Source organism: Triturus cristatus, chromosome 4_2 (assembly GCF_964204655.1).
Source record: "Triturus cristatus chromosome 4_2, aTriCri1.1, whole genome shotgun sequence".
Taxonomy (NCBI): domain Eukaryota; kingdom Metazoa; phylum Chordata; class Amphibia; order Caudata; family Salamandridae; genus Triturus; species Triturus cristatus.
In genome coordinates this window covers 787,313,843-787,385,931 of record NC_140586.1, presented here as the reverse complement: position 1 = coordinate 787,385,931, position 72,089 = coordinate 787,313,843, and positions in this window count along the sequence as shown.

Here is a 72,089-nt window from a genome sequence, read left to right as displayed (position 1 = left end):
GATAGACCAGATCTCCGGTCGGGGATGGTGTCTTGATACCACGATGGAAGGTGTCAGAATGTCAGGGCATCATTGCGGGGTCAGCTCCCGCTCCGCCCTTCTTGTGGCAATCAATGGAATGTCTGAGAAGGGAGAAATAATTTAATGGTGGAAACGTCTGGAGGATAATGAAGGTTTATTTCAAGCTTGATTGAAAATAGGAGTTGAGTGCACCCTTCGTTTTTGAAGTACGATCTACCAACTGTTAGTGGTAATCGTGGTTAAAAGAGGAGTTGGAGTGCACGAGAAAACACAAGGTTAAATAATAATATGTTATGCCAATGTTCACATACAAAGGAACAGACCGCATTCTAGAAGCATAATGTGCGAGTGTAATGCAGTAGCGGGAGCCTGTGTGCATGTACACTTAGTAAGGAGTTCATTACAGTGTCCTAAAAGCCAACGCCACGTGTGTGTAGGGCAGTGCTGCCCGCTGGCTCAGGCCTACAGTACGGTCTAGCAGGTCCTTAAAATTAGACCGATGTGACTGAATGAGGTCAGAGATCACATCATTACGCACGGCATCATCGCTTTTTTGCATATGCGCACTCAGGGTGATGCACCCCACCCCTCCCACAGAACCGCCCTCAACAGGTGTCTGTAGGGCAGCTCTGCCCGTAGGTTCAGGCCTACCTTATGGTATAGCAGGTCTTTAAAATGAGACAGAGATGTGACTCAAAGATCACATCATAACACATGGCAATATCGTTTGTTCGGACCTGCGCAGCTAGGCTGAAGCACACCACCCCTCTCGCCGCAGCTCGCTCAATTGGAGGCCCTGTGCACCCAGGCCACTCTGCTTACCTGCTGTCATTGTTGTGTGAGCAAACACTACGTGCAGCAGTGCTCACAATTCAGATGGAGTGTCGATTGCAGGAGAGTGTACAACTCATGGATCCCTTTCGTAGATGACGGGCAGTAGGGCTCAAAATTTAGAGCCTGTGTTGATTGCCAGGATGGAGTACACCTCATGGATCCATTTCTTTTTTTTATTGCGCATTGTGATATGCGAGGTGGATGCGGCAAATCATTTGAGGTAGTGTGGAAGAAGAGGGACGCGTGGTGTCATGGTTATCCTATTTATACGTATGCAAAGTGGGCTGGGCTTGCGTACGCCAGGCCAGCGTTGGGGTGTGAATAATTATTCCGGGAACTTGGGCTTTGTTCAGTTCCTGCCTGGCCAGGAAGTGTACTTATGTGTGTTTCTTTTGTAGTTTTGACCTCGCAGAATGTGCAATTTAGATTAGTGTAGCATGTGTCGGGAGGGCGGAAACTATCGTTAATGAGATGGCATGTGATCTAGGATGTGCAGGCTGCCCGTGGCTGATGATGCTCCTTAGAGTCAGCAATACCCAGGCCGAAAGGCAGCACAATAATGTGCAGACACACAAACCAGGGACATCGTGTAACACATATTTGTTTTTTGATGGAACGTTTGAGATGCATGGCAATCACACGTGGAAGGCTAATGTACAGAGCATTAATATTGATCAAGATGATCGTTGCATGTTGTGTGTAGTATAAGATATGTGTATACAGGAAAACAATTTTCAAAAAAACTATCTAAGCAGAAGAGGTGTGTCTCATCAAACGCTGTAGAGAGAATGAGTAAAATGGGTGGGGTCATACAACTGTTACAATGGGAAATGTTATGAATCAATCAAATGCTTTTTTTTAAGGTCACATGACAATCGCACACCGAACGCGCAAGGAGGCCGCACCCGACGCGATTTTGACAAAATATAGTTATCATAATATAAGTTTATTACAGTTAGAAATATTTAAATGTTTAAAATAATTTAGATTTTCGCGTGCTCTCATATACTGTTTATAGTTATTTAGATATACTTTTGAGACAAAACAAAAGGGAATGGCGTACCAGGAGTGATACTATACATCTGTGATGTAGCACAAGGCCTGGCAGGGTGTACTCGTCGAATATGCAATGTGCAGATGGCACAACCCCATATGTACATGACGTAACGCGTGGCTTGGTACTGCATACCCGTCGGATACCAAAGTAGTACTTGAGGTGACTTTATGCGTATATGATGTTACGCGGGATGCGGTGCCACGAACTCGTCGGATACAAAATGCGCATCATTTACGAGTTTAGGATTCGTGTGGTGATGGAGCTTGGTACGCTACCGGTATGGGAGTGCAGTTTTCTCCCCAAAAAAAAGAAATATACATATTTGGGGGGAAGATATAAAACATTACATGATTTTTAAAGTTAAAAACAAGAAGTATAATAGAGTTCCAAAATATTTAAAAATATAATAGAAAAAATATAGGTTTTATAAACATTAAAATATGAAATTAATATTTAAAAACCTTCGAAATTCACTGAAAAAACCATAGGTTTTACAGACGTTATAGTTAGGAATTAGCATTTAAAAAACCTTAGAAATTCACAAAAAAAAACACAGGTTTCAGGGACATTATAGTTAGTTGAACATTTCACTCATATAAAACCAGAGAAATTCGCCTGTTATAGTTAGTAGAGCTAACTCGGGCGCCCGCAATGCACTGTTGATGATGTCACATATTACATCACTCATGACATGGTCGGTGACATCACTGATGACATCTCAAATGACATCACTCATGACATCATCCACGTGACAGTCTGATGCACATACTGATGCTCTAATATAAACTTTGATACACCCATTCTAAAATGCTGACTACTATTTTTGAAACCATACACAGAAGAATGCCATACACTATATAGCAGTCACTATTTCCTAGGTCCACAAACACATCCAGTCACTGAAATATGTAGGTACTCATCAATAGAGGACTTTAATATGCACTCATACATCTACACATGCAGTCACACGCTGCCACTCATCCATAGAGTTACTTACACGCCGAGTCAGTAATGCAAAGAAAGAATCACATACCCTTTTAATCATGTATACAGTTATACACACAAACCTCATTATTTTTAGACATACCACATCACTTATTTATACAGATACTAACACATATTTACTGTCTTATACAATCACTGATAGAAACAGACACTTATTTATACACCCTCTCTTAAAATAACTTTGTCTCACGTATACTCATTTATATACTCCAACACTCACATACAGTGGCTAAAAACATATGTAGTTAGTCACAGATATACCACTGAGACATTTATTCACTCACCAACACACCCATAGACACACTAACTCACCCATATAGCCCTTTCCAGATGCACTTTTTAATCCATACAACCACTGAATCACCCACTCATACACCCACCCACCCATACACCCACCCACCCACACAGACACTCAGGGACCCATACAGATACTCAGACAACAAATCAATAACCTATATAGACACTCATGTAGGTATTCAGCAACCCATGCAGTTGCTTACACAATGGAGAGACTAATACAGACTTTTACACAGTTTAGTCACTAATCCATGCATTCAGTAAGACACGTTCAATCACTCACTTACACAGTCAGTCACACACATACGAAATAATTCCTTTAGGCACTTGTAAATGCATTCATTCTTCAATACACCTTGGCATATATATATATATATAAAACAAATTTACATTTTATAGAAACACACATTCACTGGATGATGTCATGAGTGATGTCATGATTGATGTCATTTGAGATGTCATCCGTGATGTCATGAGTGATGTCACTGACCATGTCATGAGTGATGTAATATGTGACATCATCAGCAGTGCATTGCGGGCACGCGAGTTATAGTTAGCTCAACTAACTATAACAGGCGAATTTCTCTGGTTTTATATGAGTCAAATGTTCAACTAACTATAACGTCCCTGAAACCTATGTTTTTTTTTGTGAATTTCTAAGGTTTTTTAAATGCTAATTCCTAACTATAACGTCTGTAAAACCGAAGGTTTTTTCAGTGGAAATATATATATATATATTAAAAAAAAAAAACATAGGTTTCAGGGACGTTATAGTTAGAAATTAGCATTTTAAAAAACATAGAAATTCACTGAAAAAAACATAGGTTTCAGGGACATTATAGTTAGAAATTAGCATTTAAAAAAACCTTTGAAATTCACTAAAAAAAACATAGGTTTCAGGGATGTTATAGTTAGAAATTAGCATTTAAAAAACCTTTGAAATTCACTGAAAAAAACCATAGGTTTCAGGCACGTTACAGTTAGAAATTAGCATTTAAAAACCATAGAAAGTCACTGAAAAAACCATAGGTTTCAGGAACGTTATAGTTAGTTTGACATTTCACTCGTACAAAACCATAGACATTCCGGCGTTATAGTTAGTTCAGCTAACTATAACTCGCGCCCCCGCAATGCACTGCTGATGACTTCACATATTACATCATTCATGACATGGTCGGTGACATCACTAATGACATCACTGATGACATCTCAAATGACATCACTGATGACATCATCCAGTGACTGTGTGCTTCTATAAAGTTTAAATATATTTTATATATATGCCAAGGTGTATTGAAGAATGGATGGGTGTATAAGTATCTGGATGGATGATTTAGTAGGTGCGTGATTGACTGTATAAGTGAGTGATTAAATGTGTCTTACTGAACGCATGTGTTAGTGGCTGATACAGACATTAACACAGTTTAGTTTGTCAGTTGGTGTGTAAGTGGTTGAATGGGTTGGTGAGTAGCTAAATGAGGATCTATATGGGTTATTGATTGGTTGTCTGAGTATCTGTATGGGTGCCTGAGTGTCTTTGTGGGTGAATGAGGGGTGTAACTCTGTGGATAGATGTGTGAGTGGATGATTCACATGGTGTATGGGTTCAAGAGTGCATCTGTGAAGGGCAGTTTGGGTGGGTGAGTGTGTGTATGGGTATGTTGGTGAGTGAATGGATGCCTCAGTGGTACATGTGTGAGTAACTGCATATGTGAAAGGCATTATATGTGAATGTTGGAGTGTATAAATGACTTTTTGTGAGAGTGAGTGATTGTGAGAGTGGCTGTATGGATCAGTGTGTGCTTGTATTAGTTATTGTATAAGAGTGTAACTATGTGTTAGTATATGTTTGAATAAGTGAGGTGGTGTGTGTACAACTGTACAGGTGAGTAAATGGGAGTGTGATTGATTCTTTGAATGACTGACTAGGTGTGTGGGTAATTCAATGGATGAGTGGCCATGTGTGAGTGTCTGTATAGATATGTGAGTGCATATGATAATGCCGTATTGATGGCTGATGGTACAAAAGGGGGTGGTGATGGACGGAGCATCAGAACCAATCAAACACTCACACCCAGTCAACAGATCTGGGTTTGATCCATCACCGTTCTTTAGCCCACTCTGCTACCCCAGTTCAGACATGGCCATATGCAAATCAGTCTGACCCTGTGCCTCATGGGAACACTCCAGCCCGAACTGCCATGCCATGCCTTCCCTGGACCAGAAACAAGCTTCCTAGGACCGGTTTCTGGCATTTCAGCCGTCTTCAGCCAGACTTGCTAGAATCCAGTAGCAAAGTGAGCAAGGGACTCAAGTCTGAGCATACCCTGCCAACTTATGGCGAACAAAGCCGTACAAAAGGGGGTGGTGATGGACGGAGCATCAGAACCAATCAAACACTCACACCCAGTCAACAGATCTGGGTTTGATCCATCACCGTTCTTTAGCCCACTCTGCCACCCCAGTTCAGACATGGCCATATGCAAATCAGTCTGACCCTGTGCCTCATGGGAACAGTCCAGCCCGAACTGCATGTATGAGTGACTGTATGGGTGAATGAGTGGATGTGTGTGTAGACCTAGGAATTAGTGAGTGGGTAGGTAGTAACTGGTATTGGTGTATCTATGGTTTCGAAAATGATAGTCTGTATTTTAGAGTGGTCTATCAAGGGTTATATTAGGGCAGAGCTTTCCAAACTCTGTGTCACGACACGGTACTGTGTCGCCTGCAAATGGTGGGTGTGTCGTGGGATGATGCCGGTACTGCGCAGTTTGTATGCCAGACGTACACGGTGAAAGGAGAGGGAGACCATTTGGCATGCAGCAAATGTGCAGGTCAGTCGGCAGAGCCATTCCCGGCAGGAGTGTTAACCCAGGGACGAGGAGGAAACGGCGGGCCTGGAGAACAATCTGTGGCCACCAGGCTCCGCTGTCTGTCTGAGCCCCTGCACCCTGAGCATCGAGCCTCTGGCTGGCCTGACCGACCTGCTGCACACTTCATTCTCACACCGTAAGTAAGGCCTTGACATTCGGGATACAATGCTTGTTCTCTCTATTTGAGGGAACAAACGCAATGTGCAACACTCAAACTGTTTGAATGGCAAGCACCTTGATGCGAACAGAAAGCGGCATACTCAAGCGGGCCTCTCAGCAGTCTAGTTATTCCCACGTTACTTTCAGCCTCCAGGCAGGGGCCCATAGCCAATAGGTCTCACCTTTGGGACCTTAAGAAACTGTTATTGTGGCGCCTTAAGTGACGTGCAAGAGTTTTGTGACACTTTGTACAAATGTTCGTGCTACCTGCCTACATACTCTGCGACTCTGGGTAATAGCTTGTTTAATCTCCACATGGGCCCCTCGCGGCGGGATGCCTGGCTTTCACCTTGCGGATTCCCTGCTGGGTTATCTCACAGGGGAATACCAGGACGGGTTCCCTAAGCAAGCGCTTAGAGACCGCTTGGTGATTTGCGCTATATAAATTCCTGCACATTTACATTTACATTTACATGTCCACGTGCCGCTGCCAATAACCGTTCACGATAAGCTCCCTATTTCTAATAAACAAAACAACGTGTTCCAACATAGTCCTTGCTGTCTTCTCGCTATGAACACCAGACATATTACTAAAGGTTGTTATTTGATCGACCTCGAAAGGATGAAAGGCTGAGTTGAATCAGTGGAATTCGCTACCCCGACGTCTGCATCAAGGGTGTCAAACCACTGAGCACTCTTTCCGAGTGCATTGGTGCCTGTTCAGTGCCTTGTCCACCTCTCAAGGACCTCCTTCTAAGCACGAGTTGCTACCTGCCACCGGAAGCCCACCAAAGACACTCAAGGTGGTAGTGTCACGTGGGGGCTCTTTAATCATAGATGGTCCCAGGAGGCACCACTGTGGCAGATGCACGCTTTGCATCCACCGCAAAAACAAACACTCAGTGCCCCCCCTTCCCAGCTACAAAGTTGTGATTCCTCGACGATGAGTCACCCTGGCTGTGAAATCCTCCAAAACCAGCCTCTCACCCAAGAATGTTCCAAATTCCTCTCACAGTGCCTAGGAGCAGCTACTGGGGCAGGGCCCGCTAGCCATCTGTAGCCCACAGTCCCCTCGGTCCAGCCTCATCGGCCCCTGACACGACTCCTCAATGTTCAGGGTGGCTGATTGCCCCCATGTGCTGACTGTGGGTTCTGAAGTTGGGTGTGGGGTGGGAGCCTTTTGGCAGAGAATAGTTACAGCTTGGCCGGCTCCAGCTTTCATCTTCTTGAAAATTATAAAATTAACACCACTGAGCTGGGAAATTAAAGCAAAAACATCGTGCTCATTTTATCATTCTCAGAACAATGAAAACTGCACTTGATTTCGAAAGTTTGGACTTCACTTCTCACGGAATAATTCCCCTTGCATTCCCATTTCCCTGGCTCCGCCAAATGCGTGCAGACTCAGCTGCTCCATGCCAACGCACCCCATTTATGACTGACGCAAGGCATGCTGGGATAGCGTGCTGTCAAGTGTCTGTGGTACCTTCAGCCACTCCTGGCTTGACATTTAACACCACTATGTATGCTCGGACTTTAAGCCCTTTGTACAATGTTAAAAAGAGACTACAAATTCCATAATGTAACGTGCCACTGGCTGAGAAACCAGGACTGCAGACGTTTTGCACACTCATCTGTCGCGCATTTCCCTGTTGCACCCCTCCAGCACTCTGCACCCACTGTCGCTGGGCCCTCTTCTCTGTCCTGCACCTCCTCTGTCCTCCCCACCCCAACTTGCAGGTAGGTTAGCGCTTTATATGTCACAGAGATACACATGACCAGTCCCTTGACAGTTATGCGGCAAAGCACCCAAGCTGTATATTGGTCGTTTCATACACTGTTATTTTTAGCCAAAGCAATAATTCCAAACACGGTGGCTCAGACTCAACCTAAAAAGGAAAAGATGAGAAAAAAAATGAAGAATAGAAAAGGAAAGTAAAAGGAAAAAAATCATTGAGAAGTGCTCCAGCGCAGAAGTGGAGAAGGATAAAAAAAAGTCATCCAATGAAAAAGGTAGGCATTATTGCTTTCCTAACAATATACTGAGTGGCTTCCTTGTTAGTTCTGTATATCGTCACACCAGAGTGTGCATTCTAAGTTCTTTTCCATGAATGATTTGCAAGAATCTTGTTTTTAAAAAGCTTTTACAGGCACGCAGTATTGAGATGTGTATTGGCTGCTCTGATCGAAGGATGCAACGAAGGAAAATAAAGGAATGTTGTGCTACCAAATATGATTACACAAGTGTCATTCAAACGTTGACATTTGTTGCTCTGATGTCAATTATAACCAGGAGCACTGGAATTATGTATATCGAGTTGACATATTTGCCCCATTATCCACCATCTCCTGCATAATTTGCAGTTTTAAACAAAAAAATGTTCTTAGCTCAAATAGGTAAAAAGTTACGGAAAATCTCACTATCATGTTACCGCACACTGGAAAACCTCTTGCAAAGACTGACTGGTCATCTTTCAGTCACTTATCGCTGTATTTGGGTGTTAAACTGAGGCACCCATGTATATCTACAGAGAGAGTCTTAACATGGGTGAAAATGACAAAATATTGAAGTAGTACTGCCACAAAAATGTGCCTTTTCTTGCTGCATAATTTAGACAGCCTTGCCACATAATGTGGTCCTTCCCTGTCACTTAATTCCAGTAGCGCTGACTATAACATGTTTTTCTAAACAAAAGGGAACTCGCACTGGCAGTGAACACGAGGAGTCTTTAGCAATGAACACACGAGATGGCAGTGTACTTCAGTTAAAGGTCTCTCTATGTGTGGAATGGTTGTTGGTTCTCAGTCATTCCAGCTAACACCATTGACAGCAGGTGTCAACCAGTCAAGAGGGTCTTTCAAGGACTATTTGAAACTTCAAAGAGTGACATCAAGAGTCATTATACACTGGACAGCCTTTAAGAGGGACGGGTACTACTTACCTTACTACTCTTTTCTCAGCTTCTCCTGCGTGGCCCTTGTTCCTCCCTGCTGCCTATGCTGGCTCTGCCCCTTCTGCCTTGTCCAACCTGGGTCTCCATCTCTTCGCCTTCGAAGGGGAGTGCCATACAGCGGGCTTTTCAAGTATTTACCTGACCTCTGTTGTATTGCCCCAATGTACTTGTTAAATGTATCAATAAAGTAAGTAAAGATATGTTTATTCTTGTTTCAGGCGCACACCTAACCTTATACCCAGTTTTGCCAGTCACTGTCTTTGTTAGTACAGATTCACAATTGCGTTATTAACCTTCCTGCTTTCTCAAATTTGCTTGAAAATGCACCATTTGCCCACTTTTCTTTCCCAAATTTTCTCGGTGGGAAAACACACCCCGAACCCCCCCTTAGGTGGTTCAGGCTTGCTCGCTCGCTACACTGCATTACCGTGTCGCAAGATGATGCATTTCTAAAAAGTGTGTACCCAACATGAAAAGTTTGGAAAGCTGTGTATTAGGGTGTGAGGAGGTGCATCAGATTTTCACGTGGATGATGTCATCAGTGATGTAATTTGAGATGTCATCAGTGATGACACAGACCATGTCATGAATGATGTAATATGTGACGATATCAGCAGTGCATTCCGGGGGCCCGAGTTATAGTTAGCTGAACTAACTACAACGCCAAAATTTTTATGGTCTTGTATGAGTGAAATGTCCAACAAACTATAACGTTCCTGAAGCCTATGATTTTTCAGTGAATTTCCATGTTTTTTTAAATGCTAATTTCTAACTAGACGTGCCTGAAACCTATGTTTTTTTCTGTGAATTTCAAAGGTTTTTTAAATGCTAATTTCTAAGTATAACGTCCCTGAAACCTATGTTTTTTTAGTGAATCTCAAAGGTTTTTTAAATGCTAATTTATAACTATAACATCCCTGAAACCTATGGTTTTTTCAGTGAATTTCTATGTTTTTTAAATGATAATTTCTAACTATAACGTCCCTGAAACCTCTGTTTTTTCCAGTGAATTTCTATGGTTCTTTAAATGCCAATTTCTAACTATAACGTTTGTAAAACCTATGTTTTTTTCAGTGAAAAAAAATATATAGGCATATTTATAAAAACTGCGTTTACATACAATTACAAGCTATGGCAATTCCTCCACATTGCACCCCACCGCCCTCTTTCCCACTCTCTCTTTCTGCTGGGAGTGGGCAGGGGACCTGCTTCTGTGCTGCCGATCAGAAACAAATAAATGACTTAAATTGTTTCAGACTTAGGATGCACCTGTGAAAGGAGAGCATACCTTTTAATTGTGCTTTGGAGGATGACCGGGCCTTTGTTCTAAATTCTATCATTATGTTGGGATCGTAACACTGAGAAGGATTGAGAAGGGTAGTGGAGGGATAAAAGAGGGAAAAAGGTTTGCATTTATATAGCGCTTGCTACTCTGATGAGGTGTTGAAGCGCTTTTTCGTTGAGTAGCATGCTACTCCGAAACCCAGAAAGGATTAGTGGTGAATTAGTATAGTGAAATATGAAATTAATTTGAGAGGTGGACATGTTAGTTTGGTATTTGGATTGAAAAGGATAGTGGAGGGATGTTTTGGGGTTTATAGAAGTAGGTGGAGTCTTGTGGATGAATAAGAGGCAGTGTGATATATGCATTATTGGGCACACTGTATTTTAGCCTGTTTGACCCGGTCACCCACAGCTAAGGTAAAGGGTGAATTAGTTAGTCACTCCCCCAACCTGACCCTGAACCTAGCCTGCAGTGAAAAGAAAAAGAGATCTTGCGCTTTTATGTGGGCTCGTGACTGCATTGAGCAACCACAACAGGCTCGCGACTGCATTGAGAAACCACAACAGAGCTGTGTCTTGAAACACCACGAAGTTGTTGTGTGAGCGGTGATCAGACACCCGGCAAGTCTCCAAAACTGCCGATGTGTATTTGTGAACCCTGTTTTCTGCACCCACTTACTATATTTTCCCCTATTTAACAAGTACACTCCATAACTTTTAAGTGAAGATCATATAGCAGAATTGCCCTGCATACCTACATACAAATGTGTTTTCATAAGATATGCTTACAACTTGTGTTTTTTTTTTTTTAAAACATCCACTTTAACAAATTCTAGTTAGAAACAAAAAAAACGAAACAGAAAAGTAATATAAAGTAAAAAAAAATAGCCGGGACAAATAAATAATAAATTGAGTATATGTAGGGATTGGTAACTCTGTAAACAACAGCAGGCGCTGCAGCAGGTTTCACGACCTTCAGGGCCATTGAGCTGTGAATGTATAGCTACAACACAGGATCTATATATCAGCATAAAGTGTACAGGAAAAGGTGCCCAAGGCCAGCAACCCTGCATCTGGGTGCAGCAGCCACCCTGCAGCCACACATGCGATCATTTATGGCACCTTTAAAAGGCCCCTCGAAGCCAAACCTTCTTGGAAAAACATAACACCAAAATAACCTGTTAGAGTATATAAAAACTTTTGGAGAGCGAGTGCAGCTTCTGTTTACATTGCTAGCAAGTGCTTATGGCTTCGGCCATACACATCTGTGTAAGACGTACAGGGCCTGGACATGTGATTTGGAATCGAGATTTGTTTGGGGGGGGAGTTTTATATAGCGCAACTAGACCCGAAGCTATGAGAGCGTTTTACATGAGCACCAGTTACGTTACAGAAAGGCACATTTGTTTTTAGAGGCAGGGACATTATTTGGTGATTTGGCCAGAATGAAAGGATGTTGAATGTCCCTGCCGAGACTTGAACCCTGCCGAGACTCGAACCCTGTTCACCAGCTTTGAGGTTGGCCGTTGTAGCCATTAGCCCACATCCCTTTCCCTGTCCAGATTGATGTTTCCTTTTACATTAGTTCATGATATAAAAACTCCATGCATTCTTTATACTTCTAATGATGTGTAATTAATGTGCCTGTAGGAACATTTGCTACACGCTGTGAGATGGATTAAGCCACGCCCTATTTACAACACTAAGTTAGCATAAACGAGATCATTGTTAGCAAAGCAAGCTTGTCGTTTCTGCTGCGCTGCACACGACACTGTTGTTATGTGTTATTCATTTTAGAAATGCTGACTCGACTTTGCCTTACAGGATAACAAACTGTTGTTTCACATTCTTAACCGTGAAATGTGCCCTTGGTCTGTACATCATGCAAAGAACGCGTCTGGGTCACTAGAAGGTACAGAGTGTTGTGTTTAGATTGATCGAGGCGAGAATGGGCCCGTTGTCAATTGCAGGGGCCACATGGCCGGTACTGGCCGGATATACTCCACACCCACGCTACATGACGGTGGGAGTGGGTGATTTACGAACACTACACACAGCCCTGATTACGGTCCATAGGGCTTTAGTGCAGTATGTGTCACGCACAGTTCAGGTGGGAGCACCTGCGGTTGCTGGACACGGGGCGGATCACCATCACGCGGTGGTGATTAGCCCTGTTATGGTTAACGCGGTTGTCGGCAAGCGCCCCCTCAGTAAGGATGAATTTCCTTACTGGCTTGTGGAAAAATTTGATCAATTAGAAGCCGTGTTTCCAAACACTACACCTGTGGATAAACACAGGATACTCACCATTACTTTGCCGAAGGACCTGGTCCCTGAACTTGTTGATTGTGACAATTGGGGCAAGGTCTTTGCTGCGACATATTCGTGCTACGGCACTCCGTCTATGGCTGTACTACCCTCCGTCATCAAGAAAGTGCAAGAAAGTCATGGTGCGGAGGCAGCAATTGAGTTGGGATTAAGGCTTGTCGACAGTTTCGATGTGGTTTGTTCCATGGTAATGGGCAACCTCAAAGGAGATGCCATGCAATTCCAAGTTGGTAATATGCTGGAGCTTGTGGCTGATGCCGATAAGCCAAGGGAGTTCGCGAAAATTATTGGGAAAGACTATAGGATGGTTGGACGTAGTGCCTTAGGCGTGAAACCCACCATCAAAATTCCTGATGTAGTGCAGCAAACTAAGGTGAGTTCGTCTACAAAAGACGAAAAGCCCAACTTTCCTAAACAAAGTTGGCGAGCCAAAAAACAAGAGAAGCAGCAACAGAAACAGGTTTCTCGTCCTGCCTCACCCGTTCAGTCGTATAGTGAGCGCACTTATGATTTGCGCGATCGTACTCGTATTAAGTCACCTGATAGATTTCAGGTTTCTGAACAACGCTCTCCTCGTTCTTCACAGGAAACATCGACTTCGCACACTGGTGGTGGAGACCGTGGGAGAGGACGGGGTGCTCAAAGTCGAGACCAGCCCCGCCAGACTGACGGTAAAGGCAAGCAGGAAGACGCTGGCAGACCACGTCCACCGTTTCAGAAAAATAAAGTTGCTGCTATCTCAGCGAGATATGCCTCAGATGGTCAGGACACAGCTTCGGAACCTGACATGGGCACTAACGCTGCTAGACAGCGCGGCGGAGGTTACAGTAGTGCGGGAAGCATTGCGTCTATTTCTGGAAGCGACAGCAACTGACATTTATGTGACAGTTGAAACTGCTGATACTCGCGTAGCCCCCCCGGAAAGATTATTTGAAATAGTCCTTAATATTGAGGGTGACATACAACGCAAAATTAAAGTGTTTTTTTGGGATAATCTTACCACCACATACGATATTCTTTTGGCAGAGAAAGATTGGCCTCCGGCTTTCATTTTGGACGCCCCAAGGGGAGAGGAAGTTATACTTCCTACCTTTGGGCACGCAGTGCCCACGGAGGAGTCTACTAGGTTAGCCAGGGAGTGGGCTCAGGTGCTTGCGCCTGCGTTAAATGTTTTCCCAATCACGAGATTTCATTACGATCCGATCCCCAGCCACAACCCCAATATCCCATGCCTCGCGAGGCAAGACCTCACGTCGCGTCCATCCTTGAACAATTGGAATATCAAGGAGTGATTGAGACATGTGTGTCACCCATGAATAATCCTTTATTCACTGTAACGAAGACTGACGGGTCGTACCGCCTAGTTTTGGATTACCGGCATTTAAACTCGCATTGCTGGACGTGTGCGGTACAAAATACTCATAGTTCGGCTCTCGTAGATAGTCTTGTGAGAAAACGTTTCAAAACTACGCTCGACTTATCAAATGGCTTTTATTGCCATAACCTGGCCCCTCTTAGTTATGAGTGGACAGCATTCACCTCAGGTGGAAAACAAAAATTGTTCAAAAGGCTCCAGATGGGCTATAAAAACAGCCCTGGAGTTTTTGCCGCTCGCGTGGTCTCTCTCTTGGAGATGGTAGACCCGGAGGCATACTCGTGTGTTGATGACATCTATCTGACAGACGACGAGTTGCTTCCACACCTTGCTCGTGTGGATAACATAGTGACTATGTTTGCGGACTTCGGTTACAAGTTTAACTTTAAGAAGTCCCACATTGCTGAGTTCACAGTGTTATTCTTGGGGTACGAACTCAATAATGAGGGTCGAGGCTTGGCACCGCAATTCCTTGAGAAATGCGCACGCCTTCGTATCCCTACGACACTGAAAAAACTTCAATCCCTGCTGGGTTTTCTGAATTTCGGTCGATCCTACATTCCTGATTATGCCCAGCGTATCAAGACGCTTTATGCCTTGATACAACCAACTTTTACCAGATCTTGCTGGCTGCCAGAGCACTCATTAGCATTGTATACTTTGCAAACTGATCTTCTTACAGCTAAATATTTAAAGACTCGTGAAAACCACACCAACCTGGTCATTAGAATTGATCCAGGCGCGGAAGGTTTCACGTACTTAACGTTCAATGAGGGCGACACAGTCCCCATTGCTTACAAATCTCATCTGTACACTTCGGCTGAGCTGCGATTTTCCACTGTTGAAAAAGTCTTAACAGCAGATGGCGATCCTGAAAGAACGAGCGCTATCACAGGGAAAGCGCATGCTGGTGGTAACACGGTTTCCTGCTCTCGAAGCAGTCACTAAAGCTAGTGTACCAAATTCTAAGGCTTTGCATCCAAGGTGGATACAATGGGCGACATCCTTAGCCTCGCCTGACGTCGAATACATCTTTGACGCAGCGTTGCAGACTCAAGAGAGTTTGGAGTATGAATTCGTTCATCCGGCTCCTCTGTCATTGCGCCCCATCGAGGAATACCATTGTGTCATATACACTGACGGGTCGGCGCAACCCGCAACTGGATCAAGGCACGCTTATTCAGCGGCTTGCGCAATTGTAGTCTGTACTTTCGTAAATGGAGAGTTCCAATCTGATGCAGTGCATACGCAGTCATTGGGTGATTGTACCGCGCAGTAGGTGGAGCTTCGTGCTCTAGTGCTTGCACTTGAGTTTGCTGATCACAGGGTCACTACTCTTATAGTGAGTGATTCTTATGATTGTGTTCAATCTTACAACGACAATTTGCTTTTTTGGATTATGAATGGTTTTCGTGACTCCAAAGGTGGCACTGTGAAGCATAAAACGCTTTGGGCTCGAGTGGCATAACTTAAAGGGAGTCTGCCACTTGTGAATGTAATTCACACTCTTGGTCACCAACGAGTTGGGGTCCATGCTGTCAGTAACAGTTTGGCTGACGAGGCAGCTAAAACAGCAGTGGCAACATACTTAGTAGCAGCAGTTACAAGATCAAAATCTAAGATTGATGCTGACATCTTGGCAGCTATTGCTGCTTCTGAGACAGGGACAATCTTCCCTAGAGGTTTCCCTTCTCTATACCATTATCACTTAAGTCCTGATAACGTCCCGTTGGTGAAGATTAACGACATTGGTGATAGATTGATTCCCAACGCGGACTGCAGACCAAATTTGATAACAGCTGCCCACGAAGGTGTTGCGTCTGCGCATGCTGGAGTGTCAGCAACTGTGTCTCTCTTACAGCAACGTTACTGGTGGTACGGTTTGTATAAATAAACGCAGGCTTATGTACTTAATTGTGACATTTGCCAGCAGATTAAACCTTCTTCTGTTGCGTGTCGACCTCCAACGCAGCTGCATATATCTAATCAACCACTTGCGTGTGTTTATTTAGATCACTGCGGTCCTTTTACCTCTGATACTGCGTACAAGTACATCTTGGTTGCAGTGGATTCGTGCACACATTTTCTGTGGGTGTGGCCACAAAGGAGTGCTGATGCCAGGACTGTCATCAAAGCATTGCGTATCTTTATAAGGAGTTTTGCGTGTGGTACCCTTCATTCTGATCAGGGCCCGGCGTTCGCCTCTAAGGCGTACAAAGAGGCAATGAGAAGTTTGGGGGTCCAAGTCAAATTTTCGTCTCCATACAGGCCTGAGGGCAATAGTGTTGTGGAATGGATGAACCGTGACCTAAAGCAATCGTTGACAGCCAAGGTGTTAGGTACAGGCCGGAACTGGCTTGCCCACTTGTATGACATCCAACGTGCACTTAATAACCTCCCTAGAAGGTCTCTGGGTGGGCGGACCCCATACATGATGCTCTTTGGAGTGAGAATGTTTGTTCCGGACCTTGATGGTCTAGACATGGCGGTGGCTGCCGCGCCTTTTGACCTAGATGACCACTGTGCTGTATTGCAGAATCTACAAGAAGCAAGAGACACTCTGGCAAAGGAACACGTGCCCTCTACATCTAAAGAAGCGCTCCTGATTCCGGTAGTCGGCTGGCTGCCTCGAGTTGGTGACCTGGTCCGTGAGAAGGTGGAGAACAAGAAGGAGTTTGGCCCCTCTTATCGTGCACCAGTGCCGGTGCTTGGAGTATTGGGTACACGTACAGTTGTTTTACCCCCACTTCCTGGTCGCAAGGAAAACAGGTACATTTCAATTGAAAATGTCAAGCTACACAGGGTGGCCGATTCTCCATAGTATGACACCTTCGGTTTCCTGCCCTTCGATGCTGAGAAACTCTGTTGTGGTGCCACCCTCTATCATTGTGCCTGAAGTTTCCGTTGAGATGATCACAGTTACTGATCCGCCACCTACTGTTGGTGGTTTGCCCGCTGATCCTGAGTATGCTTATCCTGCAGAAGTCGCTTTGCCCCTATTACATACAACAACACTTACCCAGTCCCAGTCTTCCTTTGAAACTGAATCATTGACTTCCGCTGCCCCTTCCAAAATTTCTATATTTTTTGCCTGGTTGAAGAGACATTTTTTGGTTGCACCTTGGACTTACATCTGGCTGGTGCTGATTTGTATTTTTTTATTCATGACAATTGGCTTTGTGGTAGACTTATCAATGGACACTACCTGAATGAGCGTTCTACAATTCAATTAATTGATGGAACTTTGGCCCCCCATTCCTCATCACACATCATGAAAAGAGACCAGACGTTTGTGAACATCACCGCCTGGCCTGTACGTGATGGGATTGCTTGGGATGCAGTGAACTTTCAAATTCATGGTCCCACCGAAGTTATTAATGTGCCAACTGTTTTTCGTGTTTCTATGGGTGATGTAGTTAAACAAAACATCCGCTCAGATGATTGGGATGTACAAGCAATAGAAGCACTGTTTTCTGATTTAAAATATTATGCTGCATTTGATGCTGAAGATTTGTATTTAAATACTGCAAACTACGATGAGCAATTTTGTTTTCAACATTATGGCACACATTTCCTACACAGAGCAAATACTTTTTGAAATTTTGTTAATTTCACTCAATGGGAACATTGTCCTGTCCCTATGCCTGGCAGCTCTGACACTTTATTGAAAAAATTCACATACTTTTCAGATTTTAGTGTGTCTAACCCTGATTCTTTTTATTTTAAGGTGGCGGTAGAACCCACTTCTAAGGTCAGACTGACACACACAAAATTATTATATTCCAAATCCTTTATGGATGAATTGGCTATTGGAGGTTATGACGTATGGAAAGCTACTATCGATCTTAAATCGGTTTGGGGAACTAAACCGTGGCAGGTACAAGGAACAGAAGCTTTGCATCGAGCCTGTCTTATCCCTAACCATATCTTATTTTTAAATTTGTCTATTTTTCAGACCACCTGTTTTGGATTGGCTATATCTAAAAAATTAATTTCTCCCTCGATCCCTGATCTGGGTGCTTATCCTGGTTGGGAAAATAACTCAGATCTGTCCCTTACTATGTTGCAGTCCCTTGTTTCCAATGACACCTTCAATATTTCAACATTGAATCCTGAGGGTTGGTTGGTATGGCAAACAAGCTCAGATTCCTGTCAACGTCGGTTTCTGGATTTGGCTCCAGGGTATACACAACTTAGGGTTGACCCTCGGTTCACATCTTCACACACGGTGACTACCTACTCTGTGGGTAAGTTATGTCAGTCATGGCTGCAACATTCCATGTTAACTTCAGTTAAGCTTCATTTATCACGATTAAATGACAAAATAGATTTGAATGATTTTATTAAGTGTCCTGCAAATGGCAGGTCTAAACGATGGGCTTATGCTCTTGACAATGAAGTTTGGAAATTGTCGCAAATTGAAGCTGCTTCTAGATTACGTGCTATTGACCAGGCCAATATGGAAAAAGTATTGGCTGTGATAGATAATAGTATTAATACTTTGTCTTCTAGAATTTATACATTAGATAATATTGTTTCTTCTGTCGTAGACATTGGGCAAAATGATGTATCTGTGTTGTATCATGGCCAAAATCAGTTGCGTTCAATTATGCAGTTTGCATGGACATTACAAACGTTAAAGGCAGGGAAAGTCCCTTGGGATTACATGAATATTTCATTGTTGTTCCATCCTTTTAATTTGACAGAAAAACAGCAGTTCATGTCCATGAAAGACGCAACTTACGCATTGCTGCACATTGAAAAATTAGAACCTTTACCATTTTCTGTAGCTGAGTTGAATTCAGCCATGTGGCTTGTACACGGATTAGTCACTTTACCTTTTAGTTTGTTCAAATTTAGTTCATGCATGAAGCATTATGCCATTGGCAGATATGAACAACTTGGCGATGCGTTCTTGCATGAAGTTTGGTCACTTCCGTTCACTTACAGATGCGTAAGGGATGGCAAGGAGGTTTACTTAAAAGGTGAAGACTGCACTTCCGCTCCTGATCACTCTGTGATTTGTAGACATATACAATTACATGGCGCTTGCAATATACACGCTCCTAATTTAGCTTGTGTCCTAAAGGGGATTCCAATGCCAGTTATAACGTCTTCTTTTAAGCTGCTTGCCAACGGTAGTTATTTGCTTTTAAATAGTGAAGCTTGCTGTGGGATGCTTGTGGGTATTCCTTACATAGTCACTGTTTCGCAAAAAGTGGTTTGCTGTAATAACGTCCTTTTCCCACCCCCGCAAGGCCGACTCCATCTGGCCAGCGATTCCAACCTTGAACGCAGAGTTCAATAGGATGAGCAGAATAAGGGCTCTTTTGTCTAAAAAAGAGGTTGCATTGACTTCGTCCCGTGAAACATTTCTTCTTAATGTGGCGAACACACGAACTGAGGTACAAGCTCTTTTAAATACTGATCTCCCCCTCCATTTTGGAACCTTGATTCAAACTATCTTTAATGCTTCGTCTACGACTGGCCTTGTTCATTTTTTTAAAATTGTGGGCTCGGACCTCGTGACATCTTTCCAGACTGTTTTTGGTGTGATTCCCACATTTTTACTTTCTATTTTTTCGAGTGTCTTCGGAGGGTTCCCCTTGCTCCTCGCTTTGGTGGCTGGGATCCTCTTGTTGATTTGCGCACTTCGGTATGGCTGCACACCGGGAGTTGCAAGACAGAATGCTGCGATTGCTCCATCTTCGTAGCCGGATGCTTGATTTCTACGGCGCCTTACCACTGGCGGTATTAAGCGTCAAGTATGGATTGTCTTTCCGGTTTCCCTTTTTTACGTGTGTGCAACCTGTTTTTCATTGCCTAGATTGTCCCTTCCAATGGGCTCTGGACTTGTGCCTGTCAAACTTGGCGTCACCTGACCCGGATTTTGATGAACTAATGTGTCCCTTAGTGGCTCATGAATTTGATTGTTCTGGTGTCGGGTTTATGGCTTTGAGTGCTGCACACGGAGTCCTTGGAAATTGGGATATCGGAGAGGCAGCTATTCATTTCCTTGAAAGGAGTTATATTGAGGAGACTGACAGTTGTCCTATCATGGTGCTGGATGCTCCGATACTTGATGAACATGTGTGTTCCTTTCCCTTGCTCAATTGGATGGCAGATACTTTTGCGGAACGCTCCAATGATTTCCTCTTGGAAGCAGTTGCAACTTACGGTGCATATACCTTCATGGATTGACTGATTGATATTGTCACTCCAGGGTACATCCAGGATTGTTAATTTTCTACGAAAGTTTTGCTTATTTTTTAATATATCATTTTTCATTTTTTAAACGAAATTTTTTTTATTCTCGGACTTTACACTTACCTTATATGGACTTATAGTTCATGCCCTTGGTTCCGTTCTGAATCACTTGAACTCTGCGTTCCTGATAAGTGTGTCCCTATTGGTTAGTGCTCCGATCATGGGGGGGTGTGAGATGGATTAAGCCACACCCTATTTACAACACTAAGTTAGCATAAACGAGATCATTGTTAGCAAAGCAAGCTTGTCGTTTCTGCTGCGCTGCACACAACACTGTTGTTATGTGTTATTCATTTTAGAAATGCTGACTCAACTTTGCCTTACAGGATAACAAACTGTTGTTTCACATTCTTAACCGTGAAATGTGCCCTTGGTCTGTACATCATGCAAAGAACGCGTCTGGGTCACTAGAGGGTATAGAGTGTTGTGTTTAGATTGATCGTACCACTTGTTAGACATATCATGCATACAGCTGCCAATATCTGAAGGATAAGCGTCTTTAATATTGCAGAACAGTTTGGTTTTACATTCATTCGAACAGAAGAGCTGATGCATGCGAGAGCTGATCCTTTGATGTGATTCTACTAAGCTGATCTATACGGTATGGGGTCCCCCCTGTTAGCCTAAGAGACCTTCTAATAGTCTAATAATAATAATGTATTAGATTCTAGTGAAAGGAGTGTGGCTGTATACCACCGTCATTATTAGTATGATTGCTCCTTTCATTTTATATGGTATTGTAATAATGCTCATGGTTCTGATCTGTACTGTTAGTCTGCTAGTGTTAGCCAAAGTACTGCATCTTAGGACGCGAGGTTTATAAAATAAACTCTTTTAACTTTACCGTGTCTGTATTATTATGTTGTGGACTAACAAATAGATACGAACAGGTCTTTTGGATTCCCACCACTCCTGAGAAATATCTAAGTCGCTTGTTCTGGTTTGTCTATACATTGGGACCACCTAGCTAGATCTAGGTTAACGAATGGGATACTAAGCTAGTCGGATGAGGGGTTCTGGGTTCTGAGGGGAGTTTTCTGATACACCAAAATTCTCTGAGGTCCTGGTCTCCTGCGCATAGTTCTGTGCAAAAGCAGAATCCCTGCAACAACGCAGGCTGTACGTAGTACTCTATAGCACACACCGAACCCTTTGGTCCAATAGCTCCCCCTCACCCCCCACCCCCCACCTCCGGTGGAACAACAAACGGTGCCCATGTACCGTGGCTTTTAAGCTTCGCCCCTGTTTGGTAAATATTGGGACTGAGCCAGGACTTCCGAGCACTGCTCCTTTGCTACCGCTTCTGAGCAGGGCTGCTGCACTTCCATTGGAGCAAACCGGGCACTACCCACCGTGCTAATACACTGTGAAACTGGCACTTCACAGGCGGGTGGGCAACCAACAAACACTGAAGCAGCGGAATAGGCTGCCCTAATCCTTGGACGGAAGCCAGCACTGACTGCAGTTATACTGGGTTTATTATTAATGGTGACTATGGGCTGGCGGCTGTGGTAGGGCTGCTCAGCAGAGAGGCCATACTGTAAATGGGACTGAGCCAGGACTTCTGAGTACTGTTTCTTTGCTACCGCTTCTGAGCAGGGCTGCTGTGGGCAGCCAACAAACACTGAAGCAGCGGAATAGGCTGCCCTAATCCTCGGACAGAGGCCAGCACTGACTGCCGTTATACTGGGTCTATTATTAATGGTGGCTGCGGGCCGGCGGCTGTGGTGGCGATGCTCAGCAGAGAGGCCATACTGTGAATGGGACTGAGCCAGGACTTCTGAGCACTGCTCCTTTGCTACCGCTTCTGAGCAGGGCTGCTGCACTTCCATTGTAGCAAAGCGGGCAATATGCATCGTGCTGCTACACTCTGAAAGTGGCACTTTCCATGAGGGTGGGCAGCCAACAAACACTCAAGCAGCGGAATAGGCTGCCCTAATCCTTGGACGGAAGCCAGCACTGTCTGCAGTTATACTGGGTTTATTATTAATGGTGGCTATGGACTGGTGGCTGTGGTGGGGCTGCTCAGCAGAGAGGCCATACTTTGATTGGGACTGAGCTAGGACTTCTGAGCACTACTCCTTTGCTACCGCTTCTAAGCAGGGCTGCTGTGGGCAGCTAACAAACACTGAAGCAGCGGAATAGGCTGCTCTAATCCTTGGATGGAGGTGAGCACTGACTGCCGCTATACTGGGTGTATTATTAATGATGGCTGTGGGCCGGCGGCTGTGGTGGTGATGCTAAGGAGAGAGGCCATACTCTGAATGGGACTAAGCCAGGACTTCCGAGCACTGCTCCTTTGCTACCGCTTCTGAGCAGGGCTGCTGTGGTCAGCCAAGAAACACTGAAGCAGTGGAATAGGCTGCCCTAATCCTCGGACGGAGGCCAGCACTGACTGCCGTTATACTGGGTCTATTATTAATGGTGGCTGCGGGCCAGCTGCTGTGGTGGCGCTGCTCAGCAGAGAGGCCATAGTGCGAATGGGACTGAGCCAGGACTTCTGAGCACTGCTCCTTTGCTACCGCTTCTGAGCAGGGCTGCTGCACTTCCATTGAAGCAAAGTAGGGAATATCCATCGTGCTGCTACACTCTAAAAGTGGCACTTTCCAGGAGGGTAGGCAGCCAACAAAAACTCAAGCAGCGGAACAAGGTGCCCTAATCGTCGGACGGAGGCTAGCACTGACTGCTATTATACTGAGTACATTATTAATGGTGGCTGCGGGCCGGCGGCTGTGGTGCCGAGGCTGATTTTTGGAGCTGGGAAGGGAGCGGTGGGCTAACTCGCCCGGTCCTGTTTGGTGTTGGGTCCTGTCGGAGGAATAGTGGCAGATGAGTATGTTTTTTAGTTTGCTTTTGTTGGCGTCACCGCTTCCATTTGGAGGATAGTTTGCGAGAGGCACGAGTTTCACCTCCTCTCGGACCCTGTTTGAGCCCTGAAAACACAGCCGCTCTCCCACTGCTTGTGACCTCGGCAGAAGTAGCAGTCCGGGAGGTAAGACTGGAAGACGCGTACCCATGGCTATTAGGAGCGGAAGTCTACGCGGTGTAAGTGTGAGACTGCCCATTACGTCTTCTTTTTTTGGGGGGGTTTTATTCTATTTTTTAGCTGAAATGTGGGAACAAACACTTTCATCTCCATATATATATATATATATATTATCTACTGGCGGTCGCCAGTAGATAGTTATAGTTAGGACCGTGTTTCCATAGGAAATCTCAAAATTCTATTTTGAATAACTTTGGCGCCGGTTGACGAATTCTCGTGAAATTTTCAAAACTAATGGGGCACTCCGTTCAGCTCCTACCCTGAAAGTCTCGGGGTGATTCGTCAAGCGGGGGCCGAGAAAAAGGGGGGTCCCAAAACACGTTTTCCCCATGCATTTTTCCATAGGACCTTTAGTCGCAGCTACAGCCCGAACGGCTGAACAGAATTACGTGAAATTTGGCAGAGAGGTAGCCATAAGGTCGAGGAAGTGCCTTTTGCAGGTCTGGTGTAAATCTGTTCAGTATTTCCTGAGAAAATAGCATTTAAAAGCATATATATATGTGGGCGGAGCCTAACCACACATCTCATCCTGAGATCTGATTGGCTGTCAGCACTTCATCCAAGAAGAGTTGGCAGCCATCTTGGGACCAATATACATGATAGCACCTCATTAAAAAGCATTGCAGTTAATAGAAGGTTTTAAGACTTTAGTTACATTATAAATCATTTGTTGATGGTACCATACTCATTTTAGGAATTGTGGTATGTTCTAAGGTGATTTCACCATGTGAAAAAGCCTTCTGCTGGGATATCATGATTGAGAGAAAAATATTTTCTCATGGTTTTACCACAGAGGTTTGGAAGGTGATCTATAAGCTAAACTGAGAGCTTATTTTCTGTAAATTCACATTATCTTTCTCAGTCATGTGAGAATGAAGTCTGACATTCTCAGTAAAACATGTACATCCAACAAGGGCAGAGACTGTCAGTTGATTACTTTGTGTTCTACTGCAGCTTCCCAGAGTGTTCCAAAGAACTACTAGAGCGCTAACAGTCCTACTTATGATAAACGTATGGCACACCTGAAGCCATCTTGCTTGGATTAAAGTGGTAACTCTTAAAACATTTAATTTAAAAAGGAACAAAATAAGGGGGTTCATTTTTCCATAAAAAGTATGATTAGTGCTGCAGAAAGAAAAATTAGGGCACATTTTGAGTGACTTCTCAAATCCTCTTCTATTTCATTAAAAAATTCTGACATGCAGACTGAAACATGCACTTTCAATAGCAGCAGCAGTTTTCCCTGGTGAGCAGTAGCTTTACTACAGTGATCTAATGAGCAAAAAGAGTGCTAACATTCTGAATATATGGCAAATGTGTGACACATCTAAATGCCTTCTTGATGGAATCAAAGTAAAAAACTGAAAGTATTTCCTACTGAGGAGACTGCAGTAAATGAGGAAATTAGGAAACTTCATAACAAATAAGTCTCCCAAGATGGCCACCAGAGACAAAAGAGCCCAAATGTAGCCCAAATATCACCCAGATGTAGCCCAAGTCTAGCCCAAAGACAGAATGTCCCAGAATGTTCTTAAAAACAACTAGAGCGCTTACTGTCTTCATTATGACAAAAGTATGGCACACCTGAAGCCATCTTGATTGGAATAAACTGGTAACACTTAAAACATTTAATTTAAAAAGGAACACAATGAGGGGGTTCATTTTTCCATAGAAATTATGATATATGCTGAAGAAAGAAAATGAGGGCACATTTTGAGTGACTTCTCAAATCCTCTTCTATTTCATTAAAAAATTCTGACATGCAGACTGAAACATGCACTTTTAATACCAGGAGCAGACTTCCATGGTGAACAGTAGTTTTACTACAGTGATCTAATGAGCAACTAGAGTGCTAACATTCAGAATTTATGGCAAATGTGTGACATATCTGAATACCTTCATGATGGAATCAAAGTAAAAAACTGAAAGCATTTCCTACTGAGGAGACTGCAGTACATGAGGGAATTAGGAAACTTCATAACAAATAAATCTCCCAAGATGGCCACCGGAGACAAAAGAGCCCAAATGTAGCCCAAAATCACCCAGATGTAGCCCAAATATAGCCCAATGACAGAAGTGTGCAAAACACTTATTATTTTGTGTTTTTGCAGTGTTATATAGTGCAGACTTGTCAGGTATTGGAGTGCTTTACATGAGCATTGGTTACATCACACAAGAACAAATTCATTTTGGTTGTAGACATGGGGAGACTAAGTGATTTGACCAGAATCACAGAATGTCGAGCTGAAGCAGAAACTTCAACCTGGTTCCCCAGTTGTAAAGTCTGCAGTTCTGGAAGTAAGACCACATCCTCTCCCCTAAGTGCAACATTTAATCAAGTGGTCAACTGGATAAAAAACATAAAGATAACAAATAATTTAAAAGTGCTTTGTTGCTATTTGAAAACTCAGAAAATATGTCCTTATTTTAGTCTTTTAGAGCACTAACCATAATTTTGATGCCAATAAGACCCTCTCATATATGTAATTTCTAAAGGAAATGCTCTAGGTATTACAGTTTTGATTACATCAAGATGATGTCAGGCGTTCCACACTTTTGTAATAAATATAGAATGTTAGCAATCTAGTTGTTCATTAGGATACTGTTGAGAGGCAGAGGCCAGGGGCACGGACTCTGAAAATTGAAGGCAGGTAGGAGGGTGCAAAGGCATCAATTTAACCACACTGAGCAGGCAGGAAGGGCCGTGGAAGCACAACAGACTATGGAGGGCAGTGGAAAGGGGGGCAGGGGCAACAAACCAACAATACAGGACTTGCAAGAGAGGCTGTGGCAATGTAATAGACCATTGTGGGCAGAAGGAAGAGGCAATGGTAGTACAACCATACATGCCAACAGACCCGATTCAGCCAGGAAACGTCCAATGTTTTTAAGCTCAAATGGGCTTTATTTGATCTGTCTCCTGTCTACAATCTCCTCTTTTTCAATGTAACTCAAAGGGGAAAATCAATACCCCAGTTTTTTTTTCAAAATCTCCCGCTTACCAAGTTAAAAATGTTCACAAGTATGGTACATTGGATGATGGAAGGAAATGGGGTAGGGACATGGACTTGGATAACAGAGGACAGGAGGGACATGGAGAGGTGCACCAAACTGACCCTGCAGGGCATGCAACAGGGTTTGCAGCAGCACAATACACCACACAGGGCATGCAGGACGGGAGTGCAGTACAACAATTCATGGAAAGCAAGAGGGAGGGGACAGGACCATGCACATGGACAACAGAGAACAGAGGGGCAAGAGGCAATGGTAGCTAGCTGACCATAATGGCCAGACAGGAGAGAAAGCTGAAGCATAACAGACCATAAAGGGCAGGAGGGACGGATCAGGAGCATTACAATGGAACAGACAAGCCAGGAGGGAGGGAGTAGGGGTCTGCACATGTAAACAGAGGGCTGGGGGCAAGGGGGCAGGGCAGGAGCAGCAAGATAGCCATGGAGGTCAGGCAGGATGGGCACTAGAAGCAAGACACACCATGAAGAGCAACAGTGAGACTGTGATGGCATACACACAGACCATGGAGGGAAGGTGGGAGGGGGTCAGGGGCAGCTAACTGACCACACAGGGAAGGTGGGAGGGGCCATGGCAGCACAGAAGACCATGCATGGCAAGTGGGAGGGTTAGTGGCAGCACACTGGCTATGATGGGCAAGAAGGAGGGTGCAGGGGCATGCACAAAGGACGATGGAGGATAGAAGGGAGGGTCTGGACCTGTGCAAAGACAAGAAAGTTCAGGGGAAGAGGCCTCACAACAGACCACACGGGGCAGGCAGGAGGAGCAGTTGCAGCACAACAGACCAGGGAGGGCAGAAGGGTGTGGCAGTACAATGGACCATGTAGGACAGGAGGAAGAGGATAGGGGCATGGCATGTGGACAGGCAGGGTGGAGGTGGCAGGGACAGGTTACAGTCATCTGACAATGCTAGGCAGGTGGGAGGGGAGTGGCAGCTCAACAGAACACTCAGAGTAGATAGGAGTGGCAGGTCCATGGAACATGGTGGGCAAAAAGGATGGAGCAGGGGCATGCACAAAGACATCGGAGGGCAGGGGGAAGGAGAATAGGGGCAGCAAGCTAAGCACAGAGTTTAAGCAGGAGGTCAATGATGGGGCATATAATTGGGCAATGGAGGGCAGGAGGTATGGACTGGTACATCATACTAAATTGAGGGCAGTGGCAGCACATCAGACCATGCATGGCAGGAGGGAGGAGGCTAGTCCATGGATTCACACAACAGAGGATAGGGAGGAGGGGGATGGGCCAGCAAGCTAACTGTTCAGAGAAGGCGAGTATTAGGAACTTTATTGTTTTTAAAACATTGTGTCTGTGGGAACTACTTAAAATATGAACAAGTATGCAGCATAATCTCACTTTTATTCAGGAAGAAGAGGACGTTTGTGACTGTGACTCTGGGCTCACTTGGCAGAAACACCCCCTGACCCTCCACCCCCTATCACAAAATGTAATGCCCGTGAAAAGGGTAGGTGAACACAGTGTTATATAGAACATAGTCCTGAGAGCACGATTGAAAATGAAAACTAGATATAGTGTATGGTATAAACTATGCACCAAAAAGTGTGATATAAGATGAACCGGGCGTGAAATATAATATGCAATACGTTGTGCGCAATGACAGATTCATTGGAGAGCGCGAGATAACACAGGCACTAGCACGTGCTATGTGATATGCGCCTTGGAGTGTAATATGCACAGGGCAGTGTTGTGTAACCTAACTAGTCTCTAAAGTTGTAATATAAAATATGTGCTGGGGAGTGTAACGTTGCATATGCACTGTGACAAAGATATGGATCCCAGATTGTAATATGTATGGCATAGCACTGTGCGTTATAACATAGGCATCGAGGAAGGCACGTTAGATGGGGCAATATAACCCGTGCGAAGACAAGTGTGGCATGACATATTCACGGGGTGGTGTTACAGTGCACATGGGCTAGAGAGTGTCATAGCGTATGCACTAGCTAGTGGAATACAACACAGAGGTGTGTGGCACTCGGCAGGCAATGGTGGGTGTAACACAGCATCGGGCTCTGTCAGGAGCGCGCTGTGACTCTCAAGTGATGTTCGTCCCCTTTCGAGAGAGTAAAATCAAAAGTATTACACATCCGGTAGTGGATGTGTGTTTTATTAACCGTGAGGGGGGTTTCTTGCATTGTTTTGGTCGAATTTTTGTCGAATCCCCTTTGAATGGCTTGGTGTGCATGTGTATTAAATGTGCCCGTCAATAGCTACCCATGTTTGTATAAATAAACGACAAGGGTGTCTACCGGGATTAGGCACGGTAAGGCATCAGACATGTCAGAGCTTCACTAGTGGTGTAAATACATTCCACGTGGATTCATTGTATGCATGGTCGCCTTTTAATGAATATCACGCAAATCGTCATGGTGATAGGTACGTACGGTTTGTCCAGCATGTCATAGGTGTGTCTATAAATATATATTTTTTAAAAATAATAAAAAACAGTGGCCGGCCCTGGGGATTGGGGTCAAAAAAATATAATTAGGAGACAGGCCCTGGGGGATGGGGTCATCAGGGCCAATACATTTGAATAAGAAGGGGAACCACACAGCCCCCCTTCTTAAAAAATTAAAATAAATAAAAGACTGGCATCGTGCCGGAGGCCATGCCCCCTCCGTGCAGCACTCTGCAAACGCGCCCCCAACAGGCATCTCCAGTATGCGCCAGGGAGCTGCGCTGCAGACAGGTGTTCTGAGGCCAAGCCCCTTTTTACACCTCTCTGCAACGCAGCTCTGTGGCGCTTACTGGAGGTACCTAGTGGTCTAGTTTGACGCTAGGGACCCTTAGGATTCAAGGGGACTTAATGTCTCAACTTAGAACAGCCACAGGGCGCGTTTATACAGTGGTGAAGGGAGGGGACGGGGCCTGAGGTGACGTGTGCAAACACGCACTATGGCACGTTTTAAATTGGGGATATAATTTCCCTTCAATACTGAGTGCCCCTGTGGGCTAACTAACCCACCAAGTGCTTCCAGTAAGCGCCACTGAGCTGCATTGCAGAGAGGTGGTCCAGGCCGTGTCACTTTTTACACCTCTCTGCAACGCAGCTCTCTGGCACTTACTGGAGGTACCTAGTGGGCTAGTTGGACCCTATGGACCCTCAGGATTCAAATGAACTTAACCTCCCAACTAAAAACGGACACAGGGCGTGTTTACACAGTGGTGAAGGGAGGGGACAGGGCCTGAGTTAACGTGTGCAAAAACGCCCTGTGGCCTGTTTTAAGAGGTAGTTTTAATCCCCATGCCCTATTATATACTAGGAGCTTACAGAGGAGGTCATGCTAATCACAGGGGGACCCCAACACATAATGTTCCCTAGTGTATGTAGGTGTTTTCACTGTATTTTAAGTGTCTTTTAACATAGCACTGGCTCTAGGACTGGTTAGTCAGACTCAGTTACCACCAGTATCCGTCTGAAAAAGTTGAGGGTACAGGATGATTTTGCAACAAGGCTTCTTTCTGCTCTTCTTTTTGTTCTTTCTGCACGTTATCCTTCTTCCTGCACTTTTCTTCGTCTTTGAGGACTTCTGTTGCTTCTTTCTGCACTTCTTTTGTTTCTTTCTGTGCATTTGTTCTTCTTTCTTCACATGTCCTATCTCTGTAGGCATAGTTAGAAATTAGCATTTAAAAAACCTTTGAAATTCACAGAAAAAAACCATAGGTTTCAGGCACGTTATAGTTAGGAATTAGCATTTAAAAAACCTCAGAAATTCACTGAAAAAACCATAGGTTTCAGGGGTGTTATAGTTAGCTGGACTTTTCACTTGTACAAAACCATTGAAATTCCCCCGTTATAGTTAGTTCAGCTAACTATAACTCGTGCGCCCGCAATGCACTGCTGATGATGTCACATATTACATCACTCATGACATGGTCAGTGACATCACTCATGACATCACTGATGACATCTCAAATGACATCACTGATGACATCACTGATGACATCATCCTTGTGATAGAGTGGCAGACCTCCTCTCACCCTAATATAACCTTTGATACACACATTCAAAAATAGAGACTAACATTTTCAAAACAATGGACATACCAATACCAGTTACAACAACCTCTTCAGTAATTCTAAGATCCATATACACATCCATTCATTCACCAACAGTCCTATACAGTCACTCATACATGTACTCACTCATCATATGTACTCATATACCTATACATCCTGTTACACAATGCCACTCATCCATAGAGTTACTCACACACATAGTCACTCATGCTAATAAAGAATCAAACATACATTTACTTGCATATACAGTTATACACACACCACCACACTTACGTCTACGGAAACTTACACATACTTGGTCTTTTAAATAATCACTTATAGAAACACATACTTATTCATACAGGAACTCTTTCAATCTCTCACTCTCACATATACTCACATATATACACCAATAGTCACATATACTAGTTTAAAACATATGTAGTTACTCATAAAGACACTATTGAGACAGTCATTCACTCACTAACACACCCATACACACACTCATCCACCCATACAGTCCTGCACACATGCTGTGTTCAACACATACAAACAGTGAGTCACTCATTCATGCACCTATGCACTACGTAATACCCCCCACCGAACCATGCAGACACACAGACTGATACTCAAAAAACCAACTAATATAGCCTTATAGCCCGCCGTAGCGGGCTATACCAGCTGTTAATGGCCCGCTGCAGTGTTAAAGGCCCGAGCCGAAGGCGAGGGACTTTAACAACAGCAGCGGGCCAATAACAGCGGTATAGCCCTGCTACGAAGGGCTATAAGGCTATTAGAACATTCTGCCACTAGAGGGCAGAATGTTCTACCAAAACAAAGCCCTTCAGGGAGCGCGAGGGGATTGAAATCCCCTCAGGCTCCCTGAAGTCTTTGTTCACAGCCAGAGCTGTGAACAAAGACAAATTGGAATGTTGGTGCTCCGGGCTTATACCGGCCAGTATTAGCCCGGAGCGCTCCATTGTCTTCAATGGAGCTGCCAACGTTCCAATGTTCTAATAACCTATATAGACACCCATGTAGCTACTCACCAACCCATGCAGCCACTTATACACAAAGTGAGAGACTGATACAGATATTTACATATTTAAACATTACTCACTAAGCCATGTATTCACTATGATACTCTTAATCAGTCAGTTACGCAATCAATTTTTCAAAAACAAATCATCCATTTAGACACTTATATACCCATTTATTCTTCCATCGACCTTGAGATATACATATATAAAACATATTTAATTTTCAGAAAAACACACATTCACTGGATGATGTCATCAGTGATGTCATCAGTGATGTCATTTGAGATGTCATCAGTGATGTCATGAGTGATGTCACTGACCATGTCATGAGTGATGTAATATGTGACGTCATCAGCAGTGCATTGCGGGCGCGCGAGTTATAGTTAGCTGAACTAACTATAACGGGGGAATTTCAATGGTTTTGTACAAGTGAAAAGTCCAGCTAACTATAACACCCCTGAAACCTATGGTTTTTTCAGTGAATATATATATATATATATATATATATATATATATATATATATATATATATATTACCTACTGGCGGTCGCCAGTAGGTAGTTATAGTTAGGACCCCTTTTCCATAGGAAATCCGCAACATTCTATTTTGAATAACTTTGGCGCCGGTCGATGAATCCTTGCGAATTTCTCAAAATAGGTGGGGCGCTACGCTCCGCTCCTACCCTGAAAGTCTCGGGGGGATTCGTCAAGCGGGGGCTGAGATAAAAGGGGGGTCCCAAAACGCGTTTTTCCCATGCATTTTTCCATAGGACCTTTAGAACGAGCTACAGCCCGAACGGCTGAACAGAATTACTTGAAATTTGGCAGAGATAGTAGTCCCTATGTCAAGGAAGTGCCTTTTGTAGGTTTGGTGTAAATCTGTTCAGTAGATTCTGAGAAAATAGCCTTTAAATCAATATATATATCTGAGCCCGCTTACGGTACGCTTACCGTACGCTTACGGTAAGCATACGGTACGCGTACGGTGGCGTGCACGAGCGCGATTCTGATTGGCTGTTAGATCTTAGTAAACATTCGAATCGGCCGAAACCAGGAAGCGGCGGCCGCCATTTTGTGTGTTTCACTCAGAAAAAAAAGAGTGAAAACAAGAAAAGGGTGCAATGAGGAGAGTTACAGACCCCCTTACATTTGTGAGGGGGTCAAAGAAGGACTGTAAAGTACAAAGAAAACATTTATTGATTTTAAAAAAAATCACGGGGTACGCGTACGGTAAGCTTACGGTAAGCGTACGGTAAAAAAAAAAAAAAAAAAAAAAAATGAAATACAGATTTAAGTGTTTAGATATTAGGGGGCTCTAAAAAGAGCCGTTGTGTTTATGAAATGATTTTTTAGTGGTACCTACAAGTAAGTACCGATGCAGAGTCTAAGGTTCAAGAGGAAGACTCTGTTCCCTTCATCATTGAAGTGCACACCATCTCCTCTATAAATGTCTTGCATGTCATAACGCAAGTTGTTGTGGTAAATGGCACCCATACCATAGTCACGGAGGAAAGCAGAAACAGATTTGTTGACGTGCTTTCTTGCTTTGTCAATCTGCGGACAGAAATGATTGGACCAGTTCCATTTTTGCCTTTGGCATATGTTGGAAAACACAAAGGCAGTTTTAGGGAAAAGTGAAAACAGTTGTGCAAAGGTGTCCTTCATAAGCATTTCCAGACCTACCCCAGTCAAAGTGCCTAGGTCATTGCCACCACAGTGCACTATTATGAGGTCAGGGTGTTGGATTTGCATGAAGGATTTCACCAATGGCATCAATTGGTACCACTTTAACCCTCTCTGACCAATCCATTTAATGTCTACATTTGGCAAAGCAAGGTCTCTCACCATATCTGTTTTCTCTGCAAACTTTTCACTCCAGAAGACATAGCTGTGCCCTACAATCCACACTGTGAACATCTTCAAAGGAGAACTGGATGCACTCAGGAGGTGTAATTCAGTAGAATGGCAATATGAAAAGAAAGACAGTTTGGAAATGGAGGCATACATATTTTTTTCAAAACAAAAAGAACTGATTGGCTGTTTCATACCATTCTAGAATAAAAACTAGGCTGTATGTGTAAATTAAAAGAAGCATGTTTTGTATTGGTACAAAAAAATGTGTTACCAAAGAACAGTACTATGGATTTGCTGTTAGGTTTGAAAAGTCAAGCACTCTTGCTCTGTGGAATTGAAACATTGTGTGGCGAACTTCTGACCTAACTCCACACAGCAGTGTTCCATGAGCTGTTGCTATGGTAGCAGGCAGAAGTCAAGTTGGGGGAAGGGTACTAGGCAGAAGTCAAGTTGGGGGCAGGGTACTTTTGGAAAAGGGTTGGTTTTCAACCAATAGAAATGTGTGATTACATTTGAAAAAAAGGGGGAAGCACTGAGATTTGAAACTTACATGTATATGTTTGGAAAAATAGAGGGAAAGTTTGCCATTATCTGGTTCTGCTGAGAGGAGAGAGGTGAACAGAACAGAGATCCTGGCTCTGATAATCTGCTGTTTGAGTGCCACATTTCTTTCACAACTAACTAATTTTAAAGGTGAGGTTAGAGTTTGAGAGGAGATGTATATGGTAAATTAAGAAATGAATAATAGAAATGGAAATTCTTTTTGTTGAAGTTGCGTTTATCATTTTCTGTTTTGGGAGAAATTTAAATGTGAGGAACATGTAAAATAATATGGACTATGTTTTCACGATAAATTAAGGTGTACTGGAAAAAAAAAGAATAGTTTAAGGGTTTGAGGTTGGACTCAGTAATGCAAATACATTCAGCATCACTAAGGCTGGTTGCCCTTGCTGGAATGTAGGCAGCCACCCAGGTTACACATGGTGGTGGTCTGAAAAAGCAGTTTGGACATGTGCATTTAAAAAAATCAAAAAAGTGGTTTCATAATGTGTCAGTCTGTAAAAGGGATTTTCACTTGCCAAAAAAAAAGAGCAGTAAGTGTGCTTTCAAATTGGCAAAGAAATTTCGTTTTGGGACTAATGTGAAAACATGACTGTGTGTGGAAATAGGAATTACAGGCAGAGATTTATTGCGTTTTTTTCTGGTGATTTCACAGTTGCATTAGTAGGAAAAAGGGTGAGCGATTTTTTGGGGGAAGAAGCAGACTCTTAGCACACACCCATCTGCTTGCCATGTATAATCATGCACAGTATTTACAAGCGAGTGGGGTTTTCAGGTTTCAGTCTGTAATGCAAATACATTCAGCATCACTAAGGCTGGTAGCCCTTGCTGGAATGTAGGCAGCCACCCAGGTTACACATGGTGGTGGTCTGAAAAAGCAGTTTGGACACGTGCATTTAAAAAAATCAAAAAAGTGGTTTCATAATGTGTCAGTCTGTAAAAGTGATTTTCACTTGCCAAAAAAAAAGAGCAGTAAGTGTGCTTTCAAATTGGCAAAGAAATTTCGTTTTGGGACTAATGTGAAAACATGACTCTGTGTGGAAATAGGAATTACAGGCAGAGATTTATTGCGTTTTTTTCTGGTAATTTCACAGTTGCATTAGTAGGAAAAAGGGGGAGCGATTTTTTGGGGGAAGAAGCAGACTCTTAGCACACACCCATCTGCTTGCCATGTATAATCATGCACAGTATTTACAAGCGAGTGGGGTTTTCAGGTTTCAGTCTGTAATGCAAATACATTCAGCATCACTAAGGCTGGTAGCCCTTGCTGGAATGTAGGCAGCCACCCAGGTTACACATGGTGGTGGTCTGAAAAAGCAGTTTGGACATGTGCATTTAAAAAAATCAAAAAAGTGGTTTCATAATGTGTCAGTCTGTAAAAGTGATTTTCACTTGCCAAAAAAAAAGAGCAGTAAGTGTGCTTTCAAATTGGCAAAGAAATTTCGTTTTGGGACTAATGTGAAAACATGACTCTGTGTGGAAATAGGAATTACAGGCAGAGATTTATTGCGGTTTTTTTTGGTGATTTCACAGTTGCATTAGTAGGAAAAAGGGGGAGCGATTTTTTGGGGGAAGAAGCAGACTCTTAGCACACACCCATCTGCTTGCCATGTATAATCATGCACAGTATTTACAAGCGAGTGGGGTTTTCAGTTTTCAGTCTGTAATGCAAATACATTCAGCATCACTAAGGCAATATATTCTGAAAACAGCAAAAATAAGGCAAAAATATTTTTTGAAAAATATGTAAATATGTGTACTGTATTATAAAATGTTTTAAAAATATTAATACTTTTTTTTTTCTTTTTTTTCAAATTCATATAGAAAAATTTCGAAAACTAGAACCATTTTTAAAGCTATTTTTTTAAAAAACAAATGAATAAATATTTTTTTGAGTGGGTATGGTAAGTCAATAATAATAATTGTAGTCTCTCAAGGACCTTGTAATGTGATAATTGATTTTTAGTGTTTTTTTTTTTTTTAAAAAAAGTACGCGCACCGTACGCGTACGGTAAAAAAAAAAAAAAAGTTTTTAAAAACATATGTAAAAAAAAGATGAAAGATAAGGTTGGCTCTTAAAAGAACCGTTGTGTTCATGCAGGGACAGAGGAAAGAAAGAATGGGAAAATTATTCAAAGCGACAAATGTGCTGATCTATTTTGTTGTTCACTAGGGAAACACTGGTCTCCCTATGGCAAATTAGATCTTGACAAAAGGCGCATCGAATATCAACCCTTCGAAATCGAGGGTTCATTTCCAGAGGGCCAGCAAAAGGAGATGCTCCCCCCACAGATGAAGGGCTCACCTGACCTGCAGAAGAAGGAGTCAGCTCTGCAGATGATGGTGCAGGCTGAGCTGCTGTGGATGTACTTGCTTGTCTTTCTGAAGAGTTACCTCCAAAAAGATGACCATGTGTCCTTCTGTGTACATCCTTGAGGTGTCTCTTCATGGTATGATTCCCAAAGGAATACTTCCTGTCAGGATTACCTCTTGAAAGTACACGCTGACACAGCTTGCAAGTTACTAAGGGTGCATTCACCTTTTGCTGGCCTTCAGGAAAAGTAAAATAATCCCATACATAAGAGGGCTTTTGTTTCCTCGCTCTCTGCCTCAAAACAGTGCTGCTAGTGCTAGCCTCACTCTCAGAAGAGCTCTGCTGTTCTGCCATCGTATCACAAAGACAACCCAGCTCCTTCTCCTAAGGGATCACAAGCAGAAATGAGAGGAATGGGTGTGGAGTAGGAGAGTTCTAGAACTGAAAGTAGTTTCAACCAATCAAAAGTTGTGTTTCATGATCACATGACCTACCGTACGCTTACGGTACGCTTACGGCAAAAGTGCGCATGCGCGTAAAAAAGACACGCGCTTGTGCGCATGCGCATAACAGTCACTACCCGACACTTCCGCGTAACGTGCGCGTGTAGCGTACGCGCGCACGCGTCCCACGCGGAGTACGCGCGGCTACGCAAATCGCGTAACTATACGCAAGCAGCGTAGATAAATTACGGACGTTGCGTAAACCGTACGCTTACCGTAAGCTTACGGTACGCGTACTAAAAAAATAATTAAAAAAATAGAAAAAATGTACTGCAAATAAATTTTACATGTTTATTTTAAAAAATATATTAAAAAAAACATATTAAAGAATTTTAAAAATTTAACCATAGTCTTTATAAAAGGTAAGAAAATTAAAATAAAAATATGTTTAAAAAAATAGAAGAAAAAAAAAAAATTAGCATTTAAAAAACCTTGCAAATTCACTGAAAAAACCATGGGTTTCACACACGTTATAGTTAGGAATTAGCATTTAAAAAACCTTAGAAATTCAGTGAAAAAACCATAGGTTTCACACACGTTATAGTTAGGAATTAGCATTTAAAAAACCTTAGAAATTCAGTGAAAAAACCATAGGTTTCACACAGGTTATAGTTAGCTGGACATTTTACTCGTAAAAAACCAATGAAATTCCCCCGTTATAGTTAGTTCAGCTAACTTTAACTCGCGCGCCCGCAATGCACTGCTGATGACGTCACATATTACATCACTCATGACATGGTCAGTGACATCACTCATGACATCACTGATGACATCTCAAATGACATCACTGATGACATCACTGATGACATCATCCTTGTGATAGAGTGGCAGACCTCCTCTTCCCCTAATATAACCTTTGATACACACATTCAAAAATAGAGACTAAAATTTACAAAACAATGGACATCCCAATAACAGTTACAACAACCTCTTCAGTAATTCTAAGATCCACATACACATCCACTCATTCACCAACAGTCCAATACAGTCACTCATACATGTACTCACTTATCATATGTACTCATACACCTATACATCCTGTTACACAATGCCACTCATCCATAGAGCTACTCACACACATAGTCACTCATGCTAATAAAGAATCAAACATACATTTACTTGCATATACAGTTATACACACACCACCACACTTACTTCTACGGAAACTTACACATACTTAGTCTTTTAAACAATTACTTATAGAAATACATACTTATTCATACAGGAACTCTTTCAATCTCTCACTCTCACATATACTCACATATATAAACCAATAGTCACATATACTAGTTTTAAACATATGTAGTTACTCATAAAGACACTATTGAGACAGTCATTCACTCACTAACACACCCATACACACACTCATCCACCCATGCAGTCCTGCACACATGCTCTGTTCAACACATACAAACAGTGAGTCACTCATTCATGCACCTATGCACTACGTCATACCCCCCACCGAACCATGCAGACACTCATACTGATACTCAAAAAACCAACTAATAACCTATATAGGCACCCATGTAGCTACTCTCCAACCCATGCAGCCACTTATACACAAAGTGAGAGACTGATACAGATATTTATATATTTAAACATTACTCACTAAGCCATGTATTCACTATGATACACTTAATCAGTCAGTTACACAATCAATTTTTCAAAAAGAAATCATCCATTTAGACAGTAATATACCCATTTATTCTTCCATCGACCTTGAGATATACATATATAAAACATATTTAATTTTCAGAAAAACACACATTCACTGGATGATGTCATCAGTGAGGTCATCAGTGAGGTCATTTGAGATGTCATCAGTGATGTCATGAGTGATGTCACTGACCATGTCATGAGTGATGTAATATGTGACGTCATCAGCAGTGCATTGCGGGCGCGCGAGTTATAGTTAGCTGAACTAACTATAACGGGGGAATTTCATTGGTTTTTTACGAGTAAAATGTCCAGCTAACTATAACATGTGTGAAACCTATGGTTTTTTCACTGAATTTCTAAGGTTTTTTAAATGCTAATTCCTAACTATAACGTGTGTGAAACCTATGGTTTTTTCACTGAATATATATATATTCACCAGAAAACGCCGAAACGCTTGAGGCCGCAACACAGCTGCAGGTAGGTCAACAAACCTTCATTCAAGCAATAAAGCAGGCAACTTCGCATCCCTTTAAATGTCCCTGGCCTGATGCATTTCGGAGTGTCTGTCTCCTTCCTCAGAGGCTGTGTGTTGAAAAACAGTTCATCTCGTATGCTGCCACTCCCCTGCAAATGCCTTAATTGGCCTCCGGTGTACTCCGGTATTCACTGTTCCACATGTATGCTGGGAGATGCATATATATATATTTTATCTACTGGCGGTCACCAGTAGATAGTTATAGTTAGGACCGTGTTTCCATAGGAAATCCGCAACATTCTATTTGGAATAACTTTGGCGCCGGTTGACGAATCCTCGCGACATTTTCAAAATAGGTGGGGCGCTCCGCTCTGCTCCTACCCTAAAAGTCTCGGGGGGATTCGTCAAGCGGGGGCTGAGAAAAAAGGGGGGTCCCAAAACGCATTTTCCCCATGCAATTTTCCATAGGGACCTTTAGTCCAAGGTACAGCCCGAACGGCTGAACAGAATTACTTGAAATTTGGCAGAGAGGTAGTCCTCAGCTCAGGGAAGTGCCTTTTGCAGGTCTGGTCTCAATCTGTTCAGTAATTCCTGAGAAAATCAAAAGTAAAATCATATATGTATGTGGGCGGAGCCTAACCACACATCTCATCCTGAGATCTGATTGGCTGTCGGCACTTCATCCAAGAAGTGTTGGCAGCCATCTTGGGACCAATATACATGATAGCACCTCATTAAAAAGCATTGCAGTTAATAGAAGGTGTTAAGACTTTAGTTACATTATAAATCATTTGTTGATGGTACCATACTCATTTTAGGAATTGTGGTATGTTCTAAGGTGATTTCACCATGTGAAAAAGCCTTCTGCTGGGATATCATGATTGAGAGAAAAATATTTTCTCATGCTTTTCCCACAGAGGTTTGGAAGGTGATCTATAAGCTAAACTGAGAGCTTTTTTTCTGTAAATTCACATTATCTTTCTCAGTCATGTGAGAATGAAGTCTGACATTCTCAGTAAAACATGTACATCCAACAAGGGCAGAGACTGTCAGTTGATTCCTTTGTGTTCTACTGCAGCTTCCCAGAGTGTTCCAAAGAACAACTAGAGCGCTAACAGTCCTTCTTATGATAAACGTATGGCACACCTGAAGCCATCTTGCTTGGATTAAAGTGGTAAATCTTAAAATATTTAATTTAAAAAGGAACAAAAAGAGGGGGTCATTTTTCCATAACAAGTATGATTAGTGCTGCAGGAAGAAAAACTAGGGCACATTTTGACTTCTGAAATCCTCTTTTATTTCATTAAAAAATTCTGACATGCAGACTGAAACATGCACTTTCAATACCAGCAGCAGTTTTCCCTGGTGAGCAGTAGCTTTACTACAGTGATCTAATGAGCAAAAGGAGTGCTAACTTTCAGAATTTATGGCAAATGTGTGACATATCTCTGAATACCTTCATGATGGAATCAAAGTAAAAAACTGAAAGCATTTCCTACTGAGGAGACTGCAGTACATGAGGAAATTAGGAAACTTCATAACAAATAAATCTCCCAAGATGGCCACCGGAGACAAAAGAGCCCAAATGTAGCCCAAAATCACCCAGATGTAGCCCAAATATAGCCCAATGACAGAAGTGTGCAAAACACTTATTATTTTGTGGTTTTGCAGTGTTATATAGTGCAGACTTGTCAGGTATTGGAGTGCTTTACATGAGCATTGGTTACATCACACAAGAACAAATTAATTTTGGTTGTAGACATGGGGAGACTAAGTGATTTGACCAGAATCACAGAATGTCGAGCTGAAGCAGAAACTCCAACCTGGTTCCCCAGTTGCAAAGTCTGCAGTTCTGGAAGTAACACCACATCCTCTCCTCTAAGTGCAACATTTAATCAAGTGGTCAACTGGATAAAAAAATATAAAGATAACAAATAATTTAAAAGTGCTTTGTCGCTATTTGAAAACTCAGAAAATATGTCCTTATTTTAGTCTTTTAGAGCACTAACCATAATTTTGATGCCAATAAGACCCTCTCATATATGTAATTTCTAAAGGAAATGCTCTAGGTATTACAGTTTTGATTACATCAAGATGACGTCAGGCGTTCCACACTTTTGTAATAAATATAGAATGTTAGCAATCTAGTTGTTCATTAGGATACTGTTGAGAGGCAGAGGCCAGGGGCACGGACTCTGAAAATTGAAGGCAGGTAGGAGGGTGCAAAGGCAACAATTTAACCACACTGAGCAGGCAGGAAGGGCCGTGGCAACACAACAGACTATGGAGGGCAGTGGAAAGGGGGGCAGGGGCAACAAACCAACAATACAGGACTTGCAAGAGAGGCTGTGGCAATGTAATAGACCATTGTGGGCAGAAGGAAGAGGCAATGGTAGTACAACCATACATGCCAACAGACCCGATTTAGCCAGGAAACGTCCAATGTTTTTAAGCTCAAATAGGCTTTATTTGATCTGTCTCCTGTCTACAATCTCCTCTTTTTCAATGTAACTCAAAGGGGAAAATCAATACCCCAGTTTTTTTTCAAAATCTCCCTCTTACCAAGTTCAAAATGTTCGCAAGTATGGTACATTGGATCATGGAAGGAAATGGGGTAGGGACATGGACTTGGATAACAGAGGACAGGAGGGACATGGAGAGGTGCACCAAACTGACCCTGCAGGGCAGGCATCAGGGTTTGCAGCAGCACAATACACCACACAGGGCATGCGGGACGGGAGTGCAGCACAACAATCCATAGAAAGCAAGAGGGAGGGGACAGGACCATGCACATGGACAACAGAGAACAGAGGGGCAAGAGGCAATGGTAGCTGGCTGACCATAATGGACAGACAGGAGAGAAAGCTGCAGCATAACAGACCATAAAGGGCAGGAGGGACGGATCAGGGGCATTACAATGGAACAGACAAGCCAGGAGGGAGGGATTAGGGGTCTGCACATGTAAACAGAGGGCTGGGGGCAAGGTGGCAGGGTAGGAGCAGCAAGATAGCCATGGAGGTCAGGCAGGATGGGCACTAGAAGGAAGACACACCATGAAGAGCAACAGTGAGACTGTGATGGCATACACACAGACCATGGAGGGAAGGTGGGAGGGGGTCGGGGGCAGCTAACTGACCACACAGGGAAGGTGGGAGGGGCCATGGCAGCACAGAAGACCATGCATGGCAAGTGGGTGGGTTAGTGGCAGCACAATGGCTATGATGGGCAAGAAGGAGGGTGCAGGGGCATGCACAAAGGACGATGGAGGATAGAAGAGAGGGTCAGGACCTGTGCACAGACAAGAAAGTTCAGGGGAAGGGGCCTCACAACAGATCGCACGGGTCAGGCAGGAGGAGCAGTTGCAGCACAACAGACCAGGGAGGGCAGAAGGGTGTGGCAGTACAATGGACCATGTAGGACAGGAGGAAGAGGATAGGGGCATGGCATGTGGACAGGCAGGGTGGAGGTGGCAGGGACAGGTTACAGTCATCTGACAATGCTAGGCAGGTGGGAGGGGAGTGGCAGATCAACAGAACACTCAGAATAGATAGGAGTGGCAGGTCCATGGAACATGGTGGGCAAAAAGGATGGAGCAGGGGCATGCACAAAGACATCGGAGGGCAGGGGGAAGGAGAATAGGGGCAGCAAGCTAAGCACAGAGTTTAAGCAGGAGGTCAATGATGGGGCATAGAATTGGGCAATGGAGGGCAGGAGGAGTGGACTGGTACATCATACTAAATTGAGGGCAGTGGCAGCACATCAGACTATGCATGGCAGGAGGGAGGAGGGTAGTCCATGGATTCACACAACAGAGGATAGGGAGGAGGGGGATGGGGCAGCAAGCTAACTGTTCAGAGAAGGCGGGTATTAGGAACTTTATTGTTTTTAAAACGTGTGTCTGTGCGAACTACTTAAAATATGAACAAGTATGCAGCATAATCTCACTTTTATTCAGGAAGAAGAGGACGTTTGTGACTGTGACTCCGGGCTCACTTGGCAGAAACACCCCCTGACCCTCCACCCCCTATCGCAAAATGTAATGCCCGTGAAAAGGGTAGGTGAACACAGTGTTATATAGAACATAGTCCTGAGAGCACGATTAAAACTGAAAACAAGATATAGTGTATGGTATAAACTATGCACAAAAAAGTGTGATATAAGATGAACCGGGCTTGAAATATAATATGCAATACATTGTGCGCAATGACAGATTCATTGGAGAGCGCGAGATAGCACAGGCACTAGCGCGTGCTATGCGATGTGTGCCTTGGAGTGTAATATGCACAGGGCAGTGTTGTGTAACCTAACTAGTCTCTAAAGTTGTAATATAAAATATGTGCTGGGGAGTGTAACGTTGCATATGCACTGTGACAAAGATATGGATCCCAGATTGTAATATGTATGGCATAGCACTGTGCGTTATAACATAGGCATCGAGGAAGGCACGTTAGATGGGGCAATATAACCCGTGCGAAGACAAGTGTGGCATGACATATTCACGGGGTGGTGTTACAGTGCACATGGGCTAGAGAGTGTCGTAGCATATGCACTAGCTAGTGGAATACAACACAGAGGTGTGTGGCACTCAGCAGGCAATGGTGGGTGTAACACAGCATTGGGCTCTGCCAGGAGCGCGCTGTGACTCTCAAGTGATGTTCGTCCCCTTTCCAGAGAGTAAAATAAAAAGTATTACACATCCGGCAGTGGATGTGTGTTTTATTAACCGTGAGGGGCGTTTCTTGCATAGTTTTTGTCGAATTTTTGTCGAATCCCCTTTGAATGGCTTGGTGTGCATGTGTATTAAATGTGCCCGTCAATAGCTACCCATGTTTGTATAAATAAACGACAAGGGTGTCTACCGGGATTAGGCACAGTAGGGCATCAGACATGTCAGAGCTTCACTAGTGGTGTAAATACATTCCACGTGGATTCATTGTATGCATAGTCGCCTTTTAATGAATATCACACAAATCGTCACGGTGATAGGTACGTACGGTTTGTCCAGCATGTCCTAGGTGTGTCTATAAATATATATATTTTTTAAATAATAAAAAACAGTGGCCGGCCCTGGGGATTGGGGTCAAAAAAATAAAATTAGGAGACAGGCCCTGGGGGATGGGGTCATCAGGGCCAATACATTAGAATAAGAAGGGGAACCACACAGCTCCCCTTCTTAAAAAATTAAAATAAACAAAAGACTGGCATCGTGCCGGAGGCCACGCCCCCTCCTTGCAGCACTCTGCAAACGCGCCCCCTGGTGAGTTGTAAGTTGGGGAATTAATTCCTCTTCAATACTGAGGGTCCCTGAGGGCCAACTAGCCCAACAGGCATCTCCAGTATGCGCCAGGGAGCTGCGCTGCAGACAGGTGTTCTGAGGCCAAGCCCCTATTTACACCTCTCTGCAACGCAGCTCTGTGGCGCTTACTGGAGGTACCTAGTGGTCTAGTTTGACCCTAGGGACCCTTAGGATTCAAGGGGACTTAATCTCTCAACTTAGAACAGCCACAGGGTGCGTTTACACAGTGGTGAAGGGAGGGGACGGGGCCTGAGGTGACGTGTGCAAACACGCACTATGGCACGTTTTAAATTGGGGATATAATTTCCCTTCAATACTAAGGGCCTCTGGGGGCTAACTAGCCCACCAAGTGCTTCCAGTAAGCGCCACTGAGCTGCATTGCAGAGAGGTGGTCCAGACCGTGCCACTTTTTACACCTCTCTGCAACGCAGCTCTCTGGCACTTACTGGAGGTACCTAGTGGGCTAGTTGGACCCTAGGGACCCTCAGGATTCAAATGAACTTAATCTCCCAACTAAAAACGGACACAGGGCGTGTTTACACAGTGGTGAAGGGAGGGGACGGGGCCTGAGTTAACGTGTGCAAAAACGCCCTGTGGCCTGTTTTAAGAGGTAGTTTTAATCCCCCTGCCCTATTATATACTAGGGGCTTACAGAGGAGGTCATGCTAATCACAGGGGGACCCCAATGCATAATGTTCCATAGTGTATGTAGGTGTTTTCACTGTATTCTAAGTGTCTTTTAACATAGCACTGGCTCTAGGACTGGTTAGTCAGACTCAGTTACCACCAGTATCCGTCTGAAAAAGTTGAGGGTACAGGATGATTTTGCAACAAGGCTTCTTTCTGCTCTTCTTTTTGTTCTTTCTGCACGTTATCCTTCTTCCTGCACTTTTCTTCGTCTTTGAGGACTTCTGTTGCTTCTTTCTGCACTTCTTTTTTTTCTTTCTGTGCATTTTTTCTTCTTTCTTCACATGTCCTATCTCTGTAGGCATAGTTAGAAATTAGCATTTAAAAAACCTTTGAAATTCACAGAAAAAACCATAGGTTTCAGGCACGTTATAGTTAGGAATTAGCATTTAAAAAACCTCAGAAATTCACTGAAAAAACCATAGGTTTCAGGGGTGTTATAGTTAGCTGGACTTTTCACTTGTACAAAACCATTGAAATTCCCCCGTTATAGTTAGTTCAGCTAACTATAACTCGCGCGCCCGCAATGCACTGCTGATGACGTCACATATTACATCACTCATGACATGGTCAGTGACATCACTCATGACATCACTGATGACATCTCAAATGACATCACTCATGACATCACTGATGACATCATCCTTGTGATAGAGTTGCAGACCTCCTCTCACCCTAATATAACCTTTGATACACACATTCAAAAATAGAGACTGAAATTTTCAAAACAATGGACATACTAATACCAGTTACAACAACCTCTTCAGTAATTCTAAGATCCACATACACATCCACTCATTCACCAACAGTCCTATACAGTCACTCATACATGCACTCACTCATAATATGTACTCATACACCTATACATCCTGTTACACAATGCCACTCATCCATAGAGTTACTCACACACATAGTCACTCATGCTAATAAAGAATCAAACATACATTTACTTGCATATACAGTTATACACACACCACCACACTTACTTCTACGGAAACTTACACATACTTGGTCTTTTAAACAATCACTTATAGAAACACATACTTATTCATACAGGAACTCTTTCAATCTCTCACTCTCACATATACTCACTTATATACACCAATAGTCACATATACTAGTTTAAAACATATTTAGTTACTCATAAAGACACTATTGAGACAGTCATTCACTCACTAACACACCCATACACACACTCATCCACCCATACAGTCCTGCACACATGCTGTCTTCAACACATACAAAGAGTGAGTCACTCATTCATGCACCTATGCACTATGTAATACCCCCCACCGAACCAGGCAGACACTCAGACTGATACTCAAAAAAACAACTAATAACCTAAATAGACACCCATGTAGCTACTCACCAACCCATGCAGCCACTTATACACAAAGTGAGAGACTGATACAGATATTTATATATTTAAACATTACTCACTAAGCCATGTATTCACTATGATATACTTAATCAGTCAGTTACACAATCAATTTTTCAAAAACAAATCATCCATTTAGACACTTATATACCCATTTATTCTTCCATCGACCTTGAGATATACATATATAAAACATATTTAATTTTCAGAAAAACACACATTCACTGGATGATGTCATCAGTGATGTCATTTGAGATGTCATCAGTGATGTCATCAGTGATGTCACTGACCATGTCATGAGTGATGTAATATGTGACGTCATCAGCAGTGCATTGCGGGGGCGCGAGTTATAGTTAGCTGAACTAACTATAACAGGGGAATTTCTACGGTTTTGTACGAGGGAAATGTCCAGCTAACTATAATGCCCCTGAAACCTATGGTTTTTTCAGTGAATATATGTATATTTTACTTCCAACCTCTGTGAAGAAATGCCCTGAAATGCACGCCACTTTCCAAGGGCGAACAGAAGAATGGCATAAAAAAATACTTAGCAACGAGGTACTTTATTTGAAACTCTACAAGAAACCACACGTCAAGGAGCCAGGCCCATAACAAGCAAAGTGTGAGTTGCATAACAACCAAAACTGACCTATATATTTGTATATCGAAGTATTCTATAAATATATCATAAAAATATTTTAAATACTTAATCGCATAACAATAGAAAATAATGAAGAAAACAAACATAAAATAAACTAATTGAAGGAAATTAAATAATTGTATAAATATATACTTAAATGAAACACCGTTGAAACCACTGGCGTGCCGATTACGGCAACGGATTAGAGAGTGGGGCCTGCAGGTCGATCGACTGTGGCACATAGTGTCACTGTATGCGCATGACACATTAATATACCTGAAAGGCTGAGATACTGTAATCGATTATTGACGTCTTAAATATACATTGTCTCCAGACTCCAGGTCAATTGGACCAAGTCGGTGGTGTTCCCAATGACCCCAATGACACCGAACCAGAGATAAATGGCACCGAATACGCCATTAAAATGGGTGTTCAACACTATCAAATATCTGGGAGTTCAGGTCTATCATCAAGGTGTTGATACTGTGGAGGGGAACCTCGGCCCCAATCGACTCTACCGTTCTGGCTGAGCCTTCCCTTGTCTCCCATGGGGCGCGTGGCTATCTCGAAGATGCTTGTCCTCCCCTGTCTCCTGTATTTCTTTAATACACTTCCCTACCACCTGCCTCTGAAACTATTCAAAGATCTGGAATCTCTACTGGTGTCCCTGATATGCGGAGACTCTAGGGCCAAGGTGGCACTCCATAAACTGTACCTTCCATTGTCTGAAGGCGGCCTAGGTGCCCCAAACTATGAGCGATGTTATGCTGCAGCTCAACTGCAATGGCCAATGAGCTGGCTTACCAAAAGCAACCTCACTGAATTGATAACGGGAGCTTTGGCCTTTGATGTTACTGGAATGGATGTCGGGATCGACTACTCCGACTCAGAAACAATGAGGCAACATATTAATGGCGGCGGCTAGATGGCACTGGTCCAAACATGTGATGCCCAGTAACTGAACAGCACTTTATGCCCCTGGCTTACCACTAGAGCTCCTTCCTGGCATGTTTACTTACCATGGACGCCCGGAGTTGAGATTGTGGAGGGAGAGTGGGTTGGAGACATGGGGGGACATTTACTCAGACGCGCAATTGCAAACGTTCGGAGATTAAGTGGATGCATATGGGATACCACAGGGCTCCTTTTTATTGCATGCCCTGCTGACGCGCCAATCCTTGCAGGCATGGGATATCGACAGAGCAGAACCAACCACCTCCCACCTGCTACAAACACTGCTTACACATAGCCGTGGTCGGCATGCCGTAACAGCCCTCTAAACTTTCTTCTGGCTTGACAATCTGTCTGTATTTACGCATTGCGTGAGTACTGGGATGACAAACTGTCCACCACTCTAACTGATAAGCAGTGGCTGCAATGCCTTAATTACCCCACAATTATCTCAACCAACGCTAGGTTAAAGTACGCCCAATTTAATTACTTACACAACACGTCTCTCACTCCCCATAGGTTTGCACCTATGTACCCCGCTACCATTGACACTTGCCCTAGATGCTGAGGCCAGGGAGCCACATTCACACACATGATGTGGGACTGCACTGTTATTCAAATATTCTGTACCGCGATAGCCACCACACTCGCAGAAGCGGCAGGTAGAGCCGGAGCCTCTTCACTTCCTACTGGGTGTCACGTGACTCAGCTCATCCCATAAGGGCCTGAATAAATTCTTGGACCTAGCTTTGGGCTTGGCCAAGCGCAGGATTGCCATGGCATGGAAGGCACCAATGGGCCCCAACGTGGATGCTTGATTTCTGTAGAGCACTGGTGTTGGAGCGCACGAATCAGCAAGAGGCCATGACACGAGCGTCAGCGCCCCCGCAACAAACTCCTACACAATGGCAGGAATATTTGTCCATGATTGAGTCTAAACTGTTTGCAACACCCCCTCCCTCCTAAAATCACTCATTGATGTGGGATCCCTGACCCCCTGGGACTCCTGATACACACACTGACACCCGAGTACATATGCCCGTGGCTATCGGATGCTTGGGCTTCCTGCCTCCTGCCTCTCTCCTTTCGAGACACCCCCCAGCTCATTCCATCACGTTATCCTTCTACTTGCCCCCCCTGTGCCCGCCATCATTCATGGCACAACCATGAACATACTACCTACCATGCCCTTGTCACCACATACACATCACCCACTGATACATCAGACCGACAGACACACACATGATAGCAAATCCACGAAGAGATTGGTTCTTGTTTTTTTTATTGGTTTTAATTATCCTCTTCTTCTCATCTTCTTTTTCCTTTGTTCCTCCTGTTCACGTCTATTTTATTGTGCAACTGTGTGAGACTCAATGTAGAAATAGTTTTGAGGAGCAATGGCTGGCTCCTTCTTTTATATTCTTGCTTTAATTTGACTGTTTATACCTGTGCAGCACCGGGGAGTGAAGCGGCAAATCAACCAACAAAGGGGATTGTAATGATCTCTTGATGAGTGTCTCCCTATTTCCTACCTAAGCCGCTCAAATTTATGATTGTTGTATAATGTCAATGCCAATTTGAATCGGCACGCAGATGTTCATGATGTAACCCCATTAAAAACCAATCAAAATTATCTGGAAAACAAAAAAATTAAATACCATTGAAATAGAATGAGATACAAAATAGTAATCTAACTCCAATCTAAAAATATAAAATCAAATTGACAGATACAAATAATTCATATACACTCTAACTCAGTGTTTCCTAAACTCTGGGTTGGGACCCACTGGTGGGCCACACAATTCCTGGTCTATATGTAAGTAATTTTATAATGAATAGCCATGTTTGTGCACCAGTGCAAAAGTGCTGAGCACTTTCCCTAAGTCAGCACTTCCATGGAGGACTCCAGGGGAACCTTCCAGTGTTTGATGCTGCTGCTTATTTGCCATTTAACAGAGATCATGCTTAAAATACATGATCATACACAAACATACTACTTGTGTATGACTTCTACACATATATTGAGAAATATGGATGTGGCCTGACTTTGAATCTGGGGAGCCAGGTTTGGGTCCCAGCACTGGCTCATCATCCTTTGATTATGAGAAAATCCCTTTATCATCTGTGATTGTAATAAAATGAATCTGACCTTAAGTAATGTAATCTGATGCTCATGTGAAGTGCCCCAATGCCCTTGGATCTTGGTTGTATGTGTGTATATACATATATATTCCAAGAAAAAAACGAAGGTTAAAATTAAGTTATAGTTTGGAAAAAGTATTTATTTTTGGGATGTAAACCCAACTTAAACTTTTCAAGCAGTAGCAATTCTGCACTTATAGTTATCTCTTAAGTTTATGATATACGCACCACTTACGCACTTATTTAATTCTTATGTGCATTATTCAGCATTCCGTCCATCACATGTTCTTTTTGCTTTTGTCACTCTATGTGGGAAGAGTATACCCAGATGTGGGTCGTGTGCTCACTGTGCCACTAGATTCCAGCTTGCCTGGCTGATGGGGGGGTAATACCCCGAAACCTGTCCCAGGACGCTTGTATCTAGTCCAGGGAGGACCTGGCTTGAAGGTTCGGGCTGGACTGTTCCCTTGAGGATCAGGATCAAGACTGAGGGTGAGCGTATGATTTATTCACCATTCCATCTATCTTTTGCTTGCATAGCACAATTAGAAAGTGGACTTTTTTCTGTGCTTGTAACTCGGTGTGCTTTGCAGCCTATCTCCAATGCAAGTCCCAGTTGGGTGACAGATACCCTTTGTGCATCATTCTCAACAGCCACAAATACAGAAAGGTGAGGCTCATCTGCATTCTGAGTATCTATCTGCATCATCTGCTTTTTGTTGGGTTTTCCTATGCAGGGAGGAATGGGAGAGACTGATACTTACACTTCAATAGGTAGTGCCCTGTCTACACACAAAGCAGTGATTTACTTCCCACATATAGACCTGCAGACAGGACTGGATTGACAGGGATCCTTATCCAGTTCAGAGAGCTGCTTTGAAGTCACCCCCACATGAAAGGCACTTTTGGGTATGTCTCTCATCCCCTAAAATAAGACACTTCTGGACTTGAACTGAACCTCTGTCCCTGACTCTGCTGAAGGAGAATTGGACTCTGCCTTCCCTTCAAGTAATCTCCAAGGGCTTGCTGGCTTGCATCCTGTTTTCTGAAGTCTCAGGGACACAAACGACTTCCTACAATTCTGCTGGTGCTGCAGGACTCTGCCTTCTGTGAACCTACCCTTGCCTGAGGCACCCTCTCCAAGTTCTGGGCCTCAGAAGTGTGCTATGCAGCTGTCTTGCATACGCATTTTGATGCATCTCCTGTCTACGAGTAGCATTACCGGTGCATAGACCTAGTTATGTGAGTAAAATCGGCACATCTCTTCGGAAGCAGCACTTGGCCCCAGAGATCGACACATCGGACAGCGTATCACCGCCGCTGCAACTTGGTGAGATCAATGCATCCCCTTGACTGCATGGCAAAATCCAGCCTATCATCTTACGCCTCTTGACTCCAGCACCCGTCTTTGGAACTGATGCATTGACTTCACTGCATGGAGAAGATCGATGCATCCTGCACCTGTGGAACTCGACATCACTTCATTTTGTTGCTTGTAACTAGAAGAGGTACTTTGTTCACTGGGCCCTGTGTGGGTCCTGTGAGAGAGTAGAGATAATCAGAATCTAGAAAAAGACCATTATTTTCAAATCAAATAAACTCCTCCAACAGTTCTCCACAGGAGTAACAAAACACAAACAAGAGAAAAACTGGAACCAACAGCCGTCCAACTGATCCAAGCCCTCGCCTAAGTGCATAATATTATATATAGTTTTCGTATATATTCAGCATTTCAACACAAAATCCGAATTGTAATATAAGGTGTTAAGCAAGACGCCTGACAATCAACCCCTTTTGCTAATTTTACTAACTTGTTGTCAAAGTAATTAGGAATTCTGAAATAACTGAGACTCTTCTCTTTAATATAACAGAGCAATCATGACCTCAATGCCCTAAGACTATTTCTTCTTCATTCTGTGAATCCATACATGACTTCAGATTCATTGCATCATCAATTACATGTTACTTTCCCCTAAAAATGATTGTCATCCTGGTGGGACCAATTAACTCAAATCTAATCTGCATTGGAACAAGATCAAAAAAACATTCTTTTCCAAGCAGTGTTTTTTTCAATATCTTGTACAAAGAAATCATTTTCCCTTCCATTTTGTTTCCTAGAAAAGTTTATTTAAGAAAATCACATATAGGACTCATTTGTCACAAGCCAGTGGAGGTAATTTTAGAAATCAAAGCCAGTAGGCATTTACAGGTAGCCTCAACACCCCAAAATGCAATAATGCTGCCACCACCATGCTTGTGCAAAGGAACTGATTAGTGCTTTCCCCTGATAATAGTGCTTTACGTGATTGCACTGAATTGGTCCATCTTACCATAAGTAAAAATCTCCCTCTACCAACTTGGGAGCTGCTAACTATTCCAGTTGCCACCATCAGATTCTCACCAATCTGGGTAGGACTTGCCTGTAAGGCATTCAGGCGGTGCCCGATGGGCTGGTCTGACAGATCAGTGTGTGGGCTGTTTTTTTGGACATGTGGTCTTGTTTTATGATCTGATAGGCCACTTTTTACTGTTGATTTGCCTGATATTACCACAAGCATTGTCTTTAGCAAGCACAAATGCATGCAATCTCCCATATCTTGCAAAACACATTTTAAAGAAATATGAGAGGCAACACAAAAGAAAGGTATATAGTAATAGTACAGTTCAAGAACAAATGTTCGATCCACACGAAGAATTTGCAGTATTCAGATGTTCTTTATTCCAAGACGTGGTGCAACCATATTCACAGCCAACGCGTTTCGCCCAAACATGGGCTTTTTCAAGGCACGGAAATTTAAACGTAGATGCACGAAAATGTGTTCCACAGGTACTGTAGCATACAGTGTAGGTAGAGTCAAAATGAAGAGTAACTCGCAAACACTCGTAAATCATAAAGGGAAGTACGTCAGGGATGAAAGTTCTCAAGAAGTCCTGGTAACGTTAGGTTTGGAGTATTGTATTCCAAAGGTGTACCGAAGGGTGGTCAATAACGCCGTGCTCGCCGTCGTGTCAGAACATTACCAGGACTCACAGATACCCCGCAGCATGGCGCAGGATTTGCGCCGCCGCTGCGTCACAAAAGTGACGCAACGGCGGCGTAAATGAGGCGCAAGGGGCTCATAAATCTGCCCCTATATGGATAAAACCTCTTTGTTCTATTCATAGGAAGGAGCCGCTGCTTCATAAGGAAGACTCTTGGTTCTAGTATGGCTGCTATCGCCATCGTTCTTCCAAGGCCTGATATGTGATTTCCTGTCTACCGTTTGCACTATAGAAATGCATGAATAAGTACACTAAATAATGTTCAATGGAGGGGTTTCCCAATCCCAGGAAGCAACCTATCTGCAACTTGAGAGGTCCCTGGAGATGAGGGGCCCAGCAAGCCATGCCAAAAAGGGAAATATGCAAAAGATGGAGGGCTGATATAGCTGCTCAGGCAGTTGGTGAATTTGGTCTTTTGTATTAATATTATGATTATCAGTATTTCAATATTATTATATATAGCATTATATTTGCAATTATTAGGAACATTATCATTATTATCACCATCACCTCTGTTGATATTATTACTCTGAATAATAATAACAACAACAACGAAAATAATAATAACAACAACAATAATAATAATATTCACAATAATATTAATGTGCGTTATTATGTGGGTTTAGTTTCGGAATACTTTACAACACCTGCAGGAAGGGAAGGGGGGGGGAAAGGAACCTTTCAACATTTTCGTCTTTAGAATGACCCAGATGGAATAACGAGGATGTGTGCACTGTAGGACTTTTTAGGGAACTTTCTTCGGACGGTCTTTTACCGGTGCCCGAGCCCAGTCCCCGGGCAGATCACGAGAGCGCGTGAGGGTTTCGAATCCACACTGCAGAAGGCCCCGCCTGTGAAGAGAAGCCAGGGATGTCCCTGGCCATCTGCGTGACGTGATTTTGCATTCGTCTTTTGATAATATTGTTTTGGGATGTCCTGAGAATCATTGTGGAACGCACAAAAGGCTCGCTGAAGAGACACCCTAAATACACCCTGGTTTCTGTACACCCAGTGACAATGAGGACAAATTTTCATATTAGAACGACTGCTGTACACTGATGTCAGTAAAACACATAGCATGCAGCGTAGTGTACTTGCGCTGCATTCCTGCAAAGGTTCTTTGAAAACGCTCTTTCTTTTCTTTACAGTTTAGCATAATATTGCCCATTAGGCGCGTGATGTTCGTGCTTGATGAAATCCCGCAGTACTTGCACCGACGCCCGCAGGCAGCTGTCAGATTCCAAGCCGAGACTTTCAGACGCATCAGCGGAGGGAGATGACAGACCCAATCCGTGGCTGCAGTGCGGCTGCGGAGGCCTGCGCTCGCAAAGAATGACTTTTCACAGCTGCGCCAGGTGATGACGCTCACGCAGGGGCGCCATTAACAACATGACCCATCGGACTGCTGCAGATTGCAAAGCGTGGAGATAAGACTTTATGGCCCTGCAGGGCCATTGTGCTGTAAGTCATTACAGTGAAACTTCAATAAAACTACGCCTGTGCTGTGGTATTTTTTTCTTGGGAATCCATATTTTGCTTGTGTTTTTTTTTGCTTTTATAGAATATCAAATATTCGAGTCACTAATAGAAGACGACGGCCTCCCACCAGGCAACTTCCTCCTATACAATTCACTGGTGACAGCCATGGGGAGTAGATGGGTTGACATGGCCCTGGGACACCCTACACACCTCACCCTGGAATACCTGCAGGTAATGGAACCGGGCAGACACCAGACCTGTTGGTTTGCAGACTCCCTATGCTCTCAGGACCGGCTGCAGCTCATGCCCCTCCTGCACAAGGGGGAGGAAGACCTAGCTCGCCCTTGCACCGACAAGGAATGCGAGACAGTGCCGAAGGGTCTGGTCCATGTCCCCTGCAACGCCAGTTTCCACCTTATACACTACTACATCATACACAGGGCATACCTCACCCCAGCAAAAATTAACCAGTATTTCGACAGAACAGGTACTGCCTGCTGTTGCATGGTAGACACAAACCTCCTCGATATGCTTTGGGGGTGCCCGGATCTGTAATTCTACTAGCGGGGTGTCAAAAGTCAACTCTCCACCTGCACAGAGCATTTGAAGCAGCATACCTGAGAGATATGCACACTATGCTTATATCGCAAGACCAAGAAAAATAAGGTCACATCTCGCTTCCTTGACCTAGGGCTGATAACCACCAAGTGCCACATCACTCGAGGATGGAAGGCACGGGAGCCCCCAGTGCTTGCAGCTTGGACACAGTCCCTCAGGACTTGGGCCCAGGTGGTAGGCATCACCTTGCACAGGGAAGACACATTAGGACTACGCAAATACCCCATAGCGTCCAACGGGGACGATATCCTGTCTGACTTATAAGTCACCATCCAGCCAACCCCAGACACCTGCACGAGCCCGGTGCCATAATAGATACAGGAGACGGCCAACTAATTGGTCAGGTGACCACTAGATCTACTTGGGGGTACAATACCTGTTGCACACGGAGCTCCAGGATAACATCTGTTTGCTGCGCCCCTGTGCGCACATTTGTTAATTGTGTAACACATGACAAGCGGCTTCCTGTGGGAGGGGCTGAGAGGGGCGGATGGAATGTTTATATTTTGTTACAGTTTCTATAGTTGATCAGTTTATCTGTTTATTGCTGCCTCACTACTGGGACCTTATGGTTGTAACAAACCTTTTACTCAACATAGCACAATGTAATCTGACATCTTTACACAAGCTATTACCTATACAATATACTTTGATTCAGCCAACATCCCAACATCTACTAACAGTACCTTACAATACACCTTGTACCAGACTCTTGTAAATAACACGCTAATGGTTGCATTGTAAGTCTTTCTGTCAGGTGTGCAAACCGCATATATTTGTTGTGAAATAAACAACACTCAATAAACAGATTCATACAAAAAAAAATTAGTTAGGTCTAGTAATAGTATCTTACTTTACATTAAAAGAAATCAGGAATTCATTGAAAAAAACAAAAAATGAAGTGACATTATAGCTAGGTGAAAATATCAGTTAAAACTTAACATTTTAAACTCAAGCAGCCTCTTCAATTCCCAGTTTATTGAGCTAACTGCAATTTACACTCCAGCCATGCAGTACTTACGATTCTGCATATTACATCATACATGACATGTTCAATGGCATCATTGATGAAATCATTGATGTTATCTCAAATGACTTAATTGAGACCTGTACTGGCATTATTCAACCTACAGCTGTTCAAATAACTCTATAAACCAGTAGTGCATTTCGCAGTTTGTAAGTAATTTAATTGTTCAGTTAATTAAAACTCACAATATAGAAACATAAGCAACATGTCTAAAAACAACGTAAACAGTCCGTTTCTCAATTTATACAGCAACTTATAAATATCTGAACATACAGTCTTTTATCTTGAGCTTGCTGGTAATACGGTATAAGTGGGAGACCAAACCCAGTTCTCAGTTCCAATGTTGATTTAGGGCTTTTAAAAGAGATGTCAAATTTAAAGTGCCTGTCCTTCGGGATGTAAACATGGACTGCACAATCTGGCCAACCAATTGCATGGTTAGGTTGAAGTGTCAATTAAAAGTAACCCGACTAATTTGCTATTCATTGTTCACTTTGTGGCTTGCATTTAAGTCTCTTTTCCACTGTATCAAAGAACTTTGTAAGCCGGCAGTTTAGTTGAGTTTGTGCTGTGTTGATGCATAACTTTACTGCCTGCCTGCAGGTCCTAATGCCACTCCGTTTGAATATTGGATGGAGTGAAGTGCGTCTTATGTCCTTTAGACTAGGGCAGATACAGATGACATGCTTAAGGTCCTCGTTTCCTGTTCCACAAAGACGGCAAGTCTGCTCTACTGGTCTCCTTTTCCAAGGCGGCAGGTGCAGGAGGATTGGTAAAATGGCAGAAGGTAGCTTTAGGAGTTTTTCTTTTATCTTCATTTTAACCCCTGTTTTTAAATAAGTTTGAGGTTTAAGAACTTTATAGTCATTAAGCACTGTCCAGTCATGAGCCCTTTCAGCCAATGTTTCCTTATCTTCCGTGATAGATGCCATTCTTGATACTTTTATTACAACCTTTTAAAAACTCTTGTGAGCTGTTGAGGTTGCCCAAAGGTTGGTCAGTCCCAATCTTTTTAGAGAATCAAGCAGATATTCTCTAGTGGGTCATTTTACACAGGATGACAATTCACTCCAAAGGTGAGAGTTTAGAGATCCTGGCTCAGCGCCACTGATCTTAAGACAGCTTTTTATGTATGCACCCCTCCTTTCCACTGATGATTTCTGTAGCCCAAATACTAAGTGTATTTGGGCGAGGGACACATAGTTTGGTAGATGAAAGATTGCTCTGTAGGTGCTGGTGATTATTTTATCCAGGGCCATTGCATCCCTCCATCGCATTGATTAGCTCCCGTATGTTAGCATTGCTTGTAGTTTTGATCAGATGACCTGTAATAGAGGATCTAAGGAAGCTCGTGGTGCCCTTCTGTCGCAGGGCCTCCAGTTGGGGTTTATACAAGCCTCTGCTGTCCAATAAGACCTTAGTAGTGAATTTCAGATATGAAAGTAAGCACTAAATTGCGCAGAATCATGTAAAGCATAAAATACCCTTCAGACACACACGCCTCCCTTAGGTGAACCAAGATCCTCCTACGCACAGCCTTAGCCCTGTACTGAACACTTTGTGATTAGTTGACCTTATGTGGGTAATCATCCAGACTCTGGTGGTCAAGACCTGCTGCAAAAGGTGCTCACCCTGTGCACAACTCTTCACAGAGAACCGACTCTTTCAGATACCAAATCCCCATTAGTTGGCCAAGCCCTAGCTATGCACAGACTGCCCTGTAATTTACCCTTCATAGATAGCCGACTTATGGGCAATGAACCAGACACGGCTGGGAAATTTCCTACTGCAAACGTTCTCGCCTTGTGCAAAACCCCTTAAAGGAGAGCCAACTCCCACTAAACACCCAAGGCCCCTTAAGTGGTGAAGCCCCTGCTATGCACAGGCTTCACCCTGTACTCAACACTTTGCAGGTCGCCAGCCTTTTGTGGGGAATCAGCCACACATGGGTGGGCTTGTACCTGGTATGTACAGTCTTAAGTCCTACACACAAGTTCTCATGCATAGGCCAATTCCTTCAGACACTCAAGCCCCCTTAGTACCTTAACACATATTACATACAACCCTCGCCCTGTAGCAAAGCGTTGTAGCTAGCTGACCTCTTGTAGTCAATCAAAAAGACATGAGATGCCAATTATCTGCTGTGCATGAGCTTTATCTTGTTCACAACAACTTACTCCCTTCTCCCCCAAGACCAATTAGGAAGCCATGCATGTTGCTAAAGTTCACACCCATTGGCAGTAGAAAAGGCTATAGAAAATTAGGTCTAGATGTAACTTTTGACAAATAAGGAAGGTGCACTCAACAAAAGTCATTCAGAACCACAAGTAATGTCCATTTATCTTGCTTTTATTCCATAAAGTTGTCAAGAAAATGGCAACCAACCAACACGTTTCGTCCCTTTTGCCAAGGAACTTCTTCAGGGCTATGAATTAACTGACACGAATAATATTGGAAAGGCGATTCACACAATATCCACAAGAATAAAGATCGATTTGCTGGAAAATATTGAGGACAGATGTATATAGATGGAACATCAAAGTACGATTCAAATAGTTATATAAAGGTCACTTCCAACTAAGTTTTAACATACCTTTTTCACCTAACTATAAAGTCACTTTAAGCGTTTGATTGTTCAGTGGGAATTAAAAAAAAAAAAAAAACATATATATATATATATATACAGTTTGTCACTCGAAGCTCTTTTAATAAAGCTTGTTGTTGATTCACTCACCAAGGAATTTGTCCGTATCCCTTAGTTTGCCTGTGGAAACATTTCCTGCATCAGCGCACTCAAGAGATAGAAATCATCCATTAGACTTGTGCAATTGCACGTTTATTTAATTGCGCCTGACGCATTTTGGAACCATTTCCTTTATCAAAGGCATCTAATCAATGTCTCGAGTTACTGAAACACTACCTTGAAAACTATCCGCCCTCCAATGGGCTTCTTTAATAAGTCCCAGTGCATCCTGGATATTGTAGTGCAGCAGCCCACATTGCAACCCAAATGGGGAGAAATAATATCATCTAATATGACCTCACCATGAGCCTCCAAGGCATTTGTACAAGTCCATAATCCCGAGGTTTATCTCTCCACAGAATGGGGCATCAGCAAATTCCTCGTCCCGTGGCCCCATGTCATCCGCTGGGTGGTGTGCTCTCTGTGCCCGGAGCCGGCGCGTTTACATCAAAAAACAGTTGCTTCAGCAGGCGAGAGATCACTGCTTAAGAAGCAAGTTGGAGTCCGTGGTTGCTGTTGTTTCTTCTGGAATACTACAGTGAGTTCTGTGCTATTTGGAGGCTTGTCCCCTCACCACGGGTATATCTATACAAGAAAATCGCAATCCCGGCTCACCACGTTGCCGATGAGTTCACCCAGGTACGAACCACCACTTGCAGAGACAAAATTGATCCTCAATAAAGTGCTTTATTTGTGCCAATAGTACACAATCTATTTCAGGCTAGTGCCTGCCATGAAGCGTTTCGGCCGTCTGGATGTGGCATTGATCACATGACACGCCGCTAGCGTGACCACATTTAAATAGTGCACAAGCCCAACTCGTGATCGAAAATGCCTTGCACAGTTAGTAAAGCGATACCAAAGGGGATGATGGACGGTTTGCTTCAGCAAATCAAACAATCACCCCCAGTCAACTGATCTGGGTTTAATCCATCCATTCTTTAGCTCACTCCACCACCCCAGTTCAGACATGGCCATATGCAAATTGGTCTGACCCTGTGCCTCATGGGAACAGTCCACCCCGAACTGCCAAGCCATGTCTTCCCTGGACCAGAAACAAGCATCCTGGGACCGGTTTCGGGTTCATAACTCTCATCAGCCAGGCTATCTTGAATCCAGTGGCAAAGTGAGCAATGGACCAATGTCTGGGCATACCATGCCAACTTAGGGCAAACAAAGCGATACCAAAGGGGATGATGAACAGAGCGCTTGAGCAAATCAAACACTCTTCCCCAGTCAACTGATCTGGGTTTAATCCATCATCATTCTTTAGCTCATTCCACCACCCCAGTTCAGACATGGCCATATGCAAATCAGTCTGATCCTGTGCCTCATGGGAACAGTCCAGCCCGAACTGCCAAGCCATGTCTTCCCTGGACCGGAAACAAGCATCCTGGGACCGGTTTCGGGTTCATAACCCTCAACAGCCAGGCTATCTTGAATCCAGTGTCAAAGTGAGCAAGGGACCCACGTCTGGGCATACCCTGCCAACTTAGGGCAAACAAAGCGATACCAAAGGGGATGATGGACGGAGCGCTTGAGCAAATCAAACACTCACCCCCAGTCAACTGATCTGTGTTTAATCCATCATCATTCTTTAGCTCACTCCACCACCCCAGTTCAGACATGGCCATATGCAAAGCAGTCTGACCCTGTGCCTCATGGGAACAGTCCAGCCCAAACTGCCAAGCCATGTCTTCTCTGGACCGGAAACAAGCATTTTGGGACCGGTTTCGGGTTCATAATCCTCATCAGCCAGGCTATCTTGAATCCAGTGGCAAAGTGAGCAAGGGACCCACGTCTGGGCATACCCTGCCAACTTAGGGCAAACAAAGCGATACCAAAGGGGATGATGGATGTTGTTTTTGCATTTGTCACCCCCGAGTGGGACGGGTATTCCCAGACGTGGGTCCCGTGCTCTCCATGCCACTGTATTCAACCTATCCTGGCTGACGAGGGGTGAAAACCCGAAACCGGTCCTAGGATGCTTGTTTCCAGTCCAGGGAGGACCTGGCTTGGAAGTTCGGGCTGGACTGTTCTAATGAGGCACAGGGTCAAGACTGATTTGCATATGGCTGGGTTCAAACTGGAAAGGCATGGTGAGCAAAAAACGATGGATTTAGGCCCAGATCTCTGTACTGGGGTGAATGTATGACATTGTTCAGCATTCTGTCCATCAAATGTTGTTTTTGCATTTGTCACCCCCGAGTGGGACGGGTATGCCCAGACGTGGGTCCCGTGCTCTCCAAGCCTCTGGAATCAACCTATCCTGGCTGACGAGGGGTGAAACCCCGAAACCGGTCCTAGGATGCTTGTTTCCAGTCCAGGGAGGACCTGGCTTGGCAGTTCGGGCTGGACTGTTGCCATGAGGCACAGGGTCAAGACTGATTTGCATATGGCTGGGTTCAAACTGGAATGGCATGGTGAGCAAAAAAACAATGGATTTAGGCCCAGATCTCTGCACTGGGGTGAATGTATGAATTTGTTCTGCATTCTGTCCATCAACTGTAGTTTTTGCATTTGCACAGTTAGTAGACATAAAAGTAAGACATCTTACAAATGTATATGATTCATGTGCTACATTGATATCCAATCCAACAAATCCAGACTGTCCTTTTGAATTAAACTCTCTTTGGTTTGTAAACAATAATGATTATTATTTAAAAGGTAGAATCTGACCGCAGCCCAAGCTCCCATAGAGAAATGGGAGTTTCTGTGAATCCTTGCACCGTGTAGTGCCTGCCACACAATGCAGGAATTCACAGGGGGTCACAATAGGTGCCCTCTCGGCCCCCAACCGGAGGCCACAGGTACAAGGAAAGTCACTTTCCGACAGGCTTTCCTTGTCAAAAAGCCCGTCATGGAAAGCCTGTGGGAAACCGAAATCGTAATCCCGATGGCAGAAACGCCGTATTGAATGGATTACATGCCGGTTCCGACTGACCAACGAGCTACTTGGGCCCATCGAAAGCCAGTCGGAATGACTGGCCAGTTTCACTTCCAACCACCGTCATTGTAATATGACCGTTGAAAGTGAAACCTATGATGTAGGTCGGAAAGCCTCCTACCACAGGTCGGAGTCTTTCCGACCAACATCATAATAGGGCCCATAGTATTATATATAATATACTTTAAAAATTATGTAAAATGTATTAGAAAAAATGTGTTTTGAACAAATATAGATGTTTGATTTTTTTTTTCCATATTGCCAAAAATGTTTGGAAAAAATGTATTTAACCCCTTCTGTGCCACGCCCTTTCCCCCTCCTGTGCCGGGTGTTTCATTAGTGGGCGGGTTTCATGACGAGATAGTCTCGTCATGGGCACAGCGCGACCGTGCTCCATGACGAGACTATCTCGTCATGGGCACAGAAGAGGTTAAAAATGTTACTAAAAATAATAGCTTTCTATGCAGTTTTTTAAAAAAAATTTAAACATATATATGCAATAAAATGTAAAAATAAATTTCAAACATTAAACTGTGTAATGCGCTTTTCTTTGAAATGTTATTAATAATGCATTTGAAAAAGCAATACTTACATTTTTACATCTAATACTTACACTAAAAAAAAATATTACAAAATACGTAATCTAAGCATCATAAACTTGAACATGACTTCACCATAAAATTAACCATCATGAATAATACATGCAATAATAAATAAATGAAATGAAATGTAAATTAAATGTATATCATCCTTCGCCAGATCATGCTATAAGCTGCTGGCATTATAATTTTCCATTCTGTAGCCACATGTAAGTTTAAATTTGAGTGTAGTTTCCTCTGAAGCTAAAGCATGATCTGGCAATGGATGATATACATTAAATTTATATTTCATTTATTTCTCATTTCATGGGTTATTCATAATGTTTAATTTTATGGTGAAGTAAGTCATGTTCAAGTGTATGTTGATTATATTACATATGGCTGATTAGCTTCCCTTTTCCATCACAGCTATCCCTTATGAAGAGTGTTCTGCCCGAAATGGATTGGATGAATGGTGGCAAGGTTACCCAGGAGTAAAAGTGAAATTTAATGTGTTCCAGAAAAAAGCCTGGAGGGGCATTTCTTCAACATTAAAGTTTGGAATCATTTCGCCTCTGTGTGACTTTTGATGAAATTGGTTTAACACGGATTATTGTGGATTACTGGATGCTTAATCAATTCATTTTTTGATATCACAGGCTTTTGCTTAAACCGGCAGTGCACCTTTAGTCTGTGGCACAACAGACAATAAAGATTACGATTTTTTATTCCCACTCCAATATAAGCCATTAAGAGAAGGTGTTGGACACTAAAAATTTTACATTTACTATTCCCACTCTATTATTAATCCATTTTGGGTAAAATGTTAGACACTAAAGGGATAACATTTACTATTCCCTCTCCAATCTAAACCATTTACGGGAAAGTGTTGGACACTACAGGGATGACGTTTACTATTCCTACTCCAATCTAAGCCATTTAGCGGAGGTGTTGGACACTAAAGCAGCAGCATTTACTATTTCCACTGCAATTTAGTATAACTTTTTAATGTACTTAACAGTAAAAATAACACAACATATAATTAAAAATGTAAAGAAATATGTATTTTGTTATAAATTAATGTGATTCAGAAAAAAATATTAATAAAAATATATTGTGCATAAAATCACCTAAATAAATAATCATTTAAAAAACTAAACAGCGTAGAATAATAGTAAATTATAAAATAACATAATAATTCATAAATAATAGGCATATTTGTTATAATAACTTTCCATTTAAAACATTGAAAAAATGTAAAATAAAAAGCACCTGAAATAAATAAATATGGAGAAACCAGTGGCTGTCTTGAGGGACATCACGAACAGGAATCACTGGCTGAAGAAGGATGCACAATCGGCATACACCATGTAGTGATCCCGCTGTGCGGGATGCACGCGGGCTGTGCCTGGGCAAAGCCCGGGTCAAGGAGAAGCCGTTTCTGCGTTCATCAGCACCAGGAAGAGGTGGGGACGGGCCACCCTCTTTGGCCTCTCTCCTTTACTGGTTACTGTCAAGAGGTCCTCAGTTGCACTGTCTTTTGCTCACTGGGTATTCAGGTAAATTTTCCTCCTTTGGGTCTGCCCCTGTTCTCTTTCATTTTCTGCCTCGTGGTTCTCAGTAACCGGGCAATTTGTGGAATCCAAGAGACGGTTTCACGGTGCACCAAGAGACATTTCATCCTGTGGCCTGGAGTAGAATACCAGAAGCGCATGTGTATGTAACCTGTTTAGCAGGGGCCTTCGCACCTGATTGTCAACATCTGTACATACGATGTTATCAGGAGGGGCTCCCCCCTATTTACTATACCTGCTATATATCATGAAAGTCTTTCCTCTTGTAGGGAACTGAAATGTTGTATTTATTTTACTATTGTTTGTGTGAAGCATGGGAAAAATAAAAGCGGCAGCCCCAAACCTAATGCCCCACCCAGGTTGCCCCTCAAATCACTACCATTGAGGGGATTTTGTCCCTGGCTGTTGGGGCTTTATCAAAGGAGATCGAGTTGGCAGAAATAAGGCTATCCCTAACCAGGGATGGTTCTCCCCTTACCTCGCCCTGTGTTTCTAGTATCCCTGTGCGTTCCATTACATTTTCAGTGCCTTGTGCTTTTCTTGTAATCAGCCTGCTGGAGGGTGACCAGGATGGAACCCCTGAGGTCTCAGCCTCACTGTTGAGAGTGGGTACCTCAGTTGAACATGCTCAGGTGGAAAATACACAGATAAGCACTATTGCAGGCCCTATGTGTAAGCATAGGAGACATTTGGTTGCTCAAAGCAGAAACGCATTTAAGTTAACATGGGTGCACCGATAGAACCAAGGTCCTACCACTCCCAGCAAATAGGTCAGCCTGATCAACTGCCAGATGCTAACCTCCGTGAGCTCATGGGCAGCCTGAACACCAAACTAGACTCAATCCTGGCAAGGCTAGCACTGATTGAATCCAGAGTGTCGCAGATCTTGGGCCCCACAATTGGGTCAGAGTCCCTTATCTGGTGAGGTACCTAACAACACCGGCGCAGCTTTGCCACAGAGATCGTCAGTGCATACCAGTGAACTAGCTCCACTATCTCAAGCTCTTCAGTCGATTAGGGTTTCAACTTATGTTTCTCCTGCTCCCCCAGGCTTCTTAGTTCCTTTGGTTGGGACCCACCACCGTAGCAATTCATCCCCCATTTTCCAAGGCAGGGGTGGTCATCAACCTGCCCCCATAAGCAACTCCATATGTGGTAGTTTTAGGGAATGTTCCCCCTCATAGCAACTCAATACTGGAATCCTTTGTAGAGCTAAAAAACAAACAAAGTGGTACATTGGTTTCACATGCACTCTAATTTAGGCATGAAGATTTATGGTTCAATTAATATGGTCAGGAGGGTAAGCTGTTTGTTTCTGATGTCAAGAGATGGACCGGGGACTGTGTTGAGGTTAATTTTAACAAACCTACCATCCCTGCATATATTCTGACTACCGTAGGCTCACTTAGATCTTCCAGACCAACCCTTATCCAGGCGCTCCCACTTGGCTTCTTCTACAAGCCTGAAATGGTTTGTCAATCTCCGTGAAAAATGGTTCGGCAGGAGCCACTTCCTTGTGGTTGTCCTATACCGGCCCGTTGGTGTCTCAGATTATGTGCATACGTAATAGAGTTGCCCATTTGAATAATCTTGAGTCCTTTGATTGACTCTCCATCTCTGAGTCATCCCTCCCACCAATCCTGTTCACAACTCACCCCTTGGATGCCCCAATTGGTAATTTGGACGATCTGAGGTAGCTATCCTGGAATATCACGGGGTTGTCCACCAAGTGTAGTGAAAGTAATTGGCTGAAGTTTGCTAGAACATATCAGGTCATCTGCTAGCAAGAAACTTGGGAAGTAAGTAGCTTCAGTGATGGGGAGGGCTAAAGGGGGATTGATAATTTTTGTGTCAGTTGTTATGTGGACATGTTAATCAATCAATCAATCAGGAACATTTGTAGAGCGCGCTACTCACCCGCGAGGGTCTCAAGGCGGTGGGAGGGGGGTTGCCGCTACTGCTCGAAAAGCCAGGTCTTGAGGTGCTCCCTGAAGGAGAGATGGTCCTGGGTCAGTCGTAGGGGGTGGGGGGCGAGGCTGGCGGAGCAGAGCTGGCGGGTAGGTGTGTAGAACGTGAGGCGGGTATTGAGGTATTCGGGGCCCATGTCGTGGAGAGCCTTGTGGGCGTGGGTGAGGAGTCTGAAGGTGATCCTCTTGCTGACGGGGAGCCAGTGCAGGTCTCTCAGGTGTGCAGAGATGTGGCTGTGTCGGGGAATGTCCAGGATGAGTCGTGCAGATGCGTTCTGAATGCGCTGGAGTCTTTACTGTAGTTTAGCGGTGGTCCCAGCGTAGAGGGCGTTCCCGTAGTCCAGTCAGCTGGTGAGGAGGGCCTGGGTGACTGTCTTCCTGGTTCCAGTGGGGATCCACCGGAAGATCTTTCGGAGCATGCGGAGGGTGTTGAAGCAGGAAGATGTAACGGCGTTGACTTGCTTGGTCATCGTGAGGGAGGAGTCAAGGATGAATCCCAGGTTGTGTGCATGGTCCGTGGGCTTGGGGCGGTGCCCGGAGCAGGAGGCCACCTGGAGTCATCCCAGGCGGAGGGGGATGGTCCGAGGATGAGGACTTCCGTCTTGTCTGAGTTCAGTTTCAGACGGCTGAGCTTCATTCATTCCGCGACGTCTTTCATTCCTTCCTGGAAGCTGGCTCTGGCGGGGTCGTTGGTGAGGGAGAGGATCAGTTGGGTGTCGTCGGCGTAGGAGATGATGTTGAGGTTGTGTTTGTGTGCGATGGCTGTGAGGGGGCTCATGTAGACATTGAAGAGGGTAGGGCTGAGCGAGGACCCTAGGGGTACACCGCAGATGATCTTGGTGGCCGCTGCGCGGAAGAGCGGGAGACGGACACTCTGAGTTCTGTCCGAGAGGAAGGAGGTGATCCATTCCAGGGCTTTTCCTTGGATCCCGGCGTGGTGGAGGCGGGTTGTCAGGGTGTGGTGGCAGACAGTGTCGAATGCGGCTGACAGGTCGAGGAGGATGAGGGCGGCAGTTTCACCGTTGTCAAGCAGGGTCCTGATGTCGTCGGTGGCAGCGATGAGGGCGGTCTCGGTGCTGTGGTTTGCTCGGAATCCAGATTAAGGATCACAAATGGGATTCACATCTGTTGTCCAGCCTTGGTTCCGCACCACTAGTATTGACTAGGCCTTGGCGGTAAATTCCGTTCTGCTCGGGGAATTTGCAGAATTTGGGTAATTTCACATTCCGCAGAGAACGCGGAATTGCCAAAAATTCCGCAATCCGCAGCTTCAAGGAATTTTTTGCTTGTTCGCGCTTTCAAAATGCGTGTTTGCAAACAGCATTCGCGAACAGGAAAAAAGCATCGCGAACGGGCAGAAAAAGTAATTCAGCGTGTTCGCGGAATTTCTGCGTTCTCGCAGGGATTTTTTACCGTTTCACGGAGCTTTGCGTAGCGCGACTACGCAAATTCCGCCCACCCCTAGTATTGACTAACTTTTATAATGCGAAAGCAAGGCCGGTCTTGGTATCTAACCTCTCCAGCTTATGCTCTGCTATTGCATCTTTGGCAGGGCATGGTTATGGTCGGGATAAGCTTATACTAGTGGGTGACTATAACTGGCATCTATGTGTTTGTCCCTTCTTTTTGGGTAGCACTAAGTCCAAATGTACACGAAAGAAGGGCTAAACATGGTTCAAACGAAGCAGGATACAAATTTCTAACCACTTATAACCTCATCTTTGCTTTAAAGAAGTTAGTAAAGTTGGCTAAGTCATGTATTTTCCCTATGTTCAAAGGGAGAGGGAGTGTTTCTATTACGGACTTTATTTTTGTTTCAGCCCCCTTGCTTTTGCTTAGCTCTAATTTCAACATAGTTCACAGCCCTTTGGGTGACCACAATTCACTGTCTTTAGCCATTGGTGGAGTTAGGGGTAGTATTAGGTCATTGTATGAGATGCAAAGAGGGCCCAGTCTTTCTGACCAATGTAGGAGGCTTAGATGGTCTCAAGTAGAGCCACTGTCATTTAAAGCGTTGCTCTTTACTGAGTGTTGGCAGGCGATATCATCTAGTTTGGATCTGAGCACCTCAGGGGGGCTATTTTGTCCATATTTGCGTCCATTTTCCATAAGGTGTCAGCACTACTAAAGGCTCCTGTGACAAATACTAGTCCACAGTATCCAAAATGGTTTGATCGTGATTGCTCTAAGACCCTTTGTTTCCTGAAGACTGCCTTAAAGCAGGTCCCCAGAGATAGGGATCATGTTGCTTCCTGTCAGATGGAATATAAGAGCCTTAGAAAACTGCAAATGTATCTTACGTAAGAGAACGTGGGAGGATTTAGCCCAGGCCTGCGAAACCAGAGACGGCTCCCTGTTTTGGAAAGTGATGAATAAGCCCTGTTTTGCCAATGTAACTGGAATGCCTTTATGCCACCACATTTCGGAACAACAATTGATGGAACATTTTGAGAGGGCTTGCAACTTTGGGATCAGTGAAGGTGTGGAGGACCAGGGTGGTTTAGTTTTGGGCAGAGCTAATGTTGTTTTTACTTTAGATTATGTATCTCAGTGTATATAGGCGTAATCTCATAAGGTCCCAGGACATGATGGTATACCCCCTGACTTGTTTGTTGACAATATTGAGATCTGGGGCCAGCCTTGACAATGGTACTCAATGCAGCAGTGAGGGAGGGTGCTCCACCCTCATGGTCTACCGCCATAATTGTCCCGATATTTAAGAAGGGGGATAAGGACAACCCCCAGTGTTATTGTCCGATTTCAGTGATTGACGCAGCAGTGAAGTTCCTCTGGAGGGTACTCTTATACAGGGTGATTTTGTGGGCAGGTGCGAATGACATATTTTCTGAGGTCCAATATGTCTTTAGGCCAGGCAAATTGACAACAGATCAAAGTCTAAATATATATTTAATCATAAACAAGTATACCTTTCTCTGCCCAGGATCACTTCACCTGCCATTTATAGGCCTCACATCTGCCTTCGACAGGGTCATTCACAAGAAGCTGTGAGGCCTGCTTCCTGCAATGGGGGTGGACCCGGATATTGTGCTCCTTTTATCAAACTTACATGCCAACACTTCGGTTTCGGTGCGGTATTCACAGGGGGCAAATTGCACACAGCACTTTAGCACCAGTAGGGGAGTCCGTCAGGGATGTATACTTGCCCCTTTCTTGTTCAACCTTTACATCAACAGGCTTGAACAAACTCTTCTCTCAGTGTAGGCTGATAGCCCAAGAGTGGGAACTAGACAGTTTCCGGTTTTATTGTACGCTAATGATGCAGTCCTCATGGTGCATACGGCAGTGGGATTACAGTCACTACTGGACAAGTTTGTTGCTTTCATGGACAGTTTGGACCTTGGAACATTGCAAAAACATGTATTATCGTAGTTGGTCCTCGGCCCACTAGTTCCAAAACTTTCAAGGTGGAAATCTAACATTGGCCAAAGTTTCAGCTTTTTCTTACCTTTGAGTGCTATTTCATGTGAATAAAACTGGAAGTACCTGATTGAGGGAAAGAGATGAAAACTTGTTAAGGTCACGGGGTAGTAGCCAGTTTTGCCCAGAGGTTGGGCTTTTGGTCTCTGAGTACTTTAGTTAAGCTTTATCAGGCTAAATCCGTCTCCAAGGTTTTACATGACTTCGAGGTATGAGGATACATGATGGTTGAAAGGCTCCAGTTTGCAGAAAAAAGACACATAATGCAGGTATCGAAAAGTACCCCGTCCACGACGAACTTGGTGTAACATATATAGGAGACACTGTTGCTCTCACGCCTTTGCTTTGTTGGATCAAGATGTGGCTAGGGAGGGAGCCCAGCTGAAGAAACGGATTCTCTCTGATTGCTTGTCCCTTGATCATGCACACCAAATGCTTGTGACAGGAGCTTGTCTGTCCTCCTTCCATTCCAGGCTCCTTCCGCCTCCCTGCCCGTGGAGGCATTTTTAAGGGAAGTGGGGACACTAGGGTGTGGCCAGTATGCCGAACATGGTGGATGTCTGACTTAAATGACACGCAGCTCACATAATATCTGCCATCCGGGGGGGGGGAGAGCATATGGCGCAGTGGCCAAAGCTGCCGACTTGGGAGTGGGTGATCCTAGTTTGCATCTCGGCATCAGCTCATCATCCTGTGATTCTGGGCAAATAATTTAATTTCCACGTGCCCATGGACAGCGCCTGGATACCCTCACGGGTGATAAGCAGCGCTATATAAATCTACAAATTATTATTATCCATTAAATTCCTGGTCTATAGGCCGGTCTGTTAGTGCCAGAGGGGTTGGGGAGTGTGACCTAACCTCGCTGAGCCCAGTCCTGAGTAAGCCTGGGCTGAGTTCGAGTAGCGGTGCTACGCGGAATTCCGCAAAGTTGTAAAAACAATCCACCAGCTATGGGGTGTTCTGCAAGCATGAGTACTTGCTTACTCTGCCCGTTCACAATGCGTTTTTGACGTTCGGGAATGCGTATTGCATGTTCGGGAATGCATATTGCGTGCTCGGGGGAATATCACGGGAACTTTCCCACGCGGTCGCCATTGGGCGCATCTTATTATTCATGTTTGCTATGGTTCTTGGCCTGTTTTTCTATCCTCTCTATATCTTTTCAATCCTTTGTTTCTAAAACCTTTTTTCAGATTTTTTTAATTTATTATCTATCCCTCTCTATTCCTGAGTGTTATATTTTGCATTTCTTTCTACTTTCTATGTGTATTTTAGTGCTTTTTTGACTGTTTTTCTATTACTTTCTTTTTATTTGTTTTACTTCCTTTCTTTACTTCCTACATTTTCTTTTCTGCTCCCTTGCAGAACCATGGTGAATATGACAAAGCAGGGGAAGAGGAGGAGTGAGAGCCTCTTCCGCCTTCCTTGTGGCTGCACTAGTTTTTTTGTGCAACACCACCTCCCCTTAACCATGGCAGCAGCCCTGTTTCTGGTTATGGGCTCCGGGAGCATCACTGGCAGTGGGCGAGGGTGCTCCGGGTAGTGTTTCGCTGCTCTAGTGTCCGGTGCACCCATAACCAATGGCTGCACCGGTGGTCCCAACATCCTGGACCGGGAGCAGGACCTGCTGGACCTGCTAGGTGTTGAGGTCCCGGGGCTTGGTTAGTAGCTAATTATATTACTATTGTGTTCTATTTTGTGTTATTGCAAATATTATTTTTTTACCAAATAGCAAGAATGCGGCTGCTGCTTGCATGCAGGTAAGTTACGTTTAAAAATCTCATATTATGTGATTGTTATTCTTCCAGACAGGTGCTTGGCGCTACTAATCGTACTTGTTTGCAACTTTGCGCTTACTTGGGCTGGTTATGTAAGAGAGGTTAGAGAACTTAAGTTAGGTAATGCATACTAGAAAGACTCCTTTCCTTTGTCCTGTCAGGCTGTCCTGTCACTAAGATAGTGGTAGTTAGTTAGTTAGTTTCTTAGTATTAATTGGTAATTTAGTGGCCTGCATGACGCGTCCTCTCATGTGACTTCAGTCCTAGTAGAACCTTTTGTAGTTCGTATAGTGAGTGAATAGCAACCAACCAATTTGGTGTATGCAATATGCATGCGTCCATCTGTGCATTTAAGAAGACTAAATGCAGATTTAGTGAATTGGCCCGTCAAAGTGGGTTGAGAGATGATTGCAAATGAGATTGGAACTTAGAAGCAAATATAACTTTTTTGCAATTCATTCCTAAGTCTTTGGACTAGGCGGGTTAGGTAGGTTTAGGAATTGGAATGGAACTGTGGAATAATAAAGGTAGGACGGTCTGCGACCGCGATGCTAGTCTACTAGTCGATCTGATTTAGGATAGGTCAATGTTATTGCAATTTCCGTTTTCTGTCTAAAAATCTTTTTAGACGGATCATTTAATATTTATTTATCTAACACCAATCAATTTGTGTCTCTTTAATTATGTCTCACATGATCAGCATCCAGAGTCAAGAAGAAGACTGGGTCTGCTGAGGCATGTGCGGGAGCCGGTGAGGTCTCTCAGGGGCAGGAAGCGGCCTCAGATGCAGATGGCTCTGCTTGCCCATTGAAGTCCTTCTGTTACTAATATTAATAATTATTTAC